The sequence below is a fragment of the Alosa sapidissima genome, chromosome 18, assembly GCF_018492685.1.
Source record: "Alosa sapidissima isolate fAloSap1 chromosome 18, fAloSap1.pri, whole genome shotgun sequence".
Taxonomy (NCBI): domain Eukaryota; kingdom Metazoa; phylum Chordata; class Actinopteri; order Clupeiformes; family Clupeidae; genus Alosa; species Alosa sapidissima.
In genome coordinates this window covers 3571993-3644081 of record NC_055974.1, presented here as the reverse complement: position 1 = coordinate 3644081, position 72089 = coordinate 3571993, and the positions used below count along the sequence as shown (strand labels likewise).

At 41.3% G+C, this 72089-nt stretch overlaps 1 protein-coding gene and 1 long non-coding RNA gene across 3 annotated transcripts; both read left to right on the top strand.

Moving 5' to 3' along the window:
* Nucleotides 1-33288: 33288 nt before the first annotated feature.
* c18h20orf27 (chromosome 18 C20orf27 homolog) lies at nucleotides 33289-66911 on the top strand. 2 transcript variants are annotated; one of them, XM_042070373.1, is made up of 7 exons: nucleotides 33289-33914; nucleotides 39342-39442; nucleotides 50819-50949; nucleotides 55325-55463; nucleotides 56637-56762; nucleotides 57960-58068; nucleotides 66847-66911. In XM_042070373.1, the coding sequence occupies exons 2-6, from the start codon at nucleotides 39424-39426 to the stop codon at nucleotides 58058-58060; spliced, it is 516 nt and encodes a 171-aa protein (XP_041926307.1). In that variant the 5' UTR covers nucleotides 33289-33914; nucleotides 39342-39423; the 3' UTR covers nucleotides 58061-58068; nucleotides 66847-66911. The 2 variants fall into 2 exon arrangements, with proteins under 2 accessions (XP_041926307.1, XP_041926306.1); XM_042070372.1 differs by lacking the exon at nucleotides 66847-66911 and having other exon boundaries at nucleotides 33290-33914; nucleotides 57960-58504.
* On the top strand, nucleotides 37627-58504 carry LOC121690053. Its single transcript, XR_006024978.1, has 2 exons — nucleotides 37627-37665; nucleotides 58063-58504. It is a non-coding gene; the product is annotated as an uncharacterized LOC121690053 (long non-coding RNA).
* Nucleotides 66912-72089: the final 5178 nt, after the last annotated feature.

The window sequence follows — 72089 nt, the reverse complement described above, 5'->3', positions numbered from 1 at the left end:
AAATGTCACCGTTCTCTCAAAGTCCTGCTCGCCTCATCTAGAACATCTAGCGATCGTCTGTCGACCCTTGTACCTGCCCAGTGAGTTTACTTCGGTAATATTCAACGCTGTCTACATTCCTTCACAAGCCAACACAGATGCTGCGGTTTCAGAATTGCAAGAAGTGTTAAATAGACAACAACACACGCACCCTGAATCTGCGCTTATAGTGGCCGGTGATTTCAATCAAGTACATCTGAACCGGTCCATGCCTGAATTTATTCAACACATTCACTTCCCTACACGTGGTGACAACACACTGGATCACTGCTACACACAGTTCAAGAACAGTTACAAAGCTAAGTCTCTACCAGCTTTCGGAAAATCAGATCATGCCGCTGTTTTCCTACTGCCTATGTACAAACAGAGAAGTTAGACAGACCCCCCAGTGACGAAGGAGGTCAAGCGCTGGACTGACCAATCGAAAGCCAGGCTACAGGACGCCCTTAGCAACGTTGACTGGGAAGACGAACTCTGCTGACATAAATGAGTTTACGGAAGTATCATTGAGTTACATCAATATGCTAACGGATTCCATCATCCCAACTGTAAAGATCCGAAGCTTCCCTAACCAGAAGCCATGGGTGGATAGAGAAGTGAGAACGGCATTAAAGACACGCACCATGACTTATAATGCTGGGCTTATTTCTGGGGATATGACGGATTACAAAGCAGCATCTTACAGTTTACGTAGAGCTATTAAAGATGCTAAGCGGCGCTATAGAGACAAAGTTGAAGCTGATTTCTTGGAGGGTGATCCAGCACCCGTGTGGAAAGGACTCCGAACCATCACTGGCTTTGAAAGAAAGTCCCCTCCTATGATGAATGTGAGTAAAGCCCTCCCTGATGAACTTAATGCTTTTTATGCTCGCTTTGACATGAAAAACACAGACTATCTTGCACTAGCTGCAGCATGTTAAGCAAATGAGGATGCATCTTTCTGTGTCTCTGAGGTCGATGTGAGTAATGCCTTTAGGAGGGTTAATTGTAGAAAAGCTGCTGGACCGGATGGAATTTCTAACAGGGTTTTGAAATCCTGCGCTGCTCAGTTAGCTCCTGTGTTCACTTATATCTTTAACACATCATTGGCTCAAGAGACAGTTCCTACTTGCCTCAATCAGTCTGTTATTGTTCCAGTACCGAAAAACAAAAGTCCATCATGTCTGAATGACTACCGCCCAGTAGCCCTGACGTCTACAGTGATGAAGTGTTTTGAGAAGCTTGTGAAAAACATTATCTGCTCATCTCTCCCTGCCTCCTTCGACCCCCTCCAATTTGCTTACAGAGCCAACAGGTCTACAGAGGATGCCATCTCAAACCTCATGCACACCACCTTAACTCACCTGGAGGAGGGGAATGGGAATTATGTGAGGAAGCTGTTCATTGACTTTAGTTCAGCATTCAACACGATAGTACCTCTCACCTTGGTCACAAAAATGAAGGCCTTAGGACTGAACACCCCTCTGTGTCACTGGATATTTGACTTCCTCACCAACCGTTCACAAGTGGTTAGAGTGGGGGGTCTGACATCTGACTCATTAACCATCAGCACTGGTGCTCCCCAAGGCTGTGTTTTGAGTCCACTGCTGTACAACATCTACACACATGATTGCAAAGCCAACAGTAGTCATACCTCCATCATCAAGTTTGCAGATGACACAGTGATCTTGGGCCTGATTAGTAACAACAATAAACAGCTCTACTTGGATCAGGTTGATGAGGTGGCACAGTGGTGTCAATCTAACAGCTTGACACTGAATATCAATAAAACCAAGGAAATGGTAGTGGATTACAGAAGGAAGCAGCAGAACTACAGTTACACCCCACTAATGATCAGCGGGCAACCTGTAGAGAGAGTCACAAGTTTTAAATACCTTGGTGTCCACATTACTGAAGACTTAACATGGACTGTTAACACTCAATATGTTCTGAAGAAGTCCAGACAACGACTCTACTTCCTTCGTCAGCTAAGGAAATTCAAAGTTTCTACATCCATCATGAAGGCCTTCTACACTTCAGCGGTGGAGAGTGTTCTAACTGGTAGCATCATCACCTGGTATGGGAACTCCACAGTTAGACATTGTAGTACTCTGCAGAGAGTAGTGCGCTCAGCTGAACGTACTATAAGAACTCAACTCCCTGCTCTACAAGACATCTATTCCAGAAGAGCGAACTCTGAACTCACACTATACTGACTTTGCACACATTCACTCCTCAGCGCTCTCAAACATTTCCCAGCACTCATGACCCCCCCACACACACACCTACATGACTTTTAGCACTTTTACATCCCTCTCCCTATGCTACAGACCTTTTATTTATTTTCTTATTTCATCACACGTCAAAACACACACACACACACACACACACACACATCTGACTTTCTCCAACTTTTGCACATCTCCATAGAACTTTTTATTTATTATTTTTGATTTGATTGCCTTGATTGCCTAGCCTTTCTGCCCCCCCACCCCCCACCCATCCCCAACACACACACTTACATCATCACTGTCATCACCTCACATACATACAGCACACTGCTAGCTACAGTAAGTCTCCTCCACATACTTGCTGCACACTGCCCCCCCTCCCTACATACACAGCACATTGTCTTCAGGATCTTCTCCAACACACATCCTCTACATACTTACAGCACACTTCCCCCACCTACCCACACACACACACACTACACACACACACAGTCACTGCTCCACTCCCCTCCTGCCCACACACACATCTTCACTGTCATCACTCAAATACATCATACATACAGTACTCTGCTTGCAATAGTAAGTCCCTTTACCGTACTTGCAGTACACTGCCGCCCCCCCCCCCCCCCTACCTACACAGCACATTATTTCATCAGGAAGCTTCTCCAACACACATATTGCACACTGCCCTCTCCCCACATACACAGCACACTATCCCATCTCCCCTGTCATCCCCCTAACACACACACCAAGACCCCTGGCAGTTGGGTTAGCCCCTTGAGCCGTGGATCTGCCCAAGGTTTCTTCCTTGGTAAGGGAGTTTTTCCTTGCCCCTGTTGCTCTTGGGTGCTCCTTGTTGGTTGTAGGCTACATTAATTTGTGCGTAGTGCCAGTGTCATTAATTTATTTTACAACATATATACATGCATTCACAGTCGAGTGAAATCAGATATAAGCATACAAAGACGCTTAGAACTCACGTTAAGCCGATGGTAGCACACTGAATGCAAATGCGCGATTTGATTTGATGCAGGCAAACGTATTGACTGATACTAACGAAGGTTTTATAGCAATATTATAAATGTGGCGACAGAATAGCCTAGAACTTGGGTAAGCCTTGCGTTTAGTAGCCTAATTGCGGTGATAGCCAAAACTAATGTGAATCACGGACTATCCTACAACCAAAGAAAGTAAAGGTGATTAGTAGGCCTACCTGCATTAGCCAAATAAAGGACGGGACTGCACCCTTCACAAACCGTAAAATAAAGTTTATTAGTTTTACAGTTGACTACAGTTGACAGTTCACCATCAGTCCACACAAACAATTCTGGTTTCCTTGCACTAGCCATTTTGTCATAGCCTATTCTGTCTGTTTGTAAAGCACAAACTTTGGTCAATTTCTGTAAAGAAACAGTGCCACCTATAGGCCTGGGGTATGAAGTAACGTGTTGAGTCGTGTTGAGACAGGGAAGACGGAGGAAAAAAAGATCGGTTTCGTACGTGTGGACTAGCCCTTAATCTACTAACCCCCCCCCCCCCCCCCCCCATAAATGCACAAATAGGCTGACACCAGACATAATTTCACTGCATTTCTTACTTCCAGTAACTATATGCATGTGACAATAAACTTCCTTGTATCCTTGTATTAATATAGCTAGAATAATGCATGTTTCGAATTATATAATGTTTCTATAGTACAAAATGTTATTTCACTCTGTTTTTATGTGGTTAAAGCCACCACACATCCAAATAAGTGCCCTTCATGACCCACAGGCCGTCAGTCTCCATAGGGTCACATGGCAAAACTCGACCCCCTACCTGATAGCCCCAAATATATTTGCATCTTTCTAAAACTGCTTTTCCATGTCTCACCTGCATAAAATATAGTATTAAACACAGATACGTGTGCATTGACTTATAAATGGGGTTTACTGCCTGGTCGGGACAAATGAAATAGGTGTTTCAATCGTCCCCCCATAGACATTTAGCATTATAGGCTGTTTTGCATCCATTACAAACAAACATGCAATGTGAACGTCTGGGATTGGGGAGATCACTAAATGCTCTACTGAATAAGCATGAAGTCAAACCTTTAAATGAAAAACACTCTTCACTCTTTAATAATCAAAAAAAATAAACCGCTAATGAAGTAAACTTGTGACCATCAGAAATCGTTTATCGCCTATAACTCCGTGATAACAGGACGTAACAGGATGGCATTTGGCTGAGCAACGGAGGTTAATATGCTCTATGTTTTGTCCAAATGATGTCTGTCTATCATCGTTGCACTCTGAGAAAACCGGAATGTTTCATTCGTCCCTCGTTTCAATCGTCCCGGTTGTACCCTACTGCAAACCAGAGAATTGAGAGCTGGTGGGGAGTGATGAGAAAAGACACGACAGGCTTCTACTGGCGCTCGATTTGCTCACCTAGCTGTCCAGTGCACGTTAGACTATACATATTCTGTGGCCACAAATTACTATTTCGTGGGAACAAATTAATATTTCGTGGCCACAAATTACCTATTTCGTGGGAACGAATTAATATTTTGTGGGAACGAATTAATATTTCGTGGGAATGAATTAATATTTCGTGGCCACAAATTAGTACTTTGTGGGAACGAATTGCTATTTCGTGGCCACAACTTATTATTTTTTTTCCCCATGACATATCCGGGGCTCCGTAGGTTCCCTGCCCTGCTAGTTTAGTCTGACTTTTTATCTCTCTGAGTTTTGTGGAAATTATTGGTGAAATCAGACCAGGCTATCAGACATTCTAAAATAGCCAACAAGCAGTAGCAGCATTAGGGCAATACACATAGATATACAGCAATACATCTGGTGACTTTTATGTTTAATAGCATGGTGGTGTGCTGTGACTTTTTGTAAATAATTTTCTGTTGAGACATTTTCTCATAGTGTAGGCCTACCGTGAAATAGCCTACGTTTGCCAAACACTGTAGGATAGCCTATTGTAGTTTCACGTGAGTAATCAGAGCAGCGTGGTACCTAGAACAGTTGCACTGTAACGTTAATGTTAGAGCTACAACTAAATAGGAGAGCCACAGTCTGAAGCAAGTTTGCTGATGTCAGATTAAACTACTAAATGGTTTGGACCAGAGGTGGGACCAAGTCACTGTTTGGCAAGTCACAAGTAAGTCTCAAATCTAAGCAGTCAAGTCCAAGTCAAGTCCCAAGTAAATACAGAGAAGGGCAAGTCGAGTCCAAGTCCAAGTCACCTCAAAGCCAAGTCGAGTCCAAGTCCAAGTCCCAATCTTTTTCAAGTCCTGAACAAGTCATCAGGTACTCTTCACTTAATAATGCCATTATTAGACTATCGATCATAATTTTAACACATCAATCTAATCTACAGTAATTTTTTTTATAAATACAGATTAAAATATGTTCAATGGTATTGTCTTGAAATCATTTACGATATATGCATGCGCATACCTGTGTAATATACGCATGAGCATACCTGAGTAATCTGTACAAAACGGATAGCTACAAGACACTCATAGCAGCAAATATATATTGTTTTTCCAAATTGCGGTGTCCACTGTAAGGATGAGAAATAATTTGACTGATTGCATTTCACTGTGCTAGGCCACAGATTTGCCTGCAATCAATTTATTAGGCTGTCTGCCAGTGGCGACTCATAAGGGAAGCCAAGGTCATGGTTAATGATTCCAATAAATGGTGACGAGAAGAATCGTCACATAGGCTACATTAGTAAATTGCTGCGGTTAAATATTTTACGTTTTTATTAGGGCTGTCAAACGATTAAAAAAAGAACTAATTAATCTCATATTTTGCAATGAATTAATCTATATTAATTGCGATTAAAAAGTACATTTTCTCACTAAAGGCTAAAGCTTCTTATATGGCATATTAAATACAGCATAAATCACAATATTACTGAGTAACCACAAAGGTAAAAGTAAAACACTTCTATTTATTTAAAGGATAATGACAAAGTAATTTTGTTTTAAAGTATTCATTTCTTAAATACTATACATGTGATGCTGTTTAACTCATTTGTAAAAGGTGCACTGTCACTTTAAGCCCATTGTGTGCCACTGTCCACACGTTCTCCTAATGATGTTTTTTTACCAGCTCCATTCAAATATAGCTATGGCTAGTCCACAAACTCTAACATTGTTTGTGCCACATGTATAGCACAATATTAACAACGATACGCATGATATTAAGTTGGCACAAACAGCTTTCATTCCTTTGGAAATAAAAGCATGTGATGACATGATGCTTGCTAGACATTTTCTGTTTGCAATTAAAAGTGAATTATGAGCCTGGTATAGCCAGTAGCCACCTAGCTACGTGGAATGCGTTTCAATCGGCATAATATCATGTGCTTCATGTAAACGAATTATTGAAGACTTCAAGACTCACCAGTTCCATTACACAAAAGCAAAGACAACTCTTCATATTCTTGTCCATTTGCAGCCTGTCAAAGTTCCCTGGCTCTCACAGTTTAAAACAGTAGTGAGTACCGGATAAATCCGCAATTTCCTCTAATCTCGTCTTTGTTTCCTTCATGATTTCCCTTCATAGGCCCACGTTTCTCTCCCTTTTGTGCGTGCTGAGACGCGTTCTCAATTAAATGGAGTAGGCCGCTAGCATATGTTCAAGTTGGATCATCGTTATGTAACATGCTGTTGATACATTTTGACATTGTAAACGTTCTCTAACAAAAATGCAAATCAGTTTGCAGTAAAGCTAATATTTATTTATTATTGGTCCTTCCTCTGTCTCTTGGTGCCCTACACACAGTGCGTGATGCGTGGTGGTAACAGCAGCACTGATCACTGTGCTCTGCCTGTTTGTGTCCACTATGTGTATTTTGTTTTTTTCGTTGCGAGGTGAAAGCATCTCTGGGGTGACTGGTCCACGATCAGGAAATTCATTTTTTGACTCGAGACCTGTCAAGTCATTACAAGTTAAAGAGGCAAAGTCCGAGTCAAGTCTCGAGTGAATAGTATTCAAGTCCAAGTCGAGTCTGAAGTCATTAAAATCATGACTCGAGTCTGACTCGAGTCCAAGTCATGTGACTCGAGTCCACATGTCTGGTTTGGACACATCATTGTAGACCGGTGGCAGTGCTATAGTGCGTGCGAGTCATGAACATAAATTAGTCAACCGATAGCCTAAATATTTCAAAGTAGTCTGCACAAACCCATACTTGAGTACACTTGGTGTTCTCTTTCAATATGACATGGACTAAATTGCACGTCTTTACTGGACAGCAGCAGGCAGCAGTTTATAATGTACTTGTGAATATGGGTGGTAAATAAATAGCCTAGCAGCCTATTTTGCTGCCGAGGGTGATCTGTTAACCAATAAGCAATCGGAGCATTAATTGTTTGTGTAACGAAGATTCTAGTGCTACAGACTCGCGTAAGAGAGAAAACTATTCCCCCCACCATGAAATGCTGGGAAATTGCACACATTAAATGCTGAAATGTTAAAAAAAACATCTCCGCCGTAACGCCCCCCTATTATTATTTTTGTCAAAAAATAGTCATCATTGAAGGCCGAACCACTGAACGCACGGTCCGCCACTGCCGCAACCTTTCATCATGAATTTTGACGCTATCTATTTGACTTGAGGAACTTCGTGAGCATCTTCTGTCAGTCAGACTGACATTCACTGGAAAAGTACATGTCACACTGACATAGCTATGGTTATAGCTATGGACAGTATATTGACCGTTTTTGTTTAAAAATATATATATTGATAAGCCTTCATTAAGCAAAATTATATCATGTAACGTTACAGTGTCAACTGGACTATGTTAGCAAGATGCATAATGTCAGCTAGCTCTGCACGTAGTTGGTCAGTAGCCTATGCAGGAATTGGTAAGTTTTGTTTCATGTTTATTTGATAACATAGACAGTAGACTTGTAATACATGCTTGTAATCTGGCCCTTTTCTATATAAAAAAGTGTTTTTGTGCTGCTTGCAAACCGCAGTGCTTGGTTACTAGATTGTATGCTGGCTTGAAGTTGTGTGTGAGTTGATGTGGCTTTGGTGAAGCTGTCTGGATCAGCATCTATGTGAAATTTGCCCTGGTTTCCTGCCCTTTTCCTTCCTGACTTTTTATATATCTGTGTTTTGTGGACATTATTGGTGAAATCCATGGCGTGGCCATCAGACATTATGAAATAGGCAACAAGCAGTAGTAGCAGCATAGGGCAATACATTTTCTGACTTTTATGTTTAATATCATGGTGGTGTACTGAGACACTTTCTCATAAATACTGTAGAATTCTGGGGTATTCTCACTGTATTCTGATGTGTTCATATGTTACTTCTGTGTGTAGTATACAACGGGGAGAGGTTCATATTATTGTACATAACTGTGCCTTAGCCTGTGTACCAGCAGGAAGGTCATACAGGCCGATGTTTAGGAACATCCGAGGAACATCAGTGATAACATGGGCCGAGGGAGACAGCATGTCTGCCTATTCGGGCTAGTATCTCCATCTGGCCAGGGCCGGGTTTTGTACACTGGTTGTCACCTACCACGTTGGCATGATTGACGTTTGTATGTTTTAGTATAACAGGCTTTGTCTTAGGTTTTGACTCGGAGACGGATCGAGGAAGCGACCCGAGGAGCATCTTCTGTCGGAAGGCTCAGCAGCCGCTTCTAATAACAACCACAACTGTTAGACTCTGCACAGTTTTACTGTTTGAGACTTAGCCTGTGTGCTGTTATTCATAATCGCCGATCCTGATCCTGCCGTCAAGCTTTATTGACCATCTTCAATACAGAAATTAAAACTAAAACACAACGCAACAACCAGGGAATCCAACATTTGGTGCCGTGACCCTTCTCGCAAAAGGAGAAGAAAGACAACAACATTTGGTTATCGTGACCCGACCGCAAGAGGAGAGGGAAGACGAGAACATCCAACGGGTTCAAAGAGACTTCGGGGGCAGATTTTGGATTTTGAACATCTGTAAGAAGAGTCCATCTTGGCACCCTGATTGACGTGACTGAATCCCAGCTGGAAGCCTGCCAAGAGGGGAAACACTGCTGCACTGCGCACCCTGCATGCAGTGAAGACATTCTGACCAGGTGAAAGCAAAAAGTCTTTACTCCTTTATGCGGGAAAAAGAACCAAAGTAAAGCTAATTTATTAGATAAATTAGAAATTAAAAGCTGCACATTAATGAGAGTATATAAGTTTGTGTCATTAAGTGTTTTGACAAGTAACATACCTATATACCTATATCAATAATTGATGAGCTCTAGATGTCATTTGATATAAGAAGTTTTCTGATAAAAAAAGTAAAAGGTCAAAGTGTACACATATTTTGGGTAATTGGATAGATTCGTGAACGAATTAAAAGAAGTAATCGATTAACTACGGACAAGCTTGGGGGATTAAATCTTTTCTTTTTCTGTACTGCCATTACATGTTAAGCTGTGTGAGTTTTATGAGATAAATGCTGTGCGTGTGCCAATGAGAAAACAGGAGGAGTTGCTACAGTCATTATTTTGCTGAGTGAACTGTGTGGTTGTTTCTCAACGGTCTTTGTTTAGTTTAATGGCCTAGGACTAAACTTAGTGCTACAGTGATACGGAAAGGAGACGAAATCACCAGAGTGGGGTGTTTTGGTTGTGCAGTAATTGAAAAGTGGGATAGGGTTTCCACCTATGTTTTTTTGTTGACTAGGTCAACTGTGAATTTAACGAAAGATCGTTAAAGGTGTGAGTGAGACATTAATTTGTATCATTGTCCAGCCGTTTTGGGAGAAAAGAAACAGTCTGAGTTGCATACGCGTAGATTACGGTGGGGACGGGTGGGATATGTCCCCACCACTATTTATAATTTGAATTTTGTCCCCACCACTTCTAAAAATGTGCAAACCAATTGCGACCGAAAAAATCCCCACATACTGAAATCATCGAGTCTAAACCATGCGATAGGCGTGCACAATGACATCCTCACAGCATGCACAGCTGCCTAGATATGTGTGGATCGAGTGTTGCGTGGTTAAGGTTTTTTAACATCCGCACCCACCCGACCCTCCAGTCATGTAATGCCTGCTAGAGTTGACTGTAGCTCGGAATGCAATCGGTTGCCATAGTAGGCTATCCTAAAATCCAGCGATAAAACAAAGCATGAACTCATGAGCGTCGGTCTGCCCTAGGCTATATGTATCCTCTGATTGTAATGTTTACAGATAGGCTATCTAGGCGATATTTGTAACATTTATTTTGTATTTGGCCTGTTATAAAATCATATAGGCCTATTGAACAGTTTAAACACATTGTGAACCCCAAAGTTGGAGACATGCATATAGACATTGCTGCAAATTTAAAACCGGATTACTCTGGAATGGCTAACTGTACAGGGGAGTGCTTTAAACTTTAATTAAAACTTTAAACTTTAATTACACCTCTGCTGTTTATTCTGATATATGGTTTGTCATGTGTTGAGGGAAAGTTCGCGAAGCCAAGATGAATGGGTAGGGAGACGGGTGCAGAAAATAGGCTATGATTAAATTAAAGTTAGGCTACTTTTCTCGCGAACCGTTTACCACAACAACTAACCACCAACATCGTTTAAAAGCTGAGAAAAAGCTCGTTCGTGTGATACATGTGATGTCTGTGATGAATAGGCTACTTCGCAAGTAGTTCAGCAAATTTGGATGGGACCGAAATAGGCTACCTTACAGAGCAGCAGATCAGGGCTGGCCATATCGGCTCTGATGTACATTGATTTAAATGCATCGCTTCACTACCCAACACGCGAACAAGAAAGAAAAGAAAAAAGAAACCAATGAGCTTATGTCGCGATTTCCGATAGGCCTAGGCCTAGAGAAAAGACAGCTATTGGTAACCTAACAAGTAGGATTTGCTTTGCCTACTCTGCTGTTTGGTTGTCCCAAACTTTGAGACGACCCATACTCGCATTAACTGAATCTTATCAACCCGAACTGCGATGTTCCAAACAGAGTGACAGGATGCAATGCCTAATAATCTCACTGCCTACGGCATAACTGATACAGTGCGCCTAGGCCTACTGTTAAACACCTGAAAAATATTAAGCTGCTGTTTTCTTTTCATGACGAGCACTAGGCCTACGTTTGAATGATTTATGACTGAATGGAACGTTGCGTTTTTAAGCGCCAGAACTGCTTATCACGTCGTGTGACAAAGTTTACACCAACCATCATCTTCTAATGTAGGCCTATCCTTATGTTGAGATGTCCATTCTCTTTGCCCTAGGCTATCATTTGTGTGTGAAGCATGTTTCAATTAAGACAATACACAAGCTATTTTTATTGTTGTATTGAATGATTTCATGAATGAATTGTACGAAAAGTGCGTAGGCTACAGGATTAAGGCTGGCGGCGCCACTGACCAAGGCCACAGTAGCCTGTGAACCTCTGATTTTCAAAAGGGAATCACGGCCAACACAGGGGGCAACTCTTCTCTTCAATTTCCCTTCCAAATTACTTTTTATTGTCTGAAGACATCTATCGCAAGAATCTAACATTCAGCAACAGCAAAGCAAATGCAAGCTAACCAAAGTGCAGTCGGTTCTCCCGCCATGGTTTTGGAAATCACACACCTGCTGCATCTGAAGGCCCACGCATAATAAGGCCTACGCCTATCACTCTACACGCCCCTGTTGCACGTAACATTAATAGCTGATGCTGCCTCCCCAAAATTCCGCATCATGTGAACAGATCAGCAGGCCTGCAAATTTTCACCTCGTTTTCAGACACACGTTGCGGCAAAAAGACGTGTCATTGTTTTTTTTGTTTTTTTTGTCGGGTCGGGTCAGGTTCGGGTAGTTAATCAGTGCATATTGAGGGTCGAGTGGGTGCAGATTGACTCTCCTGACGGGTCGGGTGGGTGCGGATGTTAAAAAACCTTAACCGGCGCAACACTAGCCTATACTGTTGAGCATATTGTAATGCAGCGTTGAATGGATGAATAGCTTACATAAGGGTACCCCGCACTTTTCAAAACACACTCAAGCTTATGGTTATTGTCCCCACCACTTCTAAAAACAAACTGACGCCCTTGCTGAGTTGGAACTGACACTGGTGAAATTTATTGTTGTGGCTTCATGCTGTGAGTAAAATAACTTACCAAGTGTCAGGTTACGGAGCGAGAGAGATAGAGAGAGAGTGTTTCCTTTTCCCTGGTGGGAGCAGCTAGCGTGTGTGTGTGAGTGTGGAAAAAATAAAAATAAGAGAGACAACTTGTGAACAACTGAGAGGCGAAAAAATTACTAACCAAATTTTCGAAGTGCAACGTTGTCACTATATCACTACCACATCACGGAATATTTAAGAATATATTGAAAAGGATCACGTCACTGCACGAAACACATAGTACAATTTAATATTTAATGATTTGATATTAGCACAATCCAGATATAGTTATTGGTAGGAAAACTAAGTTACAGGCCTTAGCTGAGATACAAGACTATGTGTCAGATTGGATGGCAGTGAAATTACAATTGGGCAAATTTGAGAAAAAATTACAAAGGAAAATAGAGAAATTGGAATTAGAGATCCGAGACAGGATTTGGAGAACAGAGACGGACAGACGTGATTTGGAGGAACAACTCATGGAAGCGGATGTGTTGCCAGAACAGAGTGAAATGAGGCGAAGAGGAGTAGTCTCAGAGGCCCACTCAACGGGGAAGAGCCAACTCCTCCCATACACACCGGCACCTAGTGGGGGCGGGGGTCGCAACAGGCAACCAAGCACCCGCCTCAATCCGACTCCGCCTGACTTGGACTCAACAGTACCATATGCCATGGTGGAGACATCTAGAAGTGCAGTGGACATTGATAAAGACAGCTTCATTGGACAGAATGCTGCTGTTATGGGAACCCCACATGGGCCAAGAAACAGCACCCCACCTGACCAACAGCCAGCAGGTGACACAAAACAAATCATTCTGGCCCCATCAGCAGCCACTGCTTTCTACAATCCACAAAGACAAGGAAGAACGTCTGCAACCAACCATCATCAAACTGCTCCACTCCAGTATGGCTATCCACAGCCACTAGCCACAGCTTCAGTACCCCCCCTCCTCCATTGTTGTTACCAATGCCACTGGCTACAAGCTCTTACCCACCTCGCCCACCTGTCAACTCTTTCCCTACCCCACCACCACCACCACCCCCACCCCCACCTGTCAACTCTTTACTTCATTACTTTTGAGTAATCAGAGCAGCATCACAACCTAAAACAGTTGCACTGTAACGTTAATGTTAAAGCTACAGCTAAGTAGGAGAGCACAAACAGTATAAAGCAAGTTTGCTGATGTCAGATTAAACTATTAAATGATTTGGACACATCATTGTAGACCTGTGGCAGTGCCATATGTGCGTGCAAGTCATGAACATAAGTTAGGCAAACGATAGCCTAAATATTTCAAAATAGTCTGCACAAACCCATACTTGAGCGCACTTGGTGTTCACTTTCAATATGACATGGACTAAATTGCACGTCTTCACCGGACAGTAGCAGGCAGCAGATTGTAATGAATATGGGTGATAAATAAGTAGCCTAGCCTAGCAGCCTATTAACTTTGCTGCTGATAAGGATGATGGCCGGGTGCTATTCGCCTAATAAAAATACGGAATTCAGCTCGTCTAACGAAGATTCTAGAGTGCTACACAGATTTGCGTGAGAAAGAGAAAACGTTTTCCCCCCACCGTGAAATGCTGGGAAATTGCACATTTTAACGCTGAAATGCAAAAAAAATCTTCGGGGGGTATCCCCCCGGAACGCCCCCGTTATTATTTTTTGTCAAAAAATAGTCATCATTGAAGGCCTAACCACTGAACGCACGGTCCGCCACTGCAGTTGAATGAAGTTAACTGATGACAACATTAAAAAGAATCAAACGTTTAGTGATCATGAAATAAAACCATAGATGATAAGATGTCAACAAGCCAAAAGATAACGAAGATCAGTAGTTCTACTCAAACTACTTGTGCACGTAGGCTATGGAAGATTGGTCAAATCTAGCAAGTAGGAAAGTTTAAGTGAATGACGTGAAAGTGAAAGTAAGACATTCAAAAGGCCAACAAAAGTTGAGGTTGCTTTTGATAGTACAAATACTTCTACTTCTATAGTACAATACTACTGGTGCTCTAAATAGCAATTCTGTTGTCTTTGAAAGGTTCTCTTATTGACGCATTGAACTGCAATTTGGATTAACACCTGCTTTTACAAGGCAGAAGTATTTAGGCGCAGAATAGACGTGCGCTTTCACGAGCAGTCTTTGTACATACCACGGAATACATAACTAGGCGCTCTTTACTCTTCCCCTCCCATCTTTTTACGCTAAACTCCCACTTTCCCCTGGATCCTCCCATGAATGCATATGCATGACATGAAAAATGCAATGTGCCATTTTCAGCTCTCACGACGCACATTGCGTAACAAATACGCCTGAAGTGGGCGTAAAAACGTTAGTACATCTGGCCCAACGCAAACTGAACTGAGACCACCATGGTTCGCTTTGTCCAGGTCACGGTTCACATTATCTCTGCATTGTGAACACAAATCGCCCTGGGTTCTCACAGTAGCTAGCCTATTTTGTCCTACTTGACTTGTCTGCCAAAAGAGAAGGCATGTTGTTTATTATATATAAAAAAAAACATTAGGCTCATGAAAGGCCTACAGACATTTGTAATTTGGCTACACACAAACAAGTGTGTTGCCAAGCACAAGACTGTGGGGCGCTGTGGAGTCCCTGAGCCACACCCGGGGTCAAGCTTTTGTCACTGAGTATTAACTGTGACAACTGATGTGTGTGCCATATTTCAAGAGTTTTCAGCCACAGGAGGAACCTCAAAACACAAAAGCAAACACACACAAGAACACACTCATTTACATAAATGAGAGTTGATTTATTTTTGCGGAGACAATGTGCAGGACTGAGCGGCGGTCATATTTTGTACCACTACAGTGGTACATCTAGTATTATATTATATTGTAGAGAACATGCAGTAGGTATTACAGTATGTACATTAATTCACATATTCTGTATTTATATTTGACTTTAAAGATACAGTATTTACGTAGGTTATCAAGGAAAGGTTTTGACTTAGTGTCCTAGTTTCGTCTCTAGTTTCTTTGGTTGTAGGAATGGATCCTGTTAGTGCAAAAACAGCAAAAGTGAAAGCTGATCCTGCAATTGGCAGCATTCCATGGCTAACAATGCTTAACAATGCTTATTGTCTGTGAGTTCAGCAGTCAACCTCTTCTGCTCACAGGCAGGTTGGCTTCTTCTAAACCATGTGATTTACCTGAAATACTGATGAAATACTGATGCAAATAAAGAAACGCCTACCAGTATAATATCACAAATCAAATATGGATATGACATACAAATTACGCATCCATAGCATTGGACCCAATGTATGTCAAGAGACTGCACTTATACAGTACCTTGAACCACTGACACTTGTTAAAAAAGAATATGTGTATGAATAATCACAAATAACGCACCAGTGTTATGCTATGTGCCTACACACGGATACATGGAAGCAAAAGAGAGTACATTGAGGACACTTTTAAAGGGGATCTGTTATAGATGAAATGAATGTGACCAGGGAATGCACAGTCACATCAATAAGCTGACATCCAATGTGTCAGGGTGGGTTCTGGCTGTATTTAACAGCCAGAATGTAAAAAAAAATCCTGGGGAACAGAACCCCCGACCCCTGCTTCTATGAACCGCATCCCCTCTCACAAAATACTTCCAACATCCCTGCTGAGTCTAAGAAACACAGGGGGTTTCTGGGGGAAATCCAGTGGGTGGAACTGAATTAACTGAAAGTGAAACTATTAACTAGAAAAGCAGCAAGATCTCACAGAGAACATACAGATAGCTGCTTTCACTTGAATAGACCAGACAAACACAAGGAAATGGGAGCTCTGTATAGCTATGTCTACCCTGAGGTAAGCAATTCTTTATTTTGATATTTTCTGCAGCTATAACTACATTAATATTATCTAATGTAATGCACATCTAGCTTGCCCTCATGTAAATGTGATGTCTATGTGCAATACGTATCTGTTTGCAAGCTGCAGGTTTCAAGGGTTCCTTTTAAGCAAACAATTCCTTCGACCCTATTTAATGCCAATATCCACTATGATCAAGTCTGTATTTGATTGAAATGAATGTTATAGAGACTATTTTAATGCTATGACAGAACCATAAGCTTAAAGAAAGTCCACAAACTGCATATCTGAAATATATATCTGACCTGCAGTAGGCTACATCTGGCTGTAAACGAGTCAGGACAATAAGGCTAGGGAAGAGACTGTAGTGTCATTGGCAAGATATGGGGAATTCAATCTCAAATCTGATATCCTCTTTCAGCAGGGGTTGGTGATAAGACATGAGATTGTCCTATCTATTCCACCCCCCCCCCCACCCCCGAACGAATGACAGACCTTGGCACTATTTTCTATCATTTACTATCCTATTTTAACTTGCCAAATTTGTCATTACAGGCTTCCTCAGAAAACACCCCAGCTCTGACACAACGTGTGGCCATGAGTGGATCTGAAATCACAGGGACAACAGGTGATGAATATTTCATGACTGAGTATTGAAGAGTTTCAGCAAACTCCTTTCAGCCTAAAACACTACAGACCCCACACACACACATACAGAAAATGTGTAATCATTTGTTATTTTCTAAATGCCAGAACTCTCTCCCTATGTCAACTGTGCTACAGTCCACTCTTATGCAGATTATTCTCCTGAAGTTGATGAAGTGGACAAAAGAAATATCAACGTGAGGTGTAATGGCAAGAACATGCAGGTGGATATGTTTCCTGATGAGAAGATAATATTGCTCCTGAGAGAAGCCTGCCAGCTCTACCAGAAGAAGGAAGCATGTATGAAGATGGTTTACAACGGTATATGCTACAAATCAATCATCATGGTTACAAACATTATGTTCAGCCATAATGAGCCAGCCTGAAGTCTTTTAACTTTGTTTTTCTAACAACCAACAGCTCTCATCTCTCATGACTAGAGTAGCAACTTTTTTAACCAAACTAAGATTGCATGTTTGGTCATTTTGACCTACCAACACCCTCACAACAAACTGGAGAACTAGTGTCCATTATTGTCAGTCAAGGTTTTACTGTAATTGCCATTGTTACACAAAAATATGTAGAATAAGGTCTTGAAACTGCCAACCCCATCAATTCAATATCAAAGCCTGCATGTGGTAAACTCTAAACGTCAACTCTAAAGACTAACTTGATGTCATCTTTTTGATTGCAGGAGACGTACTGAATGTTAACAAAACCATCAGAGAAGCGCAGCTCAGAGCAGGAAGTTCTGTCAACCTCATCAGAGCTTGCTGAACACTGAATAATGAAATAAAGTAGGCAGCAAAGATTGATATTCTTTTTACGCCAACATAAAAAGAATAAAATAAGTCTTGTTCTCCTATTTTTATTTTTGGTTAATTGAGTATGCAGCTCGGCATTTCGATTGAAGTTTTAGATAATGACGGTAGCTGCACCACTCTCAGTTTTGCCTTGAGTTGTGTCATGTGCAGGAGTTAAAATAACAAAATACTGTATATTCCCACCTTATGTTAAGTTAACAAAATACTGTATATTCCCACCTTATGTTAAGTTAACAAAATACTGTATATGCCCACCTTATGTTAAGTTAACAAAATACTGTATATTCCAACCTTATGTTAAGCTAACAAAATACTGTATATGCCCACCTTATGCTAAGTTGTCATTACTGTGTATACTGTGTATAACTGTACGGATATATTGTTACCATAACGTCATTGTTAACTTACAGCTATGCAAAACTAGATATGTAATTGTCAAGTTTACCCCTTAAAATGCTGCTACTAATACTACTGTATTATACTCTATTTCTGTTTTGTTACATTTGTTTTTCATTTCTGTTATGTTACATTGTATCATACTGTTCAGTGATGTAAGCTCAAACTAAAATGAAATACCCCTCAAAAGACCTCGTTCATAATTCATTTCAAATACAGTCTACTATAGCAGTTGCCTGCCACCTACTAACCTGACCCTAGCCAGATGAATGTCGTTCCGCTTAGCTCCGCCTAGCTTCACTCACATCCATCTGGGACCTCTTCCATTGAGAGTGATTTCTCCAACCAACTTTATGGTTTAGCCAATCAGGACGCAGGGCGGGAGTTTCATAGATGTGACATAGCGTAGAAGCGACTGTGAGTCTGTTATTAGCGTCACGGGTTGGCTTCGATGTGAGTGGTTGAAGTAGCACGTCAATAGATGACGGACAAGTGGCTTATTCAATCATATGCAAGCATTTTTTGATTAGGCCCAGCCATCTGAAGCAACACTTCAATGGATCGGTTCCAGATGGATGAGTGAAATTCATCTGGCTATTGCCAGGTTAGCCACCTACAGGCCTTCTGAGGTAATAACCGCTGACTTTTACAAAACTAATTGTGTTACTGTACATTCATATAAGAATGTGTTTCAGGTCCAAATCCAGGTTTGAACCTCACATTGGCAAAATGCATAAATTCTCAAACAGCCGGCCTTTCACAGTGCCAACTACAGTGTTAGTAAATCAGGTCTGTTAACTTTCAGCTAGGTAGATTATAGGCTAGTTTTTAGATGAAAAACCCTTATAGCTGCTTTAAGCATTAGGATCTGTCATTGGCCGACCGTGGTTTCAGATGACCTTCACCACACAAAAATCTAGCCTGCTTGCTTTCTCCTCGCCACTGCCACTGGGGAATGATCATTGTAAAAATGGAGTATATAACTGCTATAAAAGCTGTGGACTTTGAACCCCGACGGAAGCTGTGATCTATTAAACAAGACTGAATCTAAACTTTTGAGTGTTTTCTTTTACATGAGTGAGCTAGTGATGCATGTTATCCTTTACTGTCTATTATTTTTGTAAATGTTGGACATCAACATCAAACAATAGGACAGGACAAAGATCAAGGAGTGACACAGAGTTGTCAACAGCCATAGCAGTGTAATATGGTCTTATCTGCAGTGACCTGCCTATGGTGTGAAACTGAAAGCAAGGAAGAGCAGTAGCCTACACTCTTACTACGCATGAGACTGAAGGCTGGTCAGTGTTATATACAAGGGCAGCGGGAGCAGGAGTCACACACAAGAGGATGGGGGTTCTGTACAGTGTTCTGGATGTGGCATACAACATCTTCTATCCGCAGGTGAGGTGATTCTTGTGCATGGTGGACAGGTTTAGGGATTTGGTTCTTCAGAATCAGCTTTATTGGCCAGGTTTGTGTATACAAATGAGGAATTTGACTCCAGTGCTCTTTGCTCTCAAGTACACAATCATAACTTTACATGTTAATTTGACAAAGACAGATCAAGGAATGGCACAGAGCAGTCTTACTGTGTGTATGTATATTGTCTCAGTTACAGAATTACAAACTTTGTACGAAATACAGGTTAGATTTGTTCATGGCCATTCCGTGAGCTATGTCTGTGTGTGTGTGTGTGTGTGTGTGTGTGTGTGTGGTGTGGTGTGGGGGGTTAGTTTTATGACAGACACTACAGGGTATTTCCTTCCCATCCAGATGTAGCTTTAATCATCTACTCAACTGTTTAGCGCATTGGTTCTTAAACTTTCTGTTTAACCCCCTTCTTTGCCAGCCCACTGATTTGAGAGCATACCATCATGCCTCTTTTTTTATATAATGCTAAACTCCTTTAAATGCATACAACAGAAAGCATAACTTATGATGGGGTCTGTTGTCGATAGGAAATTATAGATTTTTGGTTAATTTTCATGTATTCAAAATTGTCAAATATTATAGGCTAAATTATAGGTCAAATACTGAACATTGTCTGTGGAATGAGGTAGGCTACACAGAGTTTGTTCCTTTCCCCCCTAAAACTTCCTGTTACTAGCTAGATGCATTAGAATTTAACATGGTTTAAACTCATATGTTGCAGTCGAAGTGACATGTCACTGTGAAAGGAAACTAGCCTGTTTGGAATTACGTAGGCCTATGGTCCTTTTAAACCACGACTGACAATGTGAACACTTCAACAGTCGACTGATCAAGCTGTCTTTAGGCTGTTAAAATATTTTAACTGTGCATGCTATATGCAGAATTCAACGTTATCTAGGTTTGTGTGTACACACAGTTGTCTTCCAAATGCAATGTTTTGTAGGCTACTCCAAGCATTTTACGCTCATTAATCTCAGTTGAAAGAAAAGTTCTGCCACTATTAATATAATAATAATAAGTTTATTTTATATAGCGCCTTTCTCAAACCCAAGGTTGCTTTACATTGTAGGAAGGCAGGGAAACACAATAACAAACAAACAAACAATACATCAGAGACAAAGGCAGGGAAATACAATAACAAACAAACAAAACAATACAACAAAGACAAGTTATCTGTAGGAACTATGTGTTGGGTGTGGAGAAGTGGTGATCATTAAACAGAAAGGTCTTGAGATGTGCTTTGAAGAAAGGAAGAGAAGGACAGGCACGAAGGGGTTGGGGGAGGGAGTTCCAGAGTTTGGGGGCCAAGGCACTGAAGGACCTGCCACCCAGGGTGGAGAGTCTGGAGCGGGGGATAGCCAAGAGGTTTTGGTCAGAGGATCTGAGTGAGCGCGAAGGAGTGTAAGGGGTCAGGAGGTCGCAGATGTAGGGGGGGGCAAGGTTGTGGAGGGCTTTGAAGGTGGTGGAGGGCTATTCTGACTGCGACAAGAAGTCGAGGCAGATGTGTGAACGCTCAAACGTAAGGTGTACTACAACAAGCCTGCATGCCGCCATCTACAGTCCAAATTTCATGTGAAGAAAATGTTGGAAAAATAAACATGCAAAATAAACATGCATCCGAACCTCAGTGAATGTCACATCTATCTAAAGTAGCCTATCTTTTGATGTCACCTAGAGCCATATAGCCTACTGCCATTTTGGAGGCAAAGAGGTAACCTACTTCAATTTAAAAAAAAATATCTAAGTCAAAGACTTATTTTTAAATGTCAATGACTATTGGCATACTGGACCCAGTAGGCTAGCCAAACCTAACGTTCCTGACTAGATCGGGATGTAAAGGTTCAATTTTAGTGACAAACAACGAGTGTTAGGGCAGTGTTACCTGGTTGTCGTCGATAAAGGCAGCACATTGATCCGATGGCGCATTCAAAGTTTTGGTGGCATGGAGTCAACAGAGGCGCTCAGGACTTGTGAAGTGCGGTCTCGCAGATAGAACTCAATGCAGCTGTCAGCCAAAAAACAAAACGCTTGTAATTTAAAGTGGTTGAATATTAAATCATAAACTACATCTTACGAACACAACAAGTCTGTGCTACATCCCTCGTAACCAGCAATGGCGGGGTAACATCACTTCTGTTGATGTTCAAACAAAACAGAGCTAGTTCGCTACTCCCTCCCCCCCCCCCTCCCGTGCAACTGAAACTCTCCTAAACGCGCATATCGTTAAACAATTTATTTTGCCTTTGAGTGGTTGCCATCACTTGGTAGCAATTGTTTTTGTGTACAGATCTCGGAGCCTAGGCTGCCTACCGAGAGACACGTTTTTTGACGGCCTGCTTATGGGGCAGCCAGCGAATAGTTAGGAAAGATTAGAGATGAATGTGATCATTTATGTTTGGGCCTTTTTTCAGCCTGAAATCGCTGATACAACCTGCATAATAATAGGCTACCTGCCCAACATCACAAGTAGACTCATTTAAAAAAAACAACAACAAAAAAAACATACATAGCCTACACATCTGGCTCTGCCAGTCCCACAGACGGTATCAAATAATGTTAGGTCCCAATTAAAGGCATCCCGACTCAAAATGCTACAAGAGCTCCTTTGCCCTTTTAAGGTGATTATAGCCACACGGGGCAATAGGCCTCCAGAAACAGGATTAGACCTCAGCAGGCCTTCTAACGTTACCCCAGCCTAACGAACCTCGGTAAGCGCATTTAGCCTACATTTTAGAAGCCTACTGAAAACCCTATATGGTCATTGGATGAAAGCATTTTTCATAGTTTAATAAGAGTTAGTGGACCTACTGACCTGCACCATGCACTTTGGCGGCAAATGGCTTTTCCACGATGCTTGACAGGAAGTAGGCTAGTTGATGCACGCGCCTGTACTGTGTTTCAGAGCTGATCAAGAATGATGCATGAAGTAGTTTTCATCTCTGCATGTTTTTATAAAGTATTTTTCCGTTGCAGAATATTCCCAAGGCCGTCAACAACACACGTGGTGAAAAGATCCATTCCGATGGAAACCTTGATGTTGTAGAGGCTGCAGGCCCTCACCGCGTGACCAAATCACCGTTAGGTTGGTAGTCTATAGCCTAGGCCTAAAGTGGAGGAAAAAGTGGAGCGGAAGGTTACAAGTCAAGAAAAGTAGGCCTAGCGGATAAACTATTCAAGCCTAAAATCAGCCTATGACAAATGTCTGTATAGCCGAGTTTAATTGCGTAGCCTGGTCTGGCTTTGGGCCCCAGAATTTCCCACAATTTCCTGTTCATTAAGTCGCATTAAGAATTAAGTCACCCATATATTTTTTTAGCGATCAAGCCAACAGATACGGTGAGCTAGCCATGGTAAGATGCGCAAAGTGCCTGTAGGCCTACTTGTTTGGAACATTCTGATGTTTAGTATTACATTTGTGAAGTCTTGGGGCTGTATTTTGGGTCACCAGCGCATGGCGTAATACTCGTTATTCACCCGCGCAAAGTTGAATTCGGTATTTTGCACGTTTATTTTTTAAGCATTGCGCCCAGGGGTGTGGCAATTAACAACCTAGGGAGAGGCCTAGCGCGTTGTCTAAAAATCGCTATCATACACCACTTAAACCTGGTCAGAAGTCAATGGCGAGTTGTTCATATGCTATTTTAAGAGCGCATGTCACCAGTCATATTGGCAGGTGCACGCACCATCCTTCTATCATTCATGAACGCACACCAGCGCACGTCCATGCAAAGCATTACAAATTGCACGATTACAATGGGAAACATAATTAGAACAAAGATATTACGAAATACTGTACATCTCATAATGAGTAGTTATTCACCATCATTTGCAAATTGGTAATGACGGTTAAAATTGATTAGGGGAGAGGCGAGAGACACGTATGGAGCACAGCTGAAGACGCACTGTCACGAGATATAAGCAACTCCTCTGCAGGATAAATGTTGTTTTATTCAGTCATTTGAGCAATATTAGGGTAAGTTTAGCTTTTTCCAGCCTATGTTTTCGGTGGTAACCCATTGTCAGTCAATAGTGAAAGTAACTGCATATAACTGTCTCGTCGTTGACTGACTCCTTGGTGAAGTTAGTTTCACTTTGCCAATGAGTTGAAATAGACGAGTGCAAATCCGTGAAGGCTATGCTAGGTTTTAGTAAAGCATGGTTTAAGAATGACTATTCTATACGGTCTCGCAAGCAGCCTCCTTCAAATGCGCCTTTGAATGCCAAAATACCGATGCATTTATTTGAGATATCGCGCGTTGCGCCGTTAAAGGGAATGACGGATGTCATTCTCATTGGTTTAAAATGATGTTACGCCCCAAACACACCCATATGACTGATTAAAAGACCTAGGAACACCTTGTTACGCCATGCGCTCCACTTTTGATAGCGAAACCCCTCCCAATGTGAACTGGACATCCTACTAAATTTGAATAGACTTTTGACGAGTGACGATGCACTTTAGAATGTCATGATAGGGCCCTTCATGTCACCTTTCAAAGTGCTGACAGGTTTGCCTTTGACAGGGGTGCTTTTTGTGCAATTATGAACATCGCACACTGGGTTTCTGTTAGCCTGGCTAGCGCCACCACTTCGCGCGCAAGGCAGCATGGGAACACCCAGGCTAGGTTTCTGTCCCATTCCGTCTCAAATTAAGTGAATCCATATCCATGTATGTTCACGGCAAAGACTGACATACAAATAAAGTCTATAAAAATAAAGATCCATATCTGATAAGGTAGGCCTAACATTTAAAATGAGCGATTTAAAAAAAAAAATATATATATTTTTAACTTACAGTGTGACTCTAATATACGAGATACCCTCATTGAATGAAATTAGACCAGTGGAAATGGTAGAAATGTAATGACAAGCCATACATGAATAAGAAAAAAAAGTACAAATCTTGAAGTTAGATTGTGTTGTCAACAATGACAACAACCCAATTTACCTTTTTTTACTTTATGCAGGGCGAGCAGAGATAGGGGATGTGGATAAAAGGAACATCATAGTGAAATGCACTGGGAAAAATGTGGAAGTGGACATTTTCCCAGATGAGAAGGTTGTAGTCTTACTGCAGGAAGCTTGTGAAATGTTGGGGAAGAAGCCCAATGTAATGTGCATAGTTTTAGAAGGTAAGTATTGTGGCCATGTTGTGGCTCCCAGCCTCTCACACTTACAGACAATATTTTCAAGTTATAGCTCATTAAGACTTAATAAGAATAATTTACTGGCAAAATATAAGATACATTTTGTTGTCATCTTTGAAAGATGATAAGATGACAACATGATGATAAGAAACAACATAATTGTACACATTTCATCCCCTTAGAATAATTACGGTATAATCTGACATTTTTGTCAAAATTGAGTTATTGACATATTTCTTATTCTGTGACACCTTAAGAAGGTGAGACTTTGAAGCTCAATATCACAGAACTACTCAGAACGTAAATAGAACCTCATGATTCTAAGGGGACAATTTGTACAAGTTTTTTTTGTATTCTTTTTTTTCTCCTCCTCCTTAAGTGAGTAGGACACATTTCACACTGCTCCTGCTTGATCTATCCTCTCTAGTAATTTCCACTCTTTTTTATTCTTTTATTTCATCTACAAGCTAGATTAGAAAGACAGTGAAACCAGTACAGTTAAATCTGAAACTAAGTTAGTGGTTAGTTTTTACTTTACTTGAGCCAGCCAAGTCACTGGGATAAACTGAACGGCAAGTCACCATGAAGTTGGATTAAAACAAAATGCGCTCCTTCGGCCTGAGACCCAGGAGAATGCGGAAAATGTTTTGAGCTAGAACAGAGGATTTCTACTTTGAAATCAAAGATGGATGCCCTTCAATGATGAACTACGAGAGACATCTCATGAAGTGAGTACAGCAACAACTGAAAATGCAGAGAATGTGACCCAGCAGTCTAATATCACTGTTAATAGAGCAGATGAATGCATTGACCTCACAAAGGGAAATGTGAGTACAGAGCCTTGACACAGGCAAGGTGCCAGAACAAAAAACAAAAAAACATAATATAAGAACTGTAATTACTTCAACACCAGTAAACTCAGATGTTAACTCCTGTTGATGATGTTAAGGCCTTGTATCAGAAATACAGACAGATCAGCAAACTACTACAGGGCTTGTAGTCCTAAGGGAAACCCCCAGCCCCTAAAACTATGGAACAGATTTGAATGCTTCCGCGACGTAAGAGAGGAATTTCCCAGGCAATCTAACCACAACAATAGAAAGATGGGCACAGACAAGAAGCAACACTCGGCACCTATCCCACAACCCTTGTTCTAGGCGATTCTGCTGTGAGACATTTATATGGGGAAAGGGTGATTGTATTCTGTCTCCAAAATGCTTCGGTGTCTGACACAAAAAACAAACTTGTAGAAATGGTGTCAAAATATGCAACTATCAAACGCATCGTTGTGCATGTTGGAGCAAATGACATTTACAAAGAAAAGCTGTATGTCCAAGGAGATTTCAAGGAACTTTTCTCTGCCCTATATGAGCTTGGAATACAAATTTTCATCAGTGGCCCACTCCCAGCAGAGAGAAGCTGTGGTGCTGCATGGGGCCCTCTGGTAATCACCCGTAGCCTTCACTGAAATGCAAACCTTGGAGAAATATAAACAACCCGCTCAATAATGCCCAGCCATGTCGACTGGGCACGATAAGGAGGATGCTGCTGAAATGACTCAAAGTCAATCACTGGCATCAAACTCCCTAGAATCTCAGCAAACAAATGGATGTAATGAGCATGAGGAGATATCAAAGCTGCTGAGAGGCTATCAGAATGGAAGGGTCATGTTGAAACACCAGTACCAATACCCCTCCACACCTCCGTTGACTCCTTGCCAACACAAAGACAAGACAACATGGAATATACTGGAATACCTGCTGAAAGCGAATTGTCTGCAACAATCTCCCCAGAACCTCAGCAGGCAGGTGGAGACTCTGGATCAATATTCAACCCTAACCTCCATCACCATCCACACCCAAGCACCTCCCCACCCAATAAAACTCCCCAGGCCACCCAAACCCCCTAATCTTCACCATCCCCACTCCATTATTCCACCACCCAATCAAACTCCACAGCATCCCCTAAATACCCATCACCCAATAGTGCTACTACCCTCACGAATTAGCTCCCCCAAATTTCAGTTTTTTGAATGGAGCAAATAAAAGAGGCGGAGGGATAGCAACAATTTTCAAAACGGCTTTTCAGTCATCATTCGGTGCCTTTACGTCATTTGAATAGCTGTGTGAATGCATTAAGTCTTCTCCTCAGATTTTATTAGTGACTATTTACAGGCCTCCAAAGCATTCAGGTGAACTGCTGTCAGTCATTTGCATAGAGTTTGACTGTCTTATTATATCAGGGGATCTAAATTTACATGTGGATAATCCTGAAAACAATTATGCCAAGGAATTAATTGCACTAATCCAGTGGTCCCCAAACTTTTTCTTCCGAGGGCCAGCTCACTATGCCTGGCTCCAAGAGAGGGCCAGAGACTCGGAGTAGTTCTATATCAGTAACCATAAGTGCTGTGAACAACAGCAGTCTACCTTAGTTGAATATTCTATTACATTTAATCATAGGCTATTGCAATTTAATACCATTGTTAGCTGTGTTTATATTGTCATCATGCCATATCAGTGTAAAATTAAATAATACTAATAAAAAAACGTTTGCATTCCCAAAAGTATTAGCAGGGAGTGCCAAAACTATATTTTATTAAAAATGTGTGAACTCTGAATTCTGTGTCTTTGCATACACAGCTCAAGTTGTGAATATCCTACAAATAATTTAAAGTTCTCAAACTATGAGAATTTTATGAAGTGCTGAAGTGGTCTGAAATGACCACCATTCTAACTTTCCGTCACCTGATGAGAACTTTGTGAACTCTTTGTATGAACATTTGAACGAGTGAATGAAAAATAGAAATAATTATCCCAGAAAGTCCCAGAAATATGACTTGAATAGAAGTTAGTTAGTTATTAACAATTAATTGATAAACTTTTAAAATACTTTGAGCACTGATGCAGTCAGCATAGGCCTCTCACATTGTTTGCAGGTAGCCTACATTTCATTCCGTTTTCGATGGCAAACGCAAAACAGCGCCAAAACAACCACCGGTGGACAAAAAGAGTATTACATGTGTACTGTTTGACTCGCCATAGAGAATAAATGGGGGAAATTGCGGAGGTTTTAGTTTGACGATGTTGTACTCCCGTGCGGGCCGGATGCTATATACTACGGACATGTCTTGGGGGGCCACCCAAAATGAGGTGGCGGGCCGTAGTTTGGGGACCACTGCACTAATCGATACTTTCTTCCTAACACAGCATGTAAAGGGGCCAACACACTCTCTTGGCCATACCCTCGACCTTGTTATCACAAAGGGTCTCAATGTCTCTACAGCTGTTAAAGACCTGGCCTTATCCGATCATTTCTGCGTGTTCTTTGACCCCACACACTCTATAATGGTAGAAAGGAGAATCATAAATGATTAGACAAGTGCTCTCTTTGAGCAAGCACTTTCATAGACCTCAAGTCTATTGTCAGACTCAGGAGAAGACTTATTGGATCATTTTAATTCAGAAATGGCAAATATTATGGATGACATTGCTCCATTACAATTCAAGACGGTTAAGGACAAACAGAAAGCACCATGGAAGCAAAATTCAGCCGTTAAACTACTAAAAAGAGAGTGTAGGAAGACCAAAAGAAAATGGCGTAAATACAAACTTCAGATCCACTATGAAAGGAGCTTCTTTGTTGCCATCGGCAACATACCTCAACGCCAACGTCCTTGACCTGTGGTGTTCCCCAGGGGTTGATCTTGGGGCTACTATTATTCAACCTCTATATGCTCCCACTTAGACAAATAGCATAGCTATGCAGATGATACACAAATGTACTTAGCTCTGTACTACACAAATGTACTTAGTCATCTCCAAATGACTATGGTCCCCTAGAATCTCTTTGTCAGTGTATTGAACAAATCAACGACTGGATATCTCAAAATTTTCTTCAGATTTTCTTCAGTTGAACAAAGATAAAACTGAAATAATTCTATTTGGTAAAAAGGAGGAAAGACTTAGGGTTGCCACTCTCCTTGACAAAATCAGGTTGAAAGCAAAGGATACTATTAAAAAATCTTGGTGTATTAATTGATTAAATCAGCTTTTTACCACCTCAAAAAATATTGCCAAACTTAGAGAGCTTATGTCTAAACATGATTTAGAAAATTTTATTCATGCCTTTATCTCCTGCATGGTTAATTACTGCAATGGGCCTTTCATAGGTCTTCCTAAAAAGACATCAAACAGCTTCAGGTGATACAAAATGCAGCAGTAGGGTTCTCAAAAAAATAAAAGAACTGACCACATTACTCCAGTAAGTCCCTGCACTGGCTTCCAGTAAGTCACAGAATTGACTTTAAAGGAGAATTCCGGTGTGATATTGACCTAAAGTGTATCGAAACATGATACCGAGTGTGAACGTATGTCTCATAGCCCATCTCGGCTTGTCCCCTGCACTCCAAAATCTGGCGCTAGTTAGCCGATGCTACCAACATCTTTTTCAATAGTGGTGCTTCGGCATCGGGCTAGCCATGCAAATAAATCACTGTTTTACACCCATTTACGAGGCTCAATGTATCTCCACACTTCATTGGTAGACTTCCGAGGGCCCTGACATTTAAAACGAGACATTGAGAACTTTGAAAAAGCACTGGTAGTTTACTTACAAGACGATTTATACAGACAGTATCTTCATGAAGTTTAGCGTTTGCAGCCATCTTGAATTTAGTCACGATAAGTCGAGCAACGAGTAAGAATGAACAGTTATGATAAGGGATCAGATTCCAAAAATAATTCAGTGGAAATGCATGGATTCCAGTTGCTGCTACTGGAAGAAACTGGAATCCATGCATTTCCACTGAATTATTTTTGGAATCTGATCCCTTATCATACCTGTTCATTCTTACTCGTTGCTCGACTTATCGTGACTAAATTCAAGATGGCTGCAAACGTTAAACTTCGTGAAGATACTGTCTGTATAAATCGTCTTGTAAGTAAACTACCAGTGCTTTTTCAAAGTTCTCAATGTCTCGTTTTAAATGTCAGGGCCCTAGGAAGTCTACCAATGAAGTGTGGAGATACATTGAGCCTCGTAAATGGGTGTAAAACAGTGATTTATTTGCATGGCTAGCCCGATGCCGAAGCACCACTACTGAAAAAGTTGTTGGTAGCATCGGCTAACTAGCGCCAGATTTTGGAGTGCAGGGGACAAGTCGAGATGGGCTAAGAGACATACGTTCACACTCTGTATCATGTTTCAATACACTTTAGGTCAATATCACACCGGAATTCTCCTTTAAAGCACTACTTGTTTATAAATCAGTAAATGGAGCAGGATCTATTAGACATGCTTCAGCAGTACACACCTTCTCGACCTCCCATGTATCAGGAGAAAAACCTGTTAGTAAAACCTGCTGTTAGAACTAAAAATGCTGAAGCAGCTTTTAGCTGCTATGCGGTTCAGCTCTGGAACCAACTTTCGGAAGACATCAAAAAGGCCCCAAGTGTAGCCAGTTTTAAATCTAGACTTAAGAAAGATCTCAGATGCCTTATTTTAACCCTCCTGTTGTGTTCATTTTATGTTAACTATAGTTTTGTCTTCCCAGTCAAAAATGACTGCTGCTTATACCCTATAAATCCATAACACATTATTATCTAATGTTGTTATAGACATTTGTATCGACGTATGTTTAATTGGATATTACCAGTTTCGAACTTCCATTTGCTATGTATGGCCTGCAGGCCTCATTGACCTGAGCTCATGCAAGTCGGGAAGATTCTATGAAAGGTTCCAGTGGGAACTGGTGTAGAAGCAAAGGGGGAGTGAGGGGGGATGAAGGGTGTGTGTGTGAATGTACAGAAGCACAGATACAGTTCATCTAATCAACAGGTATGTTCCTGGACTCAATTTGATACACTGACCATTTTCTCCTCCATGAATTTCTAATGGCCGGTCATTTTTGGGTGTATGGGTGTTCTAAAGTTAAATAAAACACCCGAATTGTTATGGAAATGATAAAAATTTGCCTTGTGTGTTCAGATGTTAACAAAGTCATGGAGCGTCATGATAGTCAGAACAATATAACAACTTTTTTAAGAGAAAAGAATTGTCAATCGGACTAATTTGACCGCAAACACAACAGGAGGGTTAACTGCACTGAGTTACAAATTTGTATTCTTCCTTTAAATTATTCTACCTCATGTCTTTTCTTTTTTCTTTTTAATTATTCTTTATTTTTAAACGATTTTACCTTGTGCATTTTATGTTTTCTTTTTTATTATGATCTTTACCTTTCAAACTTTTCTTTGACGTTTGCCCTTGCTTTTATTTACTGTTATTGTTTGCTTTTATTTATGTAAAGCACATTAAATGACTTCTGTGTATGTGCTATATAAATAAACTTGACTTGACTTGATTTGACATGCCAAAGTTGAAGTGTCTTTCGAATAGGCATGTGTCATGGCAATCTTTACTGTTGGTTACCTGCTGCCTCCAAAGCCTAATGAAGATAGAGCACTTTTATAAGGGATTATTATGTGTTGTAGTTTTTGTTTTTTTGCCCTTTTTATAAGGAACTCATGCATCCCAAATAATTTGCCCTGGACATTTGTTAAAGTTTAATAACAAATAGCCTATTAAGCCTATAGAATACACACACCCATACTATCAAGGAAACCTAATCATTCCGCCAGCCATATGGTCATGCTCTTTCACATTAGTCTTTTTCATTTTATTGTCTCATTAAATCTTTTCCATTTTATTTAATCAATTTTCCCATTTGTTTCAGGAGAAATTTTGGACACTGAGAAAAGAATCAGAGACTACAAACTACGTGGTGGGCAGACAGTTCATCTCATAAGAAGGGCCTCCAATATGGCACAGTCATGAGTGACTCGGGAGAAGGACACATGCACGAGAAAATGCGTCCATGGGGTGGCGCACAGGTTCCGGGAAAATTCACCTAGACTATAACTATTTTTTAGATATTATGATTTATCTATTAGATATTAGGCCGACGAAACACTGTGCTGTGCGCAACAATTGATATGCTAGGCCTACTATAGGCCTTTCTATGCACATTGCATCTGAGGCAAGGTTTGAAAAAAGGTAATTAATATTATTATGCTTGAAAATAGGACAATGCATTATGTAGGCCTAGGCAGTTTAAGACTGCTTGTGTAATACAATTTTTACAGCTGATTCAGAATGCTGAATCAGCTGTAAAACAGAATACATTACAGCTGATTTAGAATGCTGGTGCACGCCTGGTCTTCAATCAGCCAAAGAGGACACATGTAACTCCTCTCCTAGTTACTCTCCATTGGCTCCCTAGCCAGAATTCAATTTAAATCTCTCACTTTGGCCTATGTAAGACACTGACTGGATCTGCTCCTTGTTATTTTAATTCAATAATCAAGACGTACATCCCCAACCGGCCACTGCGGTCTTCTGATGAGCGTCTGTTGTGTCGACCAGTCATAAACGCTAGGTCTAATTCAAGACTCTTTTCCTCAGTGGTTCCATGTTGGTGGAATGAGTTGCCCAGTGCTCTCTGTTCCTGTGATAATTTTGTGTCGTTTAAGAGGGGTGTAAAGGCATATCTGTTCAACATGCACTTAGTTCTTTAAGCGCTTCTTATGCGTTATGGTTTGTATTGCCGAATATTGTTTTCTGTGTCTCCTTAAAGGCCGTGTTGCAGGGTTCATTTTCCAACGAATTTGCACAGTTTGCTTGTTGGTAATAAAACATTTAAACTGTGATCCATTGTATTTGATGTTGGGTATCACAAAACGGAATATAATACGAAAAAGCAGGTACTATTTCACAGCGATTGTGATTCTCCTTTCCCCCACAATGCATTGCATTACGTCACCTTGGGGAGGCTACAGACCAAAGCCCACCTTGAGACCCTTGAGAGTAACGAGAGAGGAGTAAAGAGAGACTAGTAAGGGGATTGTTCAGCAGTAGATCGCGCAGATTATAGATAAATAGATAGGCTATAGATAGCCTAGATATGTATATGGGTAGATAGATAGCTAGCTAGATAGATCATGCTGGTCACGGGGGGAGCTCCTCGACCAGCGGCCAAAATGCACTCGCTTCCCTAGTTACTGCTGCAGCTCTCCACCACAGTTTCCATCGGGACGGCACAACCCACACAAGCACCTGCAAAACTGCGACTTGCCCATATTGTCTCCCTCTTTGGTAAGCCGTACCCTGACGATGGCAATCAATCACGAGCAGTAGTTATCGAAAATATTCATGCTGAAGACACGACCAGCCTAATCGGCGGCGGCTAAAAGCTAAGTTTGCAACAACTGGGGTGGCTCACAGGTGGGACTAAAAAGTTAGCCCGTAGCTAGCCTAGCTATCATGATGCTTTATTTTGATCTTCTGACTAAGTTTGCCCGGTAGCCTAACGACATTATCACTATCACTAGATATAAATCGGAAGACATTGTTATCTTTGTTAGACCATAGGGTCGTTGTCATATAAATGCTGTAACGAAATTCGAAGTGTAAATATACAAACTTCATGTTGAAAGTGTAACCGCGACCGTTTCCCATAGGAATGAATGTAAAACTACCCTCTAAAACGAGACCTCCCGAAATCCTGCAACACAGGCTTTAATGTAGTCTTACCATGTTATTGTTTTTATATTCATTGAATGGACATTATTGTTTATTAGCCTATTGATTTTCCCCCTCATTTTTATTGTTTATTTTATTAGGGTATTGATTTAATTGACATTGGTGTTTATTATTGCTACTCTCCGTATTAGTTTTATTCTATTCTATATTGTTTTTGTCGCTTTGGATGTCGCTTTGGACATGATTTCAGCAGTAGGCTAGGCCTATCAGCAAACTACAGTCCTTAGTTGTTTATCCGGTTTCTAAGTGCGTTTGATTGATTCTTAAGTAGTGTAACAGGGCTGATTGGCTTTTGAAGTGGCGCAAAAAGTGCAAATCCACTCAAGAACCCTTCTGAATCCACGTGATCAACGCGGAAGTCAATAACACTGGCTAAGGACGCTTGACGGGCTATACTCCTGTGTGGTTCAAGCGCCTTGGCGCCGGGGCGGAGTGAATGCGATCATCCTCCTCAGTTTATGAATATATTCATTTTCCCCAGGACACCACTGCTGTATAGCTTCACAGTTCGCTGGATAGCCACTACTCCCCGCCTTACTTAAGACAGACTGTCGGACTGGTTAGCCAACTACGAAAGGGTAGCTAGCTAACTTATTTGGACGTAACATACACTGAGGAGAGCTGCCGACCACAGTAAGAACAGGTCAGTCCCACTGCGTTTTGATATTCAGTAGTTTGGTCTGCAACAGAATACTAGAAGCGATTCGTGTTAACACCGGATTTTGTGGGTTGGGTTAAGACATTGGAATAAAAGTTCACAGAAACAGAAAGTGTGTACTGTCTCATCAATGCTAGAATATCATTTATGTTAGAATTGCAGCCAACGATTGCTAACTCCATTACGTTAGCCAGTTGTTCAAGCATGTCTAAGACAGACAGACATGTGTTTCAGATAATGGCTATGCTCACTGCTAGACGAAGCCTATGGATTATAGTGTTGTAGTGTGGTGAAATATCGTCTTTCCGACCTCACCCTTAATGTAACAGTTGTAAGAGATTCATTGCATATGTTATTATTCTACTCTAATTGAACATCAGAGTGGATGTAGATGCGCCAGTTTTCTAACTGCCGGGGGCAGCAACATCAAGGCAATATCACCACGAACAGCACAGATGAAAACATGACATACGAGAATTATATCTAACGTTATAGGCTTTTCTTTTTTGAACTAGGAGAAGCTTAATTATTGTAATTATTCCCGGATTTGAAGGGTTGAGAGAAAAATTTAGTTTAGCTGCAACTCAAGTCCAATGTAAAATCTGAGATAATTAATGCCCAAAACCTTTACACACGTTTCGTTCTCTATTAGATTGAATGTTACTTGAGAACTGATTAAATGCATGCATGCATTTTAAGTGCTGGTGCAATATTTAATCCCACATGAGCAGTTGGTACAGTCACACACCAGTGCAAGATACTCATGATTTATTACACAAGCATGACATTGCAATGAAAGCAGGGTGCTTGCATGATGCTGACTGTTGTTGGATTTGTTCAAGTAGCCTAGGCCTATAGCAACAGGCAGGAGGGAAACTATAGTAATTATTTTAAAATTCAGAGTAGACATTGTCAGTTATTTGTTGAACTGCTTGATTTAAGTAGCGAAGCCATGGTCTATTTCTGCTGAAATCCCCAATACCCCTTCCAAAGCAGTTTACTGTGACACTGGCTGATATATTTAGGAAGCCTTTTCATTTCCTCTTCCTGCAGCCTTGGAATATTGACTCGACACAGAAAATATGACAGTTAGGCAGATCATAGCGGTCTGATATGGATTGTTGTTGTTGTTGTTGTGTGTCTAAAAGCAGAGTTTAGCACACTAACATCGTCATTTTGTTGATGTCCCCCCATGGACAGGTACTGAAACACACACACTCATACACACACTCTCTCAGGCACACATTCTCCCTCTTTTTCCTTAGTTTCCTCTCCCAGTTCTCTAACTCTCATCCTCCATCCTCTGTGTCTTTAAATTTTGCTCAGGTCAGGATCCCAGGGAGGTGTACCAGCTTAGACAGAGGGCCTCAGAAATTGGACCCAATGGAGGGAACACATCTCATTCCTCCATCCAAAGACAGAGAGGAGATTAGAAAAGGTGTCTCTCAGGGAGCTGCTAGGCTTTTTAATGAGATGTAATTCACATCAAAAGAGTGGCTCTGGGAAAAGGAGCTGAAGATCCAGTCCAAATAGGCTAGGAGAATCAAAGAGACAAGGCTGAGTTTGGAAGAAAGAAAAGTGAGAAAAAAGCGATTCGAAGTTAGAGGGCAGTGAACACTAGCAGGAAAAGCAATTAGTGGAAACACAGAAGGAATGAGAGATGCAAAGAAAAAAAAAGGAAAAATGGCAAACCAATATTGTGTGGATATTTCACTTTGGACAAAAGAACCATAAACATAGACAAAGAAATTCACATTTAAAGGTTGCTTTCTGCAAGAAAGGGCAGATGAGATTAAAAACTGTTATTGAATCTCTTGTTGGTCTTCAAAGCCACAGACAGATGCTATCAGTGCTTTGAGACACAGCCTCCTCTTCTGATTTGATGGTGTTTAACAGCGTGTGTGCGTGTGTGTGCATGCTCACACATTCAGTCCTGACACAGCAAGTTCTAAAAGGAAACAAATGCCCCGTGCATCATGGGAAAGGCGATTGAGTCAGAGAGGTGACCTCTGCCTGTAGGGTCATCGGCCTCACATCCTGTAAGCTTAAACACCAAAATACAACAGTGTTATACTGTTTCCAGAATGGCTTTAAAATGAAATGCAGTAAGAATATGAGCCGTAGAATTGCAAGGGAAATATTTCAGATTTACTTTACAGAAGCAGCAACAAATCATTTTTGTACCCAACCAGCAACAGATCATTATTAGTCCATACATAGGACAGCCTTTACTCGTGTAAATGCAGAAGTGATTTCTGAAGAGTCAGCTGTCCTATGATGCAAGGTCGTAATTGTAATACATGTCCCCCCAATATTCAACTATGCTCAAGATTATGGCATTATTGTATTGCCATATGTTGTGAGCTCAGTGAAACATCCTCACGAGCAAATAATATTAATTCACACATATAGACATAGCAGGAAAAAACAGCTGCGAGTGCACGAAACAACCACTGGGATCCATACACTCTTGAAGATGAGATCTGCTCGCTCTCTCGAAGTACAGCTTTGCTTGCGCAAGTTGACTTTTGACACTTTGGTTAGTTGTCCAGTCCTGAACATCAACCTTTTTACTGATAATATTTCGAATGTTTTCACTCTGGTCCATTCAGAGTAGACATGTGTCTCCAACAGGTAGCTCCCAACCTGTTTCTAAGTAGCTCTCCAAAAGGTTTGAGGAAGATGTTCATAAATCTGATAATCCAGTCACTTGGGAAACATGTTAAAATTCCTATGAAATCAAATTCACAGTCTACAAAGAGAGAAGGTAAATGAGTTGAAAGGAACCTTTTAAAAAGCATACAAATCTTATTCAGGGGGTTTTGGGTGGAGTTCAGCTATGTGAATACATGGCATGCTACTACTAACATAAAAGCTCTCGGCCATGTCCATTTTGTTGTAGTAGCTCTCGGAGGAAAAAAGGCTCTCAGCTATGTCCATTTTGTCCATTTTGTCAAAGCAGCTCAGAGGAATAAAGGTTAGAGACCTCTGGACTAGACTATAGAGGGAGCAAGGAGGAAATCAGGACATATCCAGTTAAAAAGTGTCATATCTTAGTCTAGTCTGTGATAATCTGGCCACATAGGCCAAAAGGGCAAAATTAGAAGAAAGCAATATGCAAATATTGCACAACCAAGTTTTGAAAAAAATAAAAAAACAATTTGCTAAACTTTGACCACAATATCTGGACTTATTTTCTCATGACAATCCATAGATTTTTGTTTGTAATTTATCCATCCCTAATCAATGCCATTAGATAGAATACCATGAAAAGGGGAAAAACAGGACACTATTAGACACTATTTTAAAAAGAAAACATATATAAACATATGATATTGTTTTCTAGCATATTCTTTACTTGTTTCATTGGTGAACAGGGTGGTCATTTGTAGATATTAATTTTTAAAATGATAAACCACAACATTATTATTAACAAATTATTAGCAAATTACTTTGCAGACCCCTTGTTCATGGGTCCCCTCTTTGAGAACTACTGGTGTAGGCTACCCCTCTACTGCACCATGCCTTGGCTGGGTTAAGCATACTATATATGGCCACCTGTGTCATGTGTTTATGTTGCGCTTAGACATGACATGATGGCTGGTCAGTCTCTTAAGACAGTAGTTAGAGCCTGAGAGGGATCTTGGTTTTCAACTCTATTCAGCACCCAGCTAACAGCACACACACACACACACACACACACACACACACACACACACACACACACACACACACAGTGCTGAATGACAAGTCAAATTGGAGGGTGATTTCGTGCTCACATCTTGAGTCTGAGTTACAGGAGGAGGAAAGGCATAAGACCAATGGCTCACATTTGAGACCACAAGGGACAGTCATCCCTTCACAAGAAGAATAAGAGTGGTCAGTAATTGCAATAGAAGATAACTCTCATCTCTCATCATGCTTCCTTTGTGTCTGTGTGTGTGTGTGTGTGTGTGTGTGTGTTCGTGCGTGCGTGTTGATGTGTCACGTAACACCACGTGCCTCTAAGCTTCCCCCCGAGCCACTTTCACCTCCCTGGAGTTTGTTGTGTCCACTGTGAGACGACAGTTTCAGTGTAGTCCATCCAGGCTAGTGTCCTGCAGGTGACCCTGCAGATCAAATGTGGATGCTCTTATAAAGCATAGTGCAGACCCCATCACTTCAAACTAAAATTGGAGCCTGTTTGGTGCTGCTGTCTGTAACTTACCTTTAGATATTGTGTGTGTGAGAGAATGAGGGCACGTCTTGTGAGAATTGACTTACCAGTTTACGTGTCATGGATGCTGATCTTACTTGAGTTGTGTTCTCTCTGTGAGCTCTCTTGACTGTGTGTATGTGTGTGTGTGTGTATATGTGTATGTATGTGCTAAAGATTCCCAGATTCAACAGACAACAACTGTCTTTTTGTACTCTGTGTGTGTATGTGTGGTGTGTGTGTGTGTGTTGTAAGAGTAAAGCTTTTCCCTAGGAAGTTGCAAGATGATCATGAATATGTGTTAATTAAGACACGCTCGCCATACCTGGCATTTTTCTCTCACATTAATTAGCCTTAATTAGCAGTGAGATGGCAAGTACATTTTTAGCTTATAGCTGTTGGGTCTGAAATTAAATGTAGCGTGGGTAGCATGGTAGTGCTTTTGTTTTGTGCTGAAATAATATATATTCCCAGCCAGTACTGTAAGTTAGTTTGGTGAAGTAAATGCAAGTAGGTTCATGGAAATTAAATTTGTAGCCCAATATCTGTCACTATAGACATGTATACACACACACACGTATACACAAACGTGTGTGCTCCTCCAGACGAGAAGATGGTTGGTTGGTCTGCATAGCAACTACTACTCCCACTCGCCCTTAGGTTGTTCAGTGTAAACTCCTTTTACACCAAATGATCCTTCTATTATTTTATCATGGCTCTACAATACTGCATTTGTAGTACGCAAGTCGCCTAGACCGAGATGTTTTATGGTTGTGTCTTATCTTTAGGAGATATGACCTAGGATCCAAGGCTAAACTCCGGAGTTCTGGGGTTCTTTGGTAGCTTGTCATTTTGTGTGTGTGTTTGAGATTGTTTATTCTATTCTTAGCAACAAAGAGTGCTCTGAACTTTCAGCAAAAAAGCCCTTCTCGGTTATCCAAGGATCCATTAAGGCCTGCTTTGATTTAATCCTCTTAAATTAGAAATAAATAAATAAGGGGATGAATAAAACAAACAATCTTCAACACGGCGGGACATCCTCACAGCTGGGCTGGGGAGCCTTGGGATGCCATGGCAACCCTGGGCAAATTTAGCTAAGACAAAGCCGGAGATTTTCAAAGGGCCTTTCATTTTTTCAAGTGCTGTAACTAACTCTTTCTTGCACTCTCTCTCTCTTTCTTTCTCTCTCTCTCTGTGTTTGTCTCTCTTTCTCTCAGGACTTGTACGTTATATGACATGGTTCTGCTGATACGCTGACTGACCTACCTAATCTGCGACAGCTGTGGACCCACAACCGTCATGTCTACTTCCAAAAAGGGTGAGCTTGTCCCTATGTACCCTTTTCAATTCCTCAATCACTACCTCTCATTCATTCCGTCATTTTCTTCCTCTTTGTCTCTCTCTCTCTCTGATGTAACTCGGTGTCTCTTTCTCTGATCTCTCTGGCTATATATTCCGTTTTCATTTTAAAACATTGTTTTAAGAATTAACTTGAATTGGGGCAGCCGTGGCCTACTGGTTAGCGCTTCGGACTTGCAACCAGAGGGTTGCCGATTCGAACCCCGACCCGCGGCTGAAGTGCCTTGAGCAAGGCACCTAATCCCTCACTGCTCCCCGAGCGCAGCTGTTGTTGCAGGCAGCTCACTGCGCCGGGATTAGTGTGTGCTTCACCTCACTGTGTGTTCACTGTGTGCTGAGTGTGTTTCACTAATTCACGGATTGGGATAAATGCAGAGACCAAATTTCCCTCACGGGATCAAAAGAGTATATATACCTATACTTATACCTGAATGCAACAGTTTTTAGCAAATTTGCGCAGCGTGGTTATGATGCTAACCAGATTTAAGCACAATTTAGTACAACCTGGAAAATCATTGTGTGGTGGTCAATGTTGATATTGTGGTGGGCCGCCACAAATAAGTCAATGTATGGGAAACACTGAAATTGAACTGCACTACTTTGCGCTGCCAAGGACAGCAAGGCTAGTAATGCTTGTACTTTGGTCTCCATGTTGCATTCACAGCTGGCAGGCTAGTAGTGGAAGTCAAAGTGAATCATGTAGAGTCAAGAAACATCAGATTGACCAGGTCCAATCAGGAAGGGAACATGGGTTCCTACATCATAGTTTTCAGATGTTAGGGTTCAAATGCAATGCCAGAGTTTTAAAATGAATATGGGGGCCAACACTGTTTTCAAATCATTCAGTTTCAGGAGTTTGAAAATGCCAGAGTAGTTTAGATGAGAGGCAAAAATTACGAGTGTTTAGGATTCAACTGAAAACGGACTAGTGTGGATGTTGCCTCTGTCTCTGCGTTTCTGCCTTTTCTCTTCCTGCAGCAGCCACCTTTGAGAGATCTTTCATCTCATGTGAAGTGTGTGTCTGTGTGGCGTGTGTGTGTGTGCATGCATCATGTGTGTATGTGGGTAAACAGGAGCACAAGAGTTTTACAATAAAACGGAATCTGAATCTGAAGAGTTTGTTGTCTGCAAGGGGCCGCTGTCATCTGGAAGAGTGTTGTTGTGGGGTAAGACAGGGCTTTGGGTGGGGCAGGGTTTGCTGTCAGCATGCATAGTGGTGCAGTCTGCAGGCGGGGTTGCAGAACCCTCCCTCCCATTCACACACACACTGCACCCCTTGAACACACCTACTGGTTTTGTGTGTTGGACTGTTGCCATGGTTACCGGAGGGCAGTGTTAAGGAAGTAAATGTGATGGGTTGGTGCAATGAGGGCGCTGGGAAACATCAACTGGCCAGAACTATATCCCCGAGGGTGGAGCAGACACACACACACACCATACATTTAACACAACACACACACATGCTTGCATGCACGCAGGCACACACACACACACACATAACACAATACACCCACACTCACTCAAAGACACACAATGCACACACACTCACTCAAAGACACACAATGCATCACCAATGGCAACAAATTTACAAACAGTGATTTATATTACTATTAACAGTATACACACATACACTTAAGTTCTCTTCAATATACGTTTTGCAAAATATGTGCTCATATCCATGCACTCACACTTCTCACTCACTCTGGCACACACACACTCATTAGTAGTGACTTATTACCTTGCACACACACACACACACACACACACTTTATGGAGAGGCTGTTTAGTAAGAATTATTGAAGACTAAATCAAGACGCTCACAATGGCAGCAGACTGCAGGAAAGGAATAAAAATAGAGAGTAATGGTGGCAGATGGTGGAGAGATGGAAGATGATGTCAATCACTGTCCGGAAACCGGGACACTGGAGAGAGAGCGAGAGGAGACATGAAACCAACAGAAACTCACAACAGTGCATCCAATAGTTCTCACAACAGAGTACGTCTAATAGTTCTCACAACAGAGTGCGTCTAATAGTTAAAAGTTTGGGGGCAGCCGTGGCCTACTGGTTAGCGCTTCGGACTTGTAAACGGAGGGTTGCCGGTTCGAACCCTGCCCAGTAGGCACGGCTGAAGTGCCCTTGAGCAAGGCACCTAACCCCTCACTGCTCCCCGAGCGCCGCTGTTGTTGCAGGTAGCTCACTGCGCTCACTGCTGCGGGATTAGTGTGTGCTTCACCTCACTGTGTGTTCGCTGAGTGCTGAGTGTGTTTCACTAATTCACGGATTGGGATAAATGCAGAGACCAAATTTCCCTCACGGGATCAAAAGAGTATTTATACTTATACTAATATACTTAGTTCTCACAACAGAGTCAGTCTAATAGTTCTCACAACAGAGTTCGTCTAATAGCTGATTCTAATAATTGTGGTTGCCCACTGAAAGGGAAGACAAACCTAGGAAGGACACACTGAACTATTAGAGAGAAATGTACCAAAAGCATCATGGTCACATGTGTGATTGCAAACTTTCTCTAGATACCCATTCAAACTGAAGGACTATTTTTAAATGTAAAAGCCTTATTAACAGTGTTATGACAACAACCTCAGTGAAGAGATATGACCAGGAGGATTGTGGGTCTACAGGGAGGAATGTAAGAAAATCATTCATCTGCCATTCAAAATGTGGTTACTCTTAAAAGCTGACTGATCTGATTTCTGATTGGCTGAGTAGTCATGATCATTGTCTTAATCTAAATGAATAGATTTCCTTTTCCTTGATCATGCTGATAGGTCTCCAATAACTTCAATCAATATGAGATATATGTTAGATGTACATGAAGCATATGATCTAGGCCACAGCTTACTGGTAGTATCAGAACAAGGACCTTGCAGTTTAATCAACTATGATGACACGCATACACACACACACACACACACACACAGAAGTTCACATATACACAAAAACAAACACACCATGCACACACTCATTTATCATAAACAAAAGTTGCAGTAGAATGGGATGGAGTAGGAGATGGAGACAAATTGACAAGCGTGATTTATTTTTGCGGACAGAATGTGCGGGACTGACCGGCGGTCATATTTTGTGCCGCTTTACGGTAGTTATTTGTGTGGATGAGTGTGTGTGTGTGTGTGTAGGGGGGGGGGGGGGGGGTGTGCATGCGTGTGTTATTCCACACACACCCTTGCAGACTACTGTTGGATATGGGATTACTGTCCTTGATGCAGACTAGTCAAATTCAGTAGAGGGGACAGTGCCTCAGGGAATGTTCTGGATTAAATGTGTGTGTGTGTGTGTGTGTGTGTGTTTGAGAGAGGGAGGGAGAGAGAGAGAGAGGGAGGGGGGGTCAGAGAGAGAGAGAGTGTGTGTGTGTGTGTGGCATGGATTGGTTGGCTGTGGTTTGTCTGGGGTGCATTGAAATTACGCAAGTTGACTTGAGCGCATTAAAATGTTATAAGGGTGTAAAGAATCACCTTTTGTTGATTTTGTTGGTTTGTGCTCTTGTTGGATAGACTTCAGGACACAAACCAAATCAGGTTACATTTATTCAACTTTTATTGTAATCACAGTTTGTGTTTATTTAGTCAAACCATTAGCCACATGGCGTGTTTCACCATTTTTTACGGATTTGACTATTGGATTATTTTGCTTTTCACTGAATTGTATTCTGAGTTAGAACGTAAATGCACTGCTGTGTGTGTGTGTGTGTGTGTGTGTGTGCGCGTGTGTGTGTGTGTGCGCGTGTGCGGTTGCGTGTTTGTGTGTCAGTCTGGCACCAAAGCAGCATTATCTCTGTTTCTGATCCCCTCTTTAATCTGAGTTACTGTTGGGCTCATTAAAGGCCTCAAGCCTTCCTCTCTTTTGTGCTGACCCAGTTAAAGCACACACACACACACACACACACACACACACACAAACGTGCGATGAGAGATAGCAATCCATCTCTCAAGAGAAGGGTTTCTGAGGATGGGTTAAGAGAATGCACATTATGGAGATAAGCTACACACAAATTATCATGCATATGCTCAAATTCAGAGCTGCATGTCATCATGGCATAACCCCCCCACACACACATTCACGCATGCACACACACACACATGCACATGCAATATTAATGCATAATACTTAGCCCTTACTGGTCCTCAATAAAACAAACAGAAAGATATTGCTAAACATGTTTTGAAAAGTCACAGAGATTATCCTTCCTCCTACACACACACACACACACACACACACACACACACATCTTTCTATCTATAAATTACAGGAACGTCTGTCTGTCTGTGTGTTTGTGTATGTCTATTATCCGCATATCTCTCGAACCGTTCGTCCGATTGATTTCAAACTTGGCAGGTGTCTTGCTACGGGCATGAGTAAATGCAGTGGCAAGTTTGACGTTGTTTGGATAAGAAATGCAAAAGATGTCATTACATATATCGGTAAAAGAACCACACATTGGCTTTCGCCGCTCTACTGTAGCCACTCCCCCTCTCACACAGCACTGTAGGCTACCAGAGTAGATAGAAGCGGGGCTTTGGCAGAACTGAATCAGTGTAGGCTACATAAAATGATTCCGCAGATTTTGCAACAACACGCCAACAAACACAGGTATGCAGTGGCTATTCAAAACAACGTAAAAAATGATGTGGAATACACTGCCACTATTAATATTATAATATAATTTTCACTATTGAATGCTTAGCTGGAATGATGTTTTTCCCTGTCATCCTATTCTTAAAGCAGGCCTACCTGCGGGCATGTAATTGGGCTACAGAGTTTCTACAGGAATAGCATATTTGAACGGGCACTGCACTAGTGTGTATATATATATATATGTGTATGCTGTGTGAGTGTACTGTGTTATATATATATATATATATATATCTGTGTGTGTGTATTGTATGTATATGTATATATATGTACAACACACAAAAGTTTTGAGCTAGATCGTTGTTTGCATTAACAATGAAATTTATAACCCGTAGCAGCAGGCATGGAGCCATGTCAAACTAAATAGCTGATTTATGTAATTTTGCTCCCAAATGAAAGTTTGAACTCGTCATCATCCATAAATAGACCCAAGTTTGTTAACTCCAGATCTTTCCTTTAACAAAGCAAGTATGTAATTATGTTTACTGTATCAGCCAGTGTGCCCATAACTACATAATCAATAATACACAGGTGGCCTTTGATCCCACTGACTGGGCCAGGTCAACTGCTTGGTCATCAGCCTGGGGTCATCCTTCCCTCCCTTTCCCAGGCACTCTTGGAAACTGCCTGTTTAACCCATTTGATTACTAACTAACCAAACTAAAGCGAGATATTATTCTTAGTAATCTGGGGAACTTGGCACACCAGGTCAAACCAAAAGTAACAAGCCTCGGTGTCATCTTAGATGCAGAGTTAAGTTTTAAGCCCCATATCAGTAAAGTTACTCAGACAGCCTATTTCCACTTGAGAAACATTGCCAAAGTGCGGCCCTTTTTAACTCAACAAGATGCAGAAAAACTAATTCACGCCTTTATCACTAGCAGGTTAGACTACTGCAATGCACTTTTCACTGGTCTTCCCAAAAAACATCTAAAGAAATTGGCACTCATACAGAACTCTGCGGCTAGACTTTTAACTAAGACTAAGAAGAGAGAACACATCACCCCTGTGTTGGCTGAACTGCACTGGCTCCCTATTTCCTATAGAATTGATTTTAAGGTTATGTTAATTACTTACAAAGCTCTGAATGGCATAGCACCTTCATATATCTCTGAGCTTTTAATATCTTATCAACCACAAAGGAAACTTAGATCATCCAATTCTAATCTTTTAATCGTACCCAAAGTGCTCCACAAACAAAGTGGAGAAGCTGCGTTTATCCATTATGCCCCCAAACTATGGAACACCCTGCCTCTGTACATCAAGCAGGCGAGTTCAGTAAATATTTTTAAAAAAGATCTGAAAACATACCTGTACAGGAAAGCTTTTAGTTAACTCATCTTATCCTGTAGACTACATTTTCAGATTATTCTACATCTGGTTACTATTATCAGCTACTATTGGAGGGCGCAGCCAGCCAGAAGCAGATGGGCTCCCCCTATTAAGTCAGGTTCTGCTCAAGGTTTCTTCCTGGAATATGGGAGTTTTTCCTTGCCACAGTTGCCATATGGCGTGCTTGTGGGGGGTAAGAGGGTTAAGGCTGCCAGTCTTATGACGTCATTTTCTATATTTTTGATATGTTGCTGAGCATATCATAAACAGCAAAGAAAAGTGATTAATAATGACTGACTGACTACTATTGTGTTACATGCTTCAAATGTAAAGCACTTTGAGCTGCATTCTGTGTATGAAAGGTGCTATACAAATAAAGCTTTATTATTATTATTATTATTATTTACTCCTAATATGCCTGCTAAAAACGCCTATAGAATCCTATGGCATTCTAGACTAAATAACCTTATTTCCTGAGGGTTTTCTGAAAAAATACTAAGAATTGTCAACGTCTACCAAAACCTTAATATCTAAGCCTCTGTACACCTAGAAACATGAAATAAAAAGCATGCTGTGCTACGCAGCATCCAGCGGGAGAGTCAATGCTGCGCTATGCAGCAACAGGCGGGAGGAATGTTGCGTCGTGCAGCATCCAGCACAAATGGGTTAATGTGAAACCTCTGGGTGGTGGTGGGGAGTGGCCAGGGCTGAGAGCTCTAATGTCCGTTGTAGTTGACAGAAGAATCCCAGCTTTTCGGTGTCTTCATCACCAAAGCAAAAGCGTTCCTTGATGACTGTAGGCCTAGTCCCTGGAGAGGAGAATTCGCTCTATGGGCCAGTCTGCAAACCCTGGTGTGGCAAAATATGTACACGTACACTCTCACAGCTCACAGTGCTATCAGGTATCACACAACAAAGCCCATAAGCTATGTTATGTCCATTAGAAAGCCTGTGGGAACACTGCATTTAAATGACATAGTGATAGTCATGGTGTGTCTGTGAATGGAGGTGCGTCTTTGCGTGTATACAACGGTGTCCACTAAGCATACCATGCTTATTTCGACCCTATGCCCAACATAGCTTGGAGGTTGCAGTGGTAATCGTGATGATAGTGTCCGTAATGGACGTGGTACAGACAGCAGGGGTAGTAGAAATAGGGCTCTGAAGAACTACAAAGTCACCCGTGATAGGAACTGATTTGACCAGGATACTTTATTGTAGGCCTTGTGGTTATAGGCTAGTAATAGTTTACTATTGTTGGTACAACTTGGGTGTTTTCCTGTTAATTTTTTATGTGGGTAATATGACAAAAAAGAAAGTAAACCTGCTCAAATATGTTCATCCAGTATTTACTGAAAGGTGCATCATTTGAGGTGCTTGCCATCCAGTGGCAAATTAGATGGGTAAATTTACCCCCCTTCATAAACTTTTGTTTATACTCAAAGATTTTTACATTTACAGTAGGACTTTATCTCTGACCACTTTCAAACCATGGCCTTTTGAAATTTTGATATAAAAATCCAATGGTGTTGCTTTCTTAACCCTGATGCCTAGTTTGCCAGGTTTAAAAAAGTTATGAGAGGAAAATATTTTTATTTGGTGTGAAACACACACATAGGCCTACCTGTTTTTATGCTTTTTTGTTTGTTTTTATAATTTGTATTCATATTTATTTTATCATTATTTTATTTATAAGCTAAGGTTGCTAGCACATGTGTCTAAAAATAGATAAAAAAGACTTGCACTTTCTGTTTGTAGTTTTGTGTTTGATACAGTATTTGAAAAAAAAACATTGCATTTTAGGAAATAGCAGTTCTTTTTTTGTATTATTCTTTAACACTGACGTGGCCCTCCAATCAGATGACATTGGCGGAAGTGGCCCCCAGCTCATTTGAGTTTGAGACCCCTGGTGTATAGTATGTGTGGCTTGTATAGGTGTTTATATGTGTTTACACACACACACAGAAAGAGTGTGATGTTTACGTGCCTGTGTCCCTGTATATGTTTGTCAAGTATGTAACCTGCTGAACTTTAATGAACAGCACCCCCCCGGAGTCTTCTATTTGTGGAATATTTGGCAAGTTACATAATCCGTTTTTAATGACACCCATAACTCAACTTGTGTTTAAAAATAGACGGGTGGTCAGAGAAAGGAGAGGAATGCAAAGCATTCACAAAATCGGACAGTTCTATAGAGAGATTGGCTTCTATTGTTACTTATTTGTATTTGGTTGTTTCACTGCAAGTTGTGCTTTTACAGTGTTAACATGTTGTTTATTGTTATTATAATGTAAGTCACTTTGGATAAATGTCTTGTAAGTATACGGCCATATGACCATAAAGGGAGGGGAGAGAGGGAGACGGGACAGTTTCCTGTTTCAACAGCTGGATCAATACACAGGGAGCCCACATCAGTGAGGCTGCGTTTGATTGGCTGATCAACATCAGTGAGGCTGAGTTTGATTGGCTGATCATTATCAGTGAGACTGAGTTTGATTGGCTGATCGTCAGTGAGGATGAGTTTGATCGGCTGATCATCAGTGAGGCTAAGGTTACTCGGCTGATCATCAGTAAGGTTGAGTTTGATTGGCTCATCATCAGTGAGGTTGAGTTTTGGGTGCTGATCGTCATCAGTGAGGATGAACTTTGGGAGCTGATAATCAGTGAAGTTTCGCTTTGGGAGTAGGTATAGGATTACATCTGGACAGCACTGTATACTTTTTCTGTCACCGAAGGACCTTGAATACAGCTTCTCAATGGTTAACACATGCTGTAGATTGGGCAGCTAGACTTAACATGGACTGTTAACACTCAATATGTTCTGAAGAAGTCCAGACAACGACTCTACTTCCTTCGTCAGCTAAGGAAATTCAAAGTTTCTACATCCATCATGAAGGCCTTCTACACTTCAGCGGTTGATCACCTGGTATGGGAACTCCACAGTTAGAGATTGTAGTACTCTGCAGAGAGTAGTGCGCTCAGCTGAACGTACTATAAGAACTCAACTCCCTGCTCTACAAGATATCTATTCCAGAAGAGTACTCCTAAGAGCCCAAAAGATTCTGAAGGACTCTTCTCATCCTAACAATGGATTATTCCTACCGCTGAAATCAAGAAGACGCCTATGTAGTCACAAAGCCAGAACTGAGAGACTCAGGAGAAGTTTTTATCCCCAGGCCATCCGAACTCTGAACTCACACTATACTGACTTTGCACACATTCACTCCTCAGCACTCTCAAACATTTCCCAACTCTGAACTCACACTATACTGACTTTGCACTCATTCACTCCTCAGCACTCATGACCCCCCCCCCCCCCCACACACACACACCTACATGACTTTTAGCACTTTTACATCCCTCTCCCTATGCTACAGCCCTTTTATTTATTTTCTTATTTCATCACACGTCAAAACACACATATCTGACTTTCTCCAACTTTTGCACATCTCCATAGAACTTTTTATTTATTATTTTTGATTTCTCCTCCATCTATCTACCCATGTCCTTGATTGCCTAGCCTTTCTGCCCCCACCCCCATCCCCAACACACACACAAAAAAACACACACACTTACATCATCACTGTCATCACCTCACATACATACAGCGCACTGCTTGCTACAGTAAGCCTCCTCTACATACTTGCTGCACACTGCCCCCCCCCCCTCCCTACATACACAGCACATTGTCTTCAGGATCTTCTCCAACACACATCCTCTACATACTTACAGCACACTGCCCCCACCTACCCACACACACACTACACACACACACACACAGTCACTGCTCCACTCCCCTCCCGCCCACACACACATCTTCACTGTCATCACTCACATATATCATACATACAGCACTCTGCTTGCAATAGTAAAAGAGAGAGCCACAGGCTGGCTTGTGATTGTTGATAATTGATATCTCCTTCTTATAAGTTTTAAAAGGAAATCATGAAGGCAACAGTAGTTCCCACTACTGACCATTTATAAACTGTGAGAGGGCCCAGCTGTAGGTACAGTACTAGCCATAGCGGAGCAGGCAGAAGATCATTGAGAAATAAACGTGAATTAAAGCGACTGTCTTAAAGCGTCAGTACACAATTTATACATTTGTTAAACAGCATAAAATTAGCAGTGTTTTTAAGCAATTATTATTTTAAAACAAATACTTTTCATACTAAATTATAGGCTATAAAAAATATTTTTTTTTTTATGCGTGTGTCGTGGGGGGGGGGGGGGGGGGGGTGGTTTGTTGTGCGGCCCGCCAGCCAATTTTCAAAACCCAATGTGGCCCTTGAGCCAAAAAGTTTGCCCACCCCTGGGTTAGCCCCTTGAGCCGTGGATCTGCCCAAGGTTTCTTCCTTGGTAAGGGAGTTTTTCCTTGCCCCTGTCGCTCTTGGGTGCTCCTTGTTGGTGCCCCCGCTCAATCCCAATCCTCCCCCACCTTTCTTATGCAGCCCTTGCCACTTAATCTACTAAACCCCTTCTACTGCACTTTTTACCCCCCCCCATAAATGCACAAATAGGCTGACACCAGACATAATTTCACTGCATTTCTTACTTCCAGTAACTATATGCATGTGACAATAAACTTCCTTGTATGCTTTTGTATCCTTGTAGTGTGAGTGTTTGAAATATTTAAACTTCAGCGTGAACCTTTGCACCATCTGTTTGGTCTGTCTGTGACTTTTAGAGTGAAGTTAATAGAGAAGCATGTTCTACTGAGTTAACAAGCAGCTGAGTTCTCAGGGATCTGTCCACTGTCAAACTTCTTTAACAGCACCTGTTGTATGTTTAAAGAGTAGGCTAACTAACTCTCATAGTGTTGGACTTGTTCTAACCCAACCCAACCTGACCCAGCCTGACCCAACCTGACCCAGGCAGGGTTTTCAAAAGCGTGACAGGGAGGACGCGTGGGCCGGCCAGAGCTCAGGTGCCAGTGGGGATTAGACTAATGACCCCTCAAAGACGCTAACGCACATTCCTCCCGGCTTTTCAGGAAATGTTCCTGAAAGCATTTTCTTGGCTGGTTTGGACTGGTGTGTGTGTGTGTGTGTGTGTATGAGAGTGTGCGTGCGTGACCGAGAGAGACTCGTGTCTCTGTGTGTGGTATGACTATATGTAGACGAATGAGACCTGTAATCATATGCACATATGTGTTTTTCTCTCTGTCTGTCTGTCTGTGTGAGAGACATTGCACAGGACATCTTATTAGGCTCTATGCCTAGGTGTGAATGGATCGATGCATTTGTGCATGAGATTCCATGAGATGACTGCATCTACAGTATGTCTGTATACGTTGGTGGGTTACTTACCTGTGTGTGTGTGTGTGTCTGCCGCAGGCTCATCTAAGTCCGGTGGTGTACGGTTCTCAGAGGAGCCAGCGGCCCATTCCCACGTGCACTTTGACGAAAAACTCCACGACTCCATTGTCATGGTGATCCCTGAATCAAATGGCAACTTCTTGGTTAAAGTAAGTGTTTGTGTGTTTGTGTGTGTGTGTGTGTGTGTGTTTGTGTGTTAATGTGTGTGTGTGGAATTTGCCCGTAGGGTCTAGTTGGTTAATCTCTCACTACATTGAACTTGTACTGCAGAGGATAAGAGACTAGTTTGATTCTGCTTGCTTCAGAAAGTTCCAAAACAGAGAACAAAGAGATCTTTGTTGAAATGGGAGTGTTTGAGAGTGTGTGGACATAGGGCATGTAAAACAAGTAAAACGAGACTGAGTGGGTATTGTACTGTACCTGTCTGTTGTGATTTGTACCTGACTGTTGTGCCTGTGAGAAGGGCTGTGCCTAAAATAGAGAGAAAAATAATCTGTGTGTGTACAGTATGTGGGAGAGCAAGTTAGAGTTTATGTGTGTTAGATTGAGTGTGTGTGTGTGTGTGTGTGTTTGCCTGCTTTTGTATGCACACACATCTGTGTAGGTGTATAGGGTCTAGTGCCAGTAGCAGTGAATAAAAGATGACTGTTATGTTTGTTTACTGCTGGTCTGGTCTGTTCGTCCTGCTGAAAGACCTCTGGTCAGCTTGCCGAAAGACAAGTGCCTTCCCCTCTCCTCTCTCTCTCTCTCTCTCTCTCTCTCTCTCTCTCTCTCTCTCTCTCTCTCTCTGTCTTACTCTCTCTCTTACTCTCTCTCTCCGCTAAACTGCATCCAAACACACAAAGGCACGAGCCAAAGGCTTGACAGTAGGGCAGCCCACTCCCTTGTGAGAAACACACACACACACACACACACACACACACACACACACACATTTAGAGCAGTGAATGTTCTGACCATCAAACTGCCCCTCCCTAGAGCTTCTGTTGTCATAGGAACAGCCACGGGGGCAAATTTGTCAGTGTGAGTAGGAAGTGGAGCGCATGCAAGCATCAAAGACCCCTCTAACACTTTGACACAGTGGGCATCTCTCATTTCTCTCATTCTCTCTCTCTCTCTCTCTCTCTCTCTCTCTCTCTATCTCATTCTCTCTCTCTCTCTCTCTGTCCCACACTTCCCCTCTGTCTTTTTGTCACTGCTTCTCACTTCGTCATTCTCTCTATCTCTTACTCACTGACTCCACTTCAATTACAGTAGGTTTTTGGTGTGACAGTAAGTCCATTTATACTCCATAGTCCATATTATTCTCTCTCTCTTTCTCTCTGTCTTTCTCTTGCTTTGTCTCTCCCGCTCACATACTTAGTGTGTGTGTGTGTGTGTGTGTCTCTCTGTGTGTTTGTGTGTGTGTCTGTGTGTTTGCCTCTATCAAAGTCTCACTCGAGGCTTGTTTTGTGAGTAAACACCACTCAGAACAACTAAGCAACTAAGAGACCACAGTGAGAAAACAGTCTGTTAAAAGTCTGTAATAGCACTGAGAGCGCAGCACCAGACCTGAGCAGGCAGCAGGCAGACTGCCATGGGCAGGCCCAGTGGACCCAGGCTGCAGGCAGACTGCCATGGGCAGGCCCAGTGGACCCAGGCTAGCAGAGTCGCTGACGTCTCTACAGGTTTCTTGTGTACAACCCCGTTTCCAAAACAGTTGGGATGCAGTGTGTGTAAACCATGCTGGGCTCCAGTATGGATACATAAAGGGGAGGCCACAGGCATATGTGAAATTGTATGTATATTTTTTCAAGAATATAATACAGAATGTAAAGAAAGTGGGTGTAGTGAAAGCTGAACCAAAATGTAGTGCAAATCAGTAGCCGTGTTTGCATGGACTTTTTGTTTTTCAATCAGATTGAAGTGAATCTCAACCGAACTGTTTACATGAACGCTAAATAAACCAATTGGCGTTTAATCTGGGTTTACTGTACATGGAACAAGCATGGAATCATTTAGAAGCTCCTAGTTGTATTGCTGCCATGGAAACTCATTTGTTTACGTCACTCAGTATTATTACCACATAGGAGAACACCTGCGCAGAAAGAAGAGATGTACTCCAACAATCAGAGTACCTGTTTAACTTGGGTGGATTTTTCAATCGATCGGATTATCAGGACGGAGTACACCACCTCTCTCGATCCGATTGGAAATTTAGTTGGATCGGGCTGAATCTGATCGTTGTTTAGAGGTGTAGAGGTGTTTACATGAGGCATTTTTATTCAGATTGAGTCATTACTCCGTTTGTAATCAGATTGTGTCCATGTAAACAGGGCTATTGTCTTCCTCTTATTAGGCTTCTTCTCACCATGCCAATCAGAGGACCAGTCACCTACACCTGAGCACACCTGTGCCATTCACCTGCTGCAAACAGGGAGGGAGGGAGACACAGAGGTGCCTGGGAGACCTGGCAGTGCTACACTCTGGGGCCATGAACTTGCCCCCAGAGTGTAGCACTGTAGATGCCTGGTAGCTTTAGCTGTTGGCTGCATAAACTCAAGATGGGGAGAGTCGATAGAGTACTCGGCGACCTCGAGAAACAGAGGTCTTTTTTCTAGAAAAATCTCTGGAATTCTCCTACAAGACAGAAGAAATGCCTAAATGGGATTCTGTCACTTGAAAATGGCAGAAACAGCAACACTTGAGGGCCTGAAGGCCATTGCCATCCATTAGTGTTTTTCAGCCCTGGTTCTTGCATACAAAAAAATCTCTGGATTCTCAGAATACCGGTATTTGAATGATATTAAACTGTTGCATTATATTCCCACACTGTTTTTCACAGAGTGGTGAATGCCATCGTCTATTTACTTCTGAGAGGCTGGGATAATAAAATAAATAAATAATGTTTTACAGGGTTTGCAGATCATTGCGTGCGTGTGTGTGTGTGTTGGGCGGCGGGGGGGGTGGGGGCATCCTCCAGATGTTGTGTCTTACTGCACTGCCATCCTTTGTGTCATTATGGAGTCCATCCTCTTAATAGCAACTTGTTTTCCTTTTCTTTTTCATTTCTTTCTTTTCATTCCTATAACAGTTAAGTAGGGATGAACTATATACTGTAGACTTTAAACTTATTTATTTCATGCCATTTTTATACTACAACTGCACAATGTGTTAACCATCCAGTCACTTTCTTCTTGAACACAAGTCACATAAGCTTACAGTCTTGAGAGTTTGATTGATCTAAAAAGTCCAAATGAACCGTCATCATTAATTAACTCCTTACTTGTTCTCATTCTGCTTGGGTGCCATCAACTATATTGTTAGTATCATGACATGACAAATTATTATTATCATGGGGAAGAATTGTCCTGGTATATCATACATTAAATGATATATAGGATACACTGTATAGAGTCCTGGTATATCATACATTAAATGATATATAGGATACACTATATAGAGTCCTGGTATATCATACATTAAATGATATATAGGATACACTATATAGAGTCCTGGTATATCATACATTAAATGATATATAGGATACACTATATAGAGTCCTGGTATATCATACATTAAATGATATATAGGATACACTATATAGAGTCCTGGTATATCATACATTAAATGATATATAGGATACACTATATAGAGTCCTGGTATATCATACATTAAATGATATATAGGATACACTATATAGAGTCCTGGTATATCATACATTAAATGATATATAGGATACACTATATAGAGTCCTGGTATATCATACATTAAATGATATATAGGATACACTATATAGAGTCCTGGTATATCATACATTAAATGATATATAGGATACACTGTATAGAGTCCTGGTATATCATACATTAAATGATATATAGGATACACTGTATAGAGTCCTGGTATATCATACATTAAATGATATATAGGATACACTGTATAGAGTCCTGGTATATCATACATTAAATGATATATAGGATACACTATATAGAGTCCTGGTATATCATACATTAAATGATATATAGGATACACTATATAGAGTCCTGTTCTTTCCTTTTTATTCCTTCAATTTAATCTCATTTCTTTTCTCCCTTTCTGTTGCTAGTTGCAATGCTAACTTACCATTTTCCCTTACTTCGTCTGATCTGAACTTCTGAAGCTTTGGGGCTCGCTCTGCCCTCTGCTGCTTTATTGCCTGCTGTTGCATCAGTGGTTGATCCCTGAGTGTGTGTGACCCAGGGAGCTGTGCTCTCTTTCTTGTGCTGGAAATCTCCTTTCTTACGTGAACAGAAGATGTATTGAGCTGAAATGCAGAGGGAAGCACCCACCATTATTTTGTGGGTGGTATGTATGACTGAATTAGCTGTGTGTGTGGGGATGGGCCACATCTTGCTAGAATGTGTGTGTGTGTGAGCTTGTGTATGTGTGAGCCAGATTAAGCATTTACCATAACTGTGTGTGTGTGTGTGTGTGTGTGTGTGTGAATGTTTTTGTTTGTTTGTGTGTGTGTGTGTTTGTAAAAGCATGTTGTGTTTCCACACTCAGGTGGGCTTTCTGAAGACACAGCACAGGTATGAGATCGACTTCACCCTGCCAGAGTTGCCATCGCTAGGCACCGACATTTGTCCCGCCCCCATTCCGAACCCTCATATCCGCATCACCAACATCACCCACCAATCAGAAGGTACAGCTGTAGCCTCTTGGCTCTCAGTTATGTGTATGTGTATCTGTCTGTACATCTGCATGTGTGTGTGTGTGTGTGAGGAGAGAGAGAGAGAGAGAGAAAAGGGCTATCTTTGTCAGTTTTGAAATCAGCAATACATTTTTGTTTGTTTAATTAGGACCAGTCAAGACAAGGTATTTGTGTGTGTGTGTGTGTGTGTGTGTGTGTGTGTGTGTGTGTGTGTGTGTGTGTGTGTGTGTGTTTTGCAGGGGAGGGAAGGTGATTGGATTGAATTGCATCTGTGTAGCAGAGCACAGCCGCTCTGCTGTGTGGTGTTTACAAGGCTGTGAGCTTTGAGAGGAAACAGAAGGAGCCCCTGGGTCTAATTGAGCTCATTAACGTCTCTGTGTTAATTGATCTCGTTAACGTCTTTAATCAAGCAATTAGCGGCACAGAGAAAACAATCATCACCATATTGACATGGCTTTGAACTGTACAGCTGGCAAGCTCGGTGCTTTTCCATTGCTCAGTGTGTGTCTGTGTGTGGCTAGATTTATGTCTTTGACCCTGGGGTGTTGGAAGTATTCCATCCTCTTGAGTTACATGTCTCTGGAGGTTTGTTGTGTGTGTGTCTGTGTATGTCTGTGTGTGAGCGAGCGAGTGAGAGAGTGTATGGTTTGTGTGTGTGTGTGTGTCATTGTGGTTGTGACCAATCTGGTCTCCCAGGCCAACCACAGTAACCCTTATCAGTATTTATTATAAGCAACATGACTCACATGACCCACAGCCCTGCATGTCAAAAGAGCGTGCACTTATAACTGCAGCTCAGAACCCTGCAGTGTATTCAATCAGTGTTTGTTTTGACCATTTCACTATTGTTCATGGACTAAGTATTCATTGTTTGTGTTACTGGTCTCAATGATGCTCAGTTGTGGCCTTTCATAGGAATTTGTAGCAAGCCGAAGGTGATCGCCTTCATTTTCTCTCATGTGTCTCTGATACATTCTTCTTTTCAACTTCGCCCCACCTTTCTCTTACATTCCCCCTCTCTCTCTCTTTTTCTCTCTCTCTCTCTCTCTCTCTCTCTCTGTCATTTTCCCTTCTAACACTCCTCACTCTCTCTCCCTCCTTTCATTCTCTCCCTCCTTTCATTCTCTCTCCCTCCCTCTCTCTCTGTCTTTCCATCCCTATCAGGCGGTGTGCGGCTGCACTGTGAGTACATGCCCCACCAGGAGGGGGTGCTGTGTGAGGAGTTGACCCTGGTGAGCGAAAGCAAAGAGGACACGTGTGTGCGCATCAGAGTGCAGGCACGCGTTATGGGTGAGTGCCTGTCTGACTTTGTCTGTGTGTATGTATCGATTGTTTATGAGCCAGTGACTCCTAACCAAAAAGGACACGTTACCCCGCTGTTCGTTGTGTCTGCACCCACTTACTTAAGCTCTCATAAAGGCTGCGCTCCTCCAGAGGATGTCATCCAGACATTTTCCATCTTTGGTCCCCCGATGGTGGAATGATGTGCCAAGCTCCATCAGAGCAGGGACATCCCTCTCTATCTTGAAGACACAACTCTTCCAAGAATACCCCCTCTCCTAGCGCTTCTGACAACCTCACACTATACGCACTTACCACACTCCTCCTCCTCTTCCCTCCTCCCTCTCCACTTCCCTCTCTTTTCTTCTCTTTCTCCTCTTCTACCACTCTTCCTCCTCCATACTTTGCCTAGTACTTAATACGTAGGCACTCCTATCCTCTAGTGCTAGTATTGACAGATGCAGTGGTAAACTAAAGCTTTATTTTCCTCTGCACTGTAGTTGCTATTCTAACGCCGTAGCTGTAGCCATGTAGTTTAAAAGTTTAAATGTTAAAATGCTTAAGTATTAATAGCCTAAATGTTATTCCATTGCTGTAAGTCGCTTTGGATAAATGTGTCCGCCAAATGAATAAATGTAAATGTAAGGACTGGTTTGGTCAGTGAGAGTTTTGTTTAGTTTTGCTTCTTATATGTTTGTATAGGGGTCACATGTTTATAATAATGATTTGTGTTTGTGTTCTGGATAAGTGTGAGCATGTTGTGTAAATAGTGTGTGTGTGTGTGTGTGTGTGCACATGCTTGTGACATGGCTTTTTCTGTGAGTACATACTGTATTTGTCTGGTTTAAAAGTCTATGTGTTGTTGTATTGTGTGCTTTACCACCTTAGGCTGTTTAACATGGGGAATATTTGAATTGTCTGCGTAGAGGGAATCGTCAGTTGTGTCAAAATATTTTATTGTCTTCTTGTGCCCTCTTGTGGTCAGAATGCAATTGGCAAATATCCGGAACAGTAAAATAAAGTCCCATAGTTAAGCAGACTTCAAATGGTACGGAAAAAGGGGATCATGGCAAAATAGATGTTGTTTTCTTTTGTGTTTTTTCAGTGTAATTGAACGTAATTGTTTCTTTGTTCACTGATTTCTTTGGTGTCTGTTTTTCTTTTTCCTTTGTTTTCTCCCACTCCCTGTTCCCTGATCTCTTCCAGATCGCCACCACGGCACTCCCATGCTGTTGGAAGGAGTGAGATGTGTAGGGGCGGAACTAGAGTACGACTCTGAGCAAAGTGACTGGCAAGGGTTTGACTAAAGCACACAGACACACACACACACACACACACACACACATGCATGAGTGACACTGTTTAATTAACATCTTCACAGCTACACATCCCCTCACATACTAACACACACAAATGCACAAACATATATACACACACACACAAATACACTCATACACAAATATAGCTTCACACACATGCTCACATGCCCTCATACACCAGTGCCATACATTCTGCTGCATCAGTAGCTAGATCTCTCTCTGTGCTTCTCATCATGGAGTAACCCCTGTCCTTGGACACTGCCCATGCAGCCCTGCAAGGGGTCGGGAGGACGGGGGACTATAGGAACACTGTGATCTCTTAGTTTAGCTAAGGAGCTCCCTCTACTTCAAGCTTAGTAATGACTGATGACTGTGTTCTGTCTTTTGCTTTTGATTATGTTGAATAATTAAAACGTTGTGATTATCTAATGATGAAATGTTATAAACGCAACTTGATTCTGTTTCCCTTATGCTTTTGGATGCACTGCTACATTATTAGCATTTCTGCTTCTTACATTTGTTTTCTGTTTGCTAAGATGCTATTTTTGCAATTATTGGCTATTTTTGCAAACATCTGCACACAAATCACATGACTTTACACCAAACCAACACAATTCTTGCTAACTAAACCCTTCAAACTCTTTGGTGTTTTTGTGTCAAAACAGTACCAAGTACACACTGAAAGTATAAATGAAATACACTTATGGCTGTTGCTTTCTCAGTGTGCAGGGCATATCAGTTTACAATATAGTTTTGTATCTTTTGTTTATGTAAAATATTGATATGAGGGAAGGGGGTCAAACAACAAGTAAGAAAACAAATAATTTCACGGGAAAGTAGATTTCTGGCCCTAAGTTTTTATCCACATCACATGTAATATCACCATAGAATTGCCTGGTCCACGTCCTTCTCCTCCTCTGTTCTTCACCTACTCATCATCCTGCCCTCTTAATTCTTACAAATTCAGTCCAATATTACTCTATAATAGAACTAAATAAATCCTACATTGTAATTCAGGCCAAATGCCACTGTGGCTTATTTGTAGTGCCCAAGATCTGATTGCTGAGGGAACTCATGATCTAAAAGTGTTTTATTTGGGACCACAATTGGCAAAATAGAGTAAATAGAAGACACTAATGTGTACAGTGCAAAAGCAATGAGTTGGGTTTACAGTTTTGCAAAGAGTGTGCTTCAGAAGCACAAACTGAGTGTACTGTCAGCAGTGAATGTGCTTTGAGTTTGGCAAACTTGGTGAATGGATTAGCTACAATTGTTAATAGTATCAGAAATTGTGCTTCAAGAATCACTGTTGGTGTTTCAGCATTAAGAAAAAAATACTCTAATATTGTAAACAACTACACACCAGGGGGCGCCAGACTCCACTTAATTAACTCAAGCTGCAATTTCTTTTTTCACCAGTAAGAGTCAGTATTGCTTGCAAAATTATTGGTAGCAGTGCAATCCAAAGTGACATACTGACAGGTTTTTGTTTGTCTGTGAGTGAATCACATCTTTTTGTGGCGATTTGGAGCAGCTTGGTACTGGTTGTCGTTGTGATGGTGTTGGTTACTGATGGCAACGCTTTGACTTTGACAACGCTCTCTACTAGGATTAGTGTTCTCACTGTGTAGGAAAATATCTGACCTATGTTATTGTGAACAATCATGATTATGATAATAATTTCCATAACTGGAAATCTAAACTGATTTGCTCCCATGTTGTAACATGCATGAAATTGACAACTCACACTGGGTTAAGCCCTGTCCATGTTCAGTTGTATGCTGGATGTCTTCACCACATAGAAGATATCCAACAACACAGAATGCAACCCAGCTTAACATCTTTTGAAGAACCTGGACGAGGTTTAGGTTCTGTTGAAGGGGCTCAGCTCGAGTTGCATTCTGTGGACTGTTGCTTTCTCTCCTCCAGTCTCTGGCCACAGAAGAAAACCTCTTGCGCCATCTCTGAGCCGGACTGATTGTCAGGTATAGACCCTTTCAACAATACAAACAAAAACAATGCTTGAACATTCTATTTGGTTCCCAATCTACTTCCTCTGCATTAAGATAACATATGGAATGTTAAAAAGGAAGTCTTGTGGGGCCAACTATGATGCTGATAATGAAACTCTCTTGAAAGGGTCTATAATCACTTGAAACATTAGTTCTGTGGAAGCTGCTGCTGTACATGAGCAGGCTTCTTCCAGGGAGGAAAAAAAGAAAATGTTAGCCCACTGCGTGATTAAGGCCCTGGGAGACCAAGGAGTGACTCTTACCACCAGACAATCACATCCTTTAATTACAATCACCAAAAAGGGCTGGCCAATTTCCCAGGATGCATCACTCTGCTCTACACAAAGGGAGCTCCTTGACTGGGCTGTTGAAGATTTTGTTTTTCTGTTCTCTTTTTTTTAACATGAAGGAAAATGTAAATCATCACAAGTGCCTATGTCCATCTTTATTGTTTTTATGGTCGCATTGCAATCATCTTTATACTAATCAGGCCAGGGGTGCAGTGTTATATCTGCCAAATTCCATGTTTTTTCCCTGTGGCAATGCAGTTATGGAAACCCTGATTGACTCCGATCAAACCTGCTGAGCCCACTGATCTGATCATCTTTTACTGACCTGAGACCAGTTCCCTCTAAAGCCTATTAAATCCATTTGCCATCAGTAAAGACAGAGGAACTGATCTCAGGCTCATGGGTAACGTACCCCATGTCCTGCCCTAGTCATCTAATGACAAGCAGTACATTTTCTATTCAGTATTATTCAGACTACACAGACTTCTTGTTGTCATTGTCTCCCAAACTCTATTTGTATTTCTCTTAATCTCTGTTCTCTCTCTTTTTCTTTCCCTCTCTGTCTCTCTATTTATGTCAATGTCTATTACTGTTCTATTTTTTCTTTCTCTCTTTCGCTGTACGGTCCAGTGCTTTGACCACCAGACCAGAGTGCAACCAGAGTGGTTAGTCGACCACCATATAATGTACTGTTACGAGCCTTACTTTTTAAACGGCATAGCTGTAGACATATACAAATTTTATATTGTCCCTGTGTCTGTACTGAGGTGTTTTTAGTCATTTTTGTTGTTTCCGCTGAGATCCTGTATTGAAATGGGAGAAATCAGCTGAAGATTCTTTTTTTTTTTTTAAATTAGAGCTTTTTTATTTTCTCAAAAGATCCAGTTGGACTTTTTTTTTCATGTTTTGGCCCACCCTCTGTCTGAATGCAAGTTGTGTTGTGTCCTCCTGTGTAGGCTTGTTGCCATGGTTTTTTGCCTTTATGCCCCCCCCCCTGCCTTTCTGAGAATGTTCTCCCTCTAAATCAAATAAAGTTGATGGTCGCCCGTTCAAACTTGTGTCCTTGAGTCCAAATGTAGGTTTCCATTGTGTAATTCTTACGGTTATCCCTCCAGCCAGTATAGTGATCATACGTTTTCCATCACTTCTTAAATGTATTGCGGCATTGCAGTTTGCATTGCATGGTCGTCCTGTACATAGCTGATTTAAAGAAATTGCACTATTGAAAAGTCATTTCAAGATGACCTTCAGTGTGCAAACACACCTACTTGGCATACCAAACTCATGATTAGGGACATTGTGCTATGGCCCTTTTGAGTTTGTAAGGAGTACAGTTCCAGAATACAGGCTGTTAAAATTCCACAGACTATAGAGTATTTATGCAGGCATTCAGTTGTGTCCTACACATTGTGTGGTTTGCAGCAGACAAAATCAAACAATTTGAAGAATTTTGAAGGGTTTTTTTCCTGAAAGTATGGACATACTCTTCAGGAAAACGGATCAGCCTACATACATACGGAATTCAGTGGATGCCAGGCCTGCATGGGCTTTTGAAGAGACTATGAGGTGTGAATGCACAAAGACTTCCAGTAGACCAGACAGACGTTATTGCATACACTAGCTTTCAGAGGCTAATATAAATGTTTCGTCTGGTAAATCACCTTTTGCTCCAGAGAGGAGGTTAAAATCTAGATAAAATCTTGATGACATTTTTTTTTGATCGTGCTACAAAAAGGGAACATCCCACAAGTTGTACTCCACTGCATGCGCTGTCCATGTGTAGGCTACACCACCGCACAACACTACTCTTTCAATTTAGAGACACAACACTACTCTCTCAATTTAGAGACACAACACTACTACTGGGTTAATTACGAGAGTAGGCTGCTACTTTATTTCCCGTCCTTCACATGGGCACTCTTTAATTAAAACATGAATAATCCGGGAATTTCACAATTGCTGTCATTGTAACCCTGAAGGGTGTTGACAACCACTTCAGTAGAACTTGCTAATTTCTGTTGTGAATAAAACACACTCACACAGTAGCAGCATGTCAGTGCTAAACCGATGCACTTAATTTGTCTCACTCAGTCAAAGAGAAGATTACACGCTTGGAGAATTATGGTTATTAGTCTCAACACTGATGTGTGCATGTGACACATGGTCGTTCTTGTTTGTCAGCAATATGCAAACTTTTAGAGCTTTTCAAGAGAATCTCGCCGAGCAGCCCGGAGTCTCAAGAGTTCCCATGTCCATGCTGCATTCTTTATTGACGCCATGCATTTTTCTGTCCTGTACACACATTTAACATACTTCAAATCATCATTCACACTTCAAGTCCTCAAGCTCCTGTTGATCTGAAGATGTGTTAGAGCCAAAACAAGTCTGTCTTTGACATGCTTCCTATAAATCAATAAGAGGACATGATGCAAAGGTTAGAGCGTTTCACCTGGGCTAAGAAGAGACAGGACTGGACCGTTGCTCAGTGGTCCAAACTCCTCTTTTCACATAAAAACAGAATTTGCATTTCATTTTGGATATCAGGGTCCAGTCAATATCCCAAGAGTCTGGAGGAAGAGTGGCAAGACACCAAGAAGTCCAGTTTGATATTTCCACAGTCAGTGATGATTTTTGGGTGCCATGTCATTTGCTGGTGTTGGTCCACTATGTTTTGTCAAGTCCAGAGTTAATGCCGCCTTCTACCAGGATACTTTAGTGCACTTCATGCTTCTATCTGCTGACAAGCTTTATGGAGATCCTGATTTCCTTTTCTAGCAGGACTCGGCACCTGCCCACAGTGCCAAAACTGCTAGTAACTTTGGTTTGCTTATCATGGTATTACTGTGCTTGATTGGCCAGAAAACTCGTCTGACCTGAACCCCATAGAGAATCTATGGTTTATGCAGAAAAATGAGAGACCAGATCCAACAAACAGATGATTTTGAGGTCGCTATCAAATCAACCTGGGCTTCCATAACAACTCAGCAGTGCCACAGGCTGATTGCCTCCATACCACGTCACATTGATGCAGTAATTTGTGCAATAGCAGCCAGAACAAGTATTGAGTGTATAAATGAACTATTTTAGATTAGTCAAAATAGTCAGATTAGTTCATTTCTTTTCAAAAGGTCATCATTTCTGTATTGTAACCTCCTTATTCTAATATTTTGAGATACTCATTTTTGGTTTGAGCTGAAAGCCGTATATCAAGATTACAACAAAAAATGGCTTGACATATTTCACTTTATATCTAATGAACCTAGAATATATATCCACTTTTTGAACTAAATTAGGGGGTAAAAATGAACTATTCCACAATATTCTAATATTTTCAGACCCACCTGTATAGATTTTGTCATATAGAGTCCCCCCACCCCCAGTAACTTTTAGTTGGCAATTCGTTGAAACTGCTGTTGTTGACACATCATTTGGCTCACTTAACAAAATGGCCACCATTGCCAATGAAGATTCAGCAGCCAAAAGAATTTTGTAGCAGTATCTTGTGATGTGCAGGACTGCAGGTTCAAAGTTAATGCAATTTGACATTCTTAAGATGCACACCACATTTCATGAAATTCCATTCAGAACATATACACAATTGACATATATCACTGTCTCAAGCATACTGTAGCTGTCAACATTGAGCTTTGAAAATAAGGAATATTTCTCACCCAAAATACTAACCTGGATGCCAGCCGAACTTAGCCCTGCCCACAGCATTTGAGGCCTGAAAGTTCGGTCTGGACTTGTTCCATTGCGGAGCAGCTGTGCCCGAACCAGAGCTGTTCGGACCAATCAAATTGGGCTTTATATGATGATGGACAGATGAGCAACAGTGCCTTATCTATCACATCATCTGAGCATGCTTCGGTTGATTTTGTTTGTAATTCAGTGCAGATGCATTTCCCCCCCTGTATCAGTTGAAACAAGCCCCATACATTCCAATGGAGCAGTGTCAGACTCAAATTCTGACTAGAATTGAGTATGACGACGACGAGGCTACCAAAACACTGGGAAATTTCAACATTCGTCTTTCTGTTGCTATCCCTTTGCTAAAAGCAAATATTCAGACTACAAAACTGCTGCACTAACTAAATGAGCTGTGAAGCTAGCTCTAACGTGACTGTACTTACAGATTGCCGTCAAAATGTGCTCTCACAACAAATATGCAATTATCTTAAACAGGCTAATGTCACTCTAAGGTCGCCTTCAAGCAAGCAAAACGATGCTTTAAAAGCATATTTCGCTGGAAGGGCAATGGGGTAACTGGACAATAGTACAGAGACTGACAGGTCAAATGTTAAGGTTACCCTAACCCTTTGTTTACTGGTAGGGCTAATGTAATGAGAGTATTAAAATTCGGGATATTTTATGGGAAAATATTGAAACAGGAAGACAGCAGGGAAAAAAGTTAAAATACGTGAGAAACCCAGAAAAAACGGGAGGGTTGACAGGTGCGATGATTATGATACATATTTCAATGAGATGTAAAGGTTCAAAGTTTATGAAATTTGTGAAGATGAATCATTGCCACAGTCTCTGTATGAACGGCAAATTTCGAAAATGTTGTTCATCTGGGGTGCTGCAACTGACACATTTCAATAACTGCTTGGACCCCTATGATCAGCGATTGTGGATGTGTGTATGTGAGTCTGTACATTAAAGACATAAACACTTGCACAAAGGCAACTTTGCACACACACACAGGCACACACGTAAACATTGCAAACACACACACACATACATGCAAACACACAGGCGAAATGGCAGTGCACACAAGTTTGTACACACACACACACACACACACGATATGCACACTCACACAGACACACACACATGCATACAGACGCACGAACACAGAACAAACAGACATTCACAAATGGACACATAAACACTGCACACACACACACACACACATGCACTGACACAAACACACAGCATGCAGACACGCACATACAGTACACGCACACAAATGAACACACAAATACGCAGGTACACAGACACCCACTGTACAAATCTAGACGTACAGCCCAGCAATGTGTATTATGACCACCACATACTATCTAAAGTGTACTTGTGCAGCGCGGATACAGACTTATGTACAGACACACACACACATGCACACTGGAACACACACACACATGTACACAGGTGCACACATACAGCACACAGAGACACATACAGTACAACACACTGACACGCTGTGCTAAAAATATATAATAATATTTTCTGTCTATGCACAATTTCAACCCAATTTTGCTGCTCTTATTTCTTCATTGTATGTGCCTTCTTATTTACTCATTTATTGTTTACTTGAATGTTATGTTTGTCTGTGGACTTAATTGGTAAAATGTCTTGTCTTCACCGTGGGATAGTGAGAAACGTAATTTCGATTTCTTTGTATGTCTGGGCATGTGAAGAAATTGACAATAAAGCAGACTTTGGCTTTGACTTTGACTGACTTTGACTTTGAAAATCTAATCTAGACATGCTACAAAGCAGTGTCTAATATAACCGCTGCATACTGTAATGGCACAAGTACACTTGTGCAATGTGGAATCACACATGCATTTGCATGCCACCAAAGAACATGTTGTCCATTATTGCAGACGTGTTTTAGAGAGGTAGAGCACACACGTTTATAACCCTGTAGAGAATATGAGGATGAGTGTGGCTTTAGAACACATGCATTTGTATAGAAAAAAATTGACATTTTGTGAAATCTACATGTATACCTAAGAATTAGACTTGAGGAATTAGACGAGGAACATGGTTAGCGCTCTGCTGTAGGCTACATCTTCTTACAATTTTTGGATGAAGAAATGTAAATGTTTTGATGTAGAAATCAACAGTGCAAGTAAATTCTCGTAGAAGCCTAAACTGCATGCTTTAGGAAACCCTAAAAAAAAACACAAATCATACATTCTGACATTTGTATTTTAATTGTGTCATGATGTTCAGTCCCTTTGAGCCTTTACATCTGAACTATATCACTGCTCCTCACATCTGAGGCTCAACTGTGCCTTTTCCAACGGTGACTCCAGTGATGGGATATTGTTTGGTACACTACAGTCTTCCTTTATGTATTTATTATGGTTTGAGCCTCTCTGCTTCTCTCCATCAATGCCATTTGTTCCATTTTACACCCCCCCCCCCTCTCTCTTACCTATCTCTCTTCTCCTTTTCTCTCTGTATCTTAGTATCTTTTAGAATTCTCTGAACTCTGATTGTTGGATACGTCTAGTACAAAATGAATTGCTTTGCTCACAGTGTTCAATGAACGAGTTTAGTTTCTTAGTTCCCATATTATGCTATTCCGAGCCCCGTTTGACTGACACAGGCTTGTGTTGAACATTTTGTCTGAATACTTGAAATGCTGACCTTGGGGCCAGGGGAGGAGAGTTTGCAGGTTCTGGTTCTGTCTGTGATCTGTTGTGAGATTTGCTCACGCGCGCGCGCGCGCACACACACGCACACACACACACACACACACACACACACACACACACACACACACACACACACACACACACACACACACACACACACACACACACAAATGCACACAAGTGTAAAGGATTACATTTGAGGGCTGGATGCAATGTTTATTTATTACATTTACATATACATTACAGTACAGTACATTTATTAATTTAGCAGTAGAGACATTTTGAGCAATGTTGTTAAGTCAGAATGATGTAAATCAAAAGTGTCTGAATGACACAATCATTAGCAACGTACAAACTAAAATAACCAAACAGATTTTTAACAAGAACTTGACCATTTAAATTTGATATTTCCAAAAGACACAAATGCAGAAGATAATGGTGGGAAAATGGCTCAAACTTTTGTGCAGTGTTTCCTCCGTAGCCGATGAAAAAGGGCCTTGCTGTTGTAGGCTCAAGGTTTTTTTTTAAGTAGCTTCAAATAAATGAGTTGTTGTCAGAATTCTACAAGTTCCTCCTGCTCTGCTGACACTGATCTTTCTCACAGTGCCCTTCACAACACACAAATCAGCACTCTCTGCCCCCCCCCCACCCACCCCACACACTGTGTGTTGGTATGAGAGAGAGAGAGAGAGAGAGAGAGAGAAAGAGAGTTTTTGAGACTGGACAACATGCATAGACCTGCACATCATCCATCATCATCCTACCTGGCTTGCAAAATGACTGAAACCATTGAGTTCCCTTTTTTGTTATAAGGATTCTTGGGGGAAAATTAATGAATATTGATTGACTGTTTTTTCCAGGCCTAGCTTACCTAGTCATTAACATTAACTTTCATATTTTTTAATTTTTATTTTTTAATAAATTTATAGATATATTTGAACAGTCTCTAATAATCTGACTAAACTAAAACAAACCTAACCTTATAATAGAATATATTTCGGTATGCTGAAATAATGACTCAAGATGCGGGTCTGATTTCAGGGTAAAACCGTGCAAAGTTTGGCTACTTGAACTTCTTCAGCTGTTTTTTTTTCTTTTTTTCGTTAGAGCACGGGTTCAGCTTTTAAATAAAAAGTGAGGGTAACCCCACTGTGCACTAAGCAAGCTCATGTGGAAAGACAAAGTATTTTCAATAGTCAAGTTCAAAAGATTATTTAAGAGGATGTCACAAAGCTGTGCATTTTACCAATTATATCTGTCAAGAAGACAGTATACTAAATAGCCTTTGCCTGCTTCTTGTAGCAATCTTAAATATCTTTTAAATAATCACAAATGTTCGCATATAGCCTATTTTGACATGGATGTTCATGTTTGCATGTATTTTGAAATTAAGTCAGTTTTATGTTTTTTTAAATGTAGCCTATAGACTACGATTTCTCCTCTGAAACAGTTTCTAAATAATAGCCTAAAACAACACTTGCAATAAGAATAATAAATTACTTCTTAGATGATCGATATTAATGAAAAACGGGGAAACACTTTCGTCTACATTTTGAGCTTTTGAGGAAGAAATAGTCAAGAACAGTAGCCTACTCCCACGAGGGACGTCAGAGGCCACACAATATAGGCTAAGCTGCTTCAGAGTGCTGTGCTACTTGACCCTCCTCCAGCCAGCACACTCTCTCTTCATTCTGTGGAGCCAATAATTTGATGGGTCACAGAGAAGGTCCAGAATCTCACTGGCGAGACGTTAACGAGCTTGTAGAGACATAGAGGAAGCACCTAAATATTTCGACTCTGACTATCGATTGGTAGCTGATGAGTTTTACGGTTGACAGACACGCCGGATAGAGTTATGGGTGCTCTCTGTAATTTGATAAATATCAGCAGGGGTGAGATGTTTTGTTCCTGTAACACCAGTATCTCTCTCTCTCTCTCTCTCTCTCTCTCTCTTATTATTATTTCCCCTCACCTCACACACACACACACACACACACACACTCATTAATTTTAATACATGTGAAACGAATAGAATTATGCCCTATGAGCTTTGCACAGCGGTGCGACTGTGAATGTTTGATCCTTACAGTGCTGGTGTGAGGACAGTTCTAAACGTGTTTGACAGCCACTGCCATACACCCCCGAACGGCCTTCACCATTAGGACCCGGTCCATGTTACGCAATTTCACAGTTAGCGGTTAAAACATTGGGACAGAGTAGCGTATACTTAGCCTACTTATTAAAGGAGCTTGATGTCGACAAAAATATTAACCTCAGCAGCAGCACCAATAACAACAACGACGACGATGATGATGATGATGATGATAGCTTGCGTAATTCACTGGTTATCACTTAGATATCTCTGCTCTATCTTCCTCTTGTTGTTTTATATTATTTGTAAAGGTGGTATCAAATGTTACCCTCGTGTCTATCATCACCTTATGATGTATTGGATGTAAAAGTAGAAGCCTAATTGTTAGGCCTTCCGCACTGTATCTTGATTGTTAGACCGCATTTGTAGCCTAAGTCTATCTGGATAAAGGCTTCAGTTAACTTGAATGAATGTAGGCTAACCTGCTAAATGTCTTGATGATAGTGGTGGTAACGGTTTGCTATGACATATTTTATTGTGAACCATAAAGGGAGGGGGGGGGGGGGGGGGTAACTTTGCGTAGCCTACACCTGACAGAAGATTTCGTCAAACATAGGCAACAGCTCGGAAAAAATCATTAAGAGCAAGAGGTAACCATAATTTGCGATTGAATGGCTTTACGCCGTTACCTTAAACTCCTCAAAACCAACATCCCGCGAAAAATCGCTCTCTCAAAACAAAATATTGTAGAATCGTAGGCCTACTGTTTTGCATACGCTATATTCTCGATTATTTCGATACTGATGAGTTGTCAAACACAGGTGTGAGACTGGCGCTTATAAATAAAAGCCTACAGCAAATAAATGTTACACAATATCACACGTATAGCCTTCATGCACGATGAACAGGTGTTCCTTTGACGATTCGAAGTGGCGTCTAGTTCTTTTACAGAAACCCAGCTATTTTTTACTCACTGTAAACCTCGAATGCGATATGTGAATGGAAATTATATTGAGAGAGAACTGATAAAAAAAACCTGCCCTCTTGCTCCAGTAGGCCTACTGCACGCTGAGTGAGGAGAGTGGTAGGGAAGCATGAGAAAGGCAGTTAGTCAGAACTACTGTGAACGTGTGTGTGCGCGCGCGCGCGTGCGTGCGTGCTTGCGTGTGTGTGTGTGAGTGAGAGAGAGGGAGATACATAAACGCACCAACGTATAACACGTAACAAAACATTAGGAAACAAATAGACATTTTTTAAAAAGGTATGTCCAGCAAACCATTTTTTCTCTTTCTGTGCGTAGAATTCATTGATTGTAGCCTACTAATTAGACAGTGTGACAGTGGTAAAAGCAGAAGAGTAAATTCTGGGGAGGAGGACCAAGCTGTTGACAGCCGGTCTTTTATGCTTAGAAAGTAATTCAACTACAAGCGTGTGTGTGTGTGGGGGGCTATTGGTAGTGGGGAATTCGATGTTGAACCTGTAGAATCGGTGGAAGCGCGCGGATGTGTGTGTGTGTGTGTGTGTGTGTGTGTGTGCGCGCGCGCTCATTGCTTAATTATTATAGTAGCCTACCATGGACAAAATGGTGATTTTCATATGGATACATAGCCTTTGCCCCAACACCTTTTTTCTACAACCTAGCATCTAGCCTCTGTTAGACCTCTGTTGGTGTCTATGCAACTAGGCCTATACCTGTCTTATAGGCCTATGTGTAGATGTGTAGTCTATTTTGATATTTTAGTGATATGGGGGACGACGACGAGTGATTCGTAAGGTGAGGGACAGAGACTCTAGTAGGTGCGAAATGGAGGGGATGGAGAGGGCTGTGTTCGTTTCTCTGATTGGCAGTCCTATTCAAAGCATTCACTGTTTAACTGACGCGATCGTCTGAATTGAATAATGGCTCATTTCAGTGGTGAATGACAAACACCACGCCGCGCGAGGTAAAACTGTAATTATGTCATTGCATTCGGAGGGACTGGATTGGACCTTTCTGAATGAAAATTCGAATTTCCAGTGGACGCTCTGGCATAAATGGCACCATCACCTGTGGTCCCTTTGTCTCGCATGGTACAAAACAAGGATTTAATAATTTGACAGCAATGATTGCCCTGCTGGCACGATATTATTGGTTGGAATTAAACAGCTAATACTTTCAATCCACATTTTCTTTTTTTAATTAATTGGTTTTATTATTTTTGAGCCAGCACATCCACCGCCATTTGCATTGCCAAAAATGTCCAACAACACTGCCACAACAATCCACAGCAACGTCATTAGTTAGAGTCTATGGAAATGGAACGTCTATATCATTAGTTAGAGTCTATGGAAATGGAACGTCTATATCATTAGTTAGAGTCTATGGAAATGGAAGGCTGCAGATATGCGACAGCAGGCCGCAAAGTCATAGGCCTGCACGAGTCTGCCATGTTGCGTGAGAGCTGATAGGCGCAAGGCTTTGCATTAATAAGTAAAATGTGATTTGGGCTGGCGTACCCCAGACTTAATAGCTAGGGTATTGGCTTTAGCCCACACTATTGTCCCAGCGCAGGCGATCATAATATCAACATGAAATATGCAAGTCAAAATAAAATAATATTGAGTAAATATGATATGTCTGGTGTCATGTTAGCCTACTCAAAGATTAAAAAAAAAAAAACATTTTAAAAGCAAATGAATTAATTCTGACGTATTCTTAATAAAACACACGTGGGTTTTTCCAGAAGAAGGTATAGGCCTACTAAACTTAGAACATTTAGGGAAACACGTGAAAATCTTTTAGAGTTTAAGGTAGGCTATAACTCACTAATGACATAGGCTAGCATTAAGAAGGTTTCGGCCCGATTGGTGCTTTTGTGTCACATTAATCTTGGTTCTTATAGTCGTTTTTACAAAAACTTTTGCAGATGGTTTAACAATCATACAGAGCGGCTTTCGCCCCCAGATTAATCTTCATCCTACACACACACACACACACACACACGGACGCATTTTAAGAGTTTAATCAGACCGTGAACAAACATCATCAGAAGTAATTATGAAATTAATAATATACATTTGATCAGCTGAAAAAATCTCAGAATACTAATCGCAATTTGCTCTCGAAACACATAGAAGGCACGAAAACGCCAATTTTGATTCAAATCACAGATAGACCACTTGTGTCATGCATGCTAAATGTACGCTTTTTCTGACTCAAATTCAAGAATGCAAATATAAATTGCTTGATTTGTG

Bases quoted from the DNA above. Each gene is read 5' to 3' on its own strand.
- c18h20orf27 (XM_042070373.1), top strand. The intron at 55,464-56,636 runs GTACAGCTGTAG...CATCCCTATCAG, and splicing joins CATCACCCACCAATCAGAAG to GCGGTGTGCGGCTGCACTGT. The intron at 56,763-57,959 runs GTGAGTGCCTGT...GATCTCTTCCAG, and splicing joins AGTGCAGGCACGCGTTATGG to ATCGCCACCACGGCACTCCC.